Genomic DNA, 63,241 nt, shown 5'->3' with positions numbered 1-63,241 from the left:
AAAATTTTTAAATTTTATGTTTATTCCAAGACGTAGTATCCCTTTAAGATAGCTTGCCAGGCAAGGTAACATACGCCCACTGGCAGCTGGCAGAAATGATAAAACAGTCATTAGTGATTAGTGATATTAAAGAGATTTTATTAGTTCGAATTCAATGATATATATATTTACTGACAGTTATTCATGCTGAGAAATATCACCAAATTTTTAAAAATCAATATCAATAGCCCAAATACATCAAATTATCCCATCAATATAAATGATCACACCAAATTTCATTAAAATCAGTTGAAAATTGTAGTCTCTAATGTGTTCACAAAACAAATTTTGACGCGTTTTTCTTAAGTCAAGCCTTTCATCGAAAAATATCATCAAATTCGTCCAAGATCTCATCAATATAAATGTTCACGCAAAATTTCATTAAAATCAGATGAAAACTGTAGTCTCTGTTGTATTCACAAACAAATTTTGACGCATGTTTCCTAAGTCAAGGGCAATAACTCAAAAACCGTTCATCGAAAAATCATCAAATTTAAACTTGACCAAGAACTCATCAGTATAAATGATCATACCAAATTTCATTAAGATAGCTTGCCAGGCAAGGTAATATACGCCGACAGGCAGCTTTGATTTTGAACATAAATATTTAGCAGTACAGTAACAATCACAAGTATGAAATATTCAACCTTCAGTCATACACTTCTTTTGAACTCTTTAGGACGATACTGAATAATATTGAGTATGAGTTATTGCCCTAGTTTTTGAAAATCTGTAGCTCGTGAAAACTCTAGAAGGCAAATATTCAATCTTCAGCGCAATAATGAATAATAAAACCAAGTTTTGTCAAAATTCGGCAAGAATCATGCCTTCTAGAGTTTTTATGAGCTACAAATTGAACGAGTTTTCAAGATCAAGGGCAATAACTCATACTAAATATTTTTTCGATTTTTCTCATTTTCAATAGGCTTTATCCATGGTTGATAACAAACACTCAAGCCAAATTTCGTTAAAATCCGTCAAGAATTGTGCCTTCTAGAGTGTTTACAAGCTAAAAATTGAACGCGTTTTCAAGAATAAGGGCAATAACTCATTCTAAGTATTTTTAGATTCTTCTGATTTTCAATATGGTTGATTCTTGGGTGATAACCAACACTCAAGCCAAGTTTCGTCAAAATCCATCAAGAATTGTGCATTCTAGAGTGTTTACAAGCTAAAATTGAACGCGTTTTCGAGAACAAGGGCAATAACTCATATAAAATATTTTTCAATTTTTCCGATTTTTGAGTTTCATCAACATCCGTCATGAATTGCACCTTCTAGAGTGTTTACGAGCGTTTCAAGAACAAGGGCATAACTCATAGTAAATATTTTTCGATTCGTCTGATTTTCAATAGTGTTCATCCTTGGGTGATTACAAACAACCATACCAAGCTTCGTCGAAATCAGTCAAGAATTCTGCCTTGTAGAGTGTTTACGAGCAATTGTGGACGGACCGACGAATGGACGGACCGACGGAAAGAAGTGACGGCAATATACGCCCCCCATTTCATGTGGGCGTATAAAAATCAGTTGAAAACTGTAGTCAAATTTTGACGCGTTTTTCCTAAGTCAAGGGCAATAACTAAAAAAACGTTCATCGAAAGATCGTCAAATTTGGACTTGACCAAGATCTCATCAATATACGTCCACTTGCAGCTTTGATTTTCAATAAAATTAAAGGGCAGTACAGTAACAACTACCAGTATGAAATATTCAACCTTCAGACATACATTTCTTCTGAATTCTTTGAGGCTATACTGAATAACATTACCAAGTTTCATCAAAATCTGTCAAGAATTGGGCCTTTTAGAGTGTTAACAGGCTAAAACTTGAACGCGTTTTCAAGAACAAGGGCAGTAACTCACACTTAATATTTTCAAATTTTTCTGATTTTTAATAGGGTTCATTCTTGGGTGATTACATACACTCACACCAAGTTTTGTCAAAATCCATCAAGAATTGTGCCTTCTAAAGGGTTTACAAGCTAAAAATTGACACATTTTTTTAAGAACAAGGGCGATAACTCATACTAAATATTTTTCAATTTTTCGGATTTTCGATAGGGTTTATTGGGTGATAACAAACTCTCACACCAAGTTTCGTCAAAATCCATCAAGAATGGTGCCTTCTAGAGTGTTTACAAGCTAAAATTGAATGCGTCTTCAAGAACAAGGGCAATAACTCATACTTATTATTTTTCGATCTTTCTGATTTCAAATAGGGTTCATCCTTGGGTGATAACAAGCACTCACACCAATTTCATCAAAATCTGTTAAGAATTGCACCTTCAAGGGCAATAACTGATACTAAATATTTTTCGATTTTTCTGATTTTGAATAGGGTTCATCCTTGGGTGATTACAAACAAACATAGTTTCGTCAAAATCAGTCAAGGATTTTGCCTTGTAGAGCGTTTACGAGCAATTGTGGACGGCCGGACGGACGAACGGACGAACGGATGGGTGACGGCAATATACGCCCCCCATTTCACGTGGGCGTATAAAATGATACAACAGATAAAATGATGAAATTGTAGTTTTATTTACAAGATTAAATAACAAAACAGTGACAATGATTGAAGATATTGTATGATGAAATATCTAATTATATGTCATGTATCTTGGTGTTGAACTAAATTTAGCATAAGCTTTGATGACTTTATTGACAGCTTCCAGGAAATCTTTCTCTGTTGCCATCTTTCTTCTAGCTCTAATAGCAAACATACCAGCCTCTGTACAAACACTTCTTATCTCAGCACCTGAATAATATACAACATACATCATTATTTCAGTATCTAAATAAAGATTCATATACACAACATACATCATTATTTCAGTATCTAAATAAAGATTCATATACACAACATACATCATTATTTCAGTATCTAAATAAAGATTCATATACACAACATACATCATTATTTCAGTATCTAAATAAAGATTCATATACACAACATACATCATTATTTCAGCATCTAAATAAAGATTCATATACACAACATACATCATTATTTCAGTATCTAAATAAAGATTCATATACACAACATACATCATTATTTCAGTATCTAAATAAAGATTCATATACACAACATACATCATTATTTCAGTATCTAAATAAAGATTCATATACACAACATACATCATTATTTCAGCATCTAAATAAAGATTCATATACACAACATACATCATTATTTCAGTATCTAAATAAAGATTCATATACACAACATACATCATTATTTCAGTATCTAAATAAAGATTCATATACACAACATACATCATTATTTCAGTATCTAAATAAAGATTCATATACACAACATACATCATTATTTCAGTATCTAAATAAAGATTCATATACACAACATACATCATTATTTCAGTATCTAAATAAAGATTCATATACACAACATACATCATTATTTCAGTATCTAAATAAAGATTCATATACACAACATACATCATTATTTCAGTATCTAAATAAAGATTCATATACACAACATACATCATTATTTCAGTATCTAAATAAAGATTCATATACACAACATACATCATTATTTCACTATCTAAATAAAGATTCATATACACAACATACATCATTATTTCAGTATCTAAATAAAGATTCATATACACAACATACATCATTATTTCAGCATCTAAATAAAGATTCATATACACAACATACATCATTATTTCAGTATCTAAATAAAGATTCATATACACAACATACATCATTATTTCAGTATCTAAATAAAGATTCATATACACAACATACATCATTATTTCAGTATCTAAAAAAGATTCATAAATACAGTCAAGTAACCTAATGTCGTGCTAACCTATTTTTCGTGCATTTCCGGAAAACATTTATAATTGACATGTGCGACCTCACGTGACCTCCGCATTTGCTTGTTTTAATAAACATGGGTTATTTGTACAATGTCAGCTAGTAGAATGAATCCAGTAGTTTCAAGCAAGGTAAAATTAATTACATTAATATTAATGTATACTTTGACAAATTCAGGATAGCTTGCCAGGCAAGGTAATATACGCCCATTGGCAGCTTTGATTCTGAATAAAAATATTTAGCAGTACAGTAACAATCACCAGTATGAAATATTCAACCTTCAGTCATACACTTCTTTTGAACTCTTTGGGGCGATACTGAATAATGTTGAGTATGAGTTATTGCCCTTGTTCTTGAAAACGTAATCAATCTTTAGTTCGTGAAAACTCTAGAAGACAAATATTCAATCTTCAGCGAGAATCATGCCTTCTAGAGTTTCTACGAGCTACAAATTGAACGAGTTTTCAAGAACAAGGGCAATAACTCATACTAAATATTTTTCGACTTTTCTGATTTTCAATAGGCTTTATCCTTGGGTGATAACAAACACTCTAGCCAAGTTTCAATAAAACCTGTTAAGAATTGTGCCTTCTAGAATGTTTACAAGCTAAAAAGTGAACGTGTTTTCAAGAATAAGGGCAATAATTCATACTCAATATTTTTCGATTCTTCTGATTTTCAATAGGGTTCATCCTTGGGTGATAATGAACACTCACACCAAGTTTGGCCAAAATCCGTCAAGAATTGTCCCTTCTAGAATGTTAACAAGCTAAAAATTGAATGCGTTTTCAAGAACAAGGGCAATAACTCATACTAAATATTTTTCGAATTTTCTGATTTTCAATAGGGTTTAACCTTAGTTGATAACAAACACTCATGCCAAGTTTCGTCAAAATCCATGAAGAATTGTGTCTTCTAAAGTGTTTACGAGCTAAAAATGGAACGCGTTTTCAAGAACAAGGGCAATAACTCATACTAAATATTTTTCGATTCTTCTGATTTTCATTAGGGTTCATCCTTGGGTGATTACGAACACTCATGCCAAGTTTCGTGAAAATCCATCAAGAATTGTGCCTTCTAGAGTGTTTACGTACTAAAAATTGAACGCGTTTTCAAAAGCAAGGGCAATAACTCATACTAATTATTTTTCGATTTTTCTGATTTTCAATAGGGTTTATCTTTGGGTGATTACAAACTCTCAGGCCAAGAATTGTGCCTTCTAGAATGTTTACAAGCTAAAAATTGAACGCTTTTTTAAGAACAAGGGCAATAACTCATACGAAATATTTTTCAATTCTACTGATTTTCAATAGGGTTCATCCTTGGGTGCTTACAAACACTCACATCAATTTCGTCAAAATCCGTCAAGAATTGTGCCATCTAGAGTGTTTACGAGCTAAAAATTGAACGCGTTTTCAAGAACAAGGGCAATAACTCATTCTAAATATTTTTCGATTTTTTTGATTTTCAATAGGGTTTATCCTTAGTTGATAACAAACAGTCATGTCAAGTTTCGTCAAAATCCATTAAGAATTGTTCCTTCTAGAGTTTTTACGAGCTGAAAATTGAAAGCGTTTTCATGAACAAGGGCAATAACTCATACTTAATATCTTTCGATTCTTCTGATTTTGAATAGAGTTCATCCTTGGGTGATTACGATCACTCATGCCAAGTTTCGTTAAAATCCATCAAGAATTATCCCTTCTAGGGTGTTTTCGAGCTAAAAATTGAACGTGTTTTCAAGAACAAGGGCAATAACTTATACTAAATATTTTTCAATTCTTCTGATTTTTAATAGGGTTCATCCTTGGGTGATTATGAACACTCCGTTAAGAATTGTGTCTTGTAGAGTGTTTACGAGCAATGGTGGACGGACGGACATGGGTGACGGCAATATATGCCCCCCATTTCAAGTGGGCGTATAAAAATGGGATTGGCATTCACTTCTATTCAACTTATGAAGGTACTCTCAATTCAATTCTGCATTAAATTTCAAAGCTAAATATTTTACATAGTAGTCACATTATATGATAAACATGATATATACAAGGATGTTACTTGTATCAAAATTACTTCCTTGTGTATTATTAAAGAGACTTGGCCACATTTCTGGTTGTTTAAATTTGTCTTTAACTTTATCACTCTAGTTTACTATGTAATCATAATAAAGCAAAACATTTTGAAGCAATTTATTATTTTGCTACTGAAAAGTTATATCAATAAGTAATAGTAGTTATAATTGATAATTGAACGAGGTACGTATTTATAATTGAAGCAATCATTGAGTTAAGGTAAAGAAACAGTTGACTGAAGGATCCCACTGCCTGTACAAGTCAGTTGGATACACTTATTTATTCATAAGACAAATCACAAATAAAAATCCACTTACCAGTACTATTTGGACAAAGTCGAGCCATCAATTCATAACGAATATCTTTTTCTACACTCATAGATCTAGCATGAATTTTAAATATATGAGATCTTCCCTGGAAGTAAACATCTTTAATTATGACTACAAGTATAAACGTGTGATCAGCTTGTAATTTGATTTCTGAACTGAGTTAACCAATGTTAAAATTACTTTTTAATAGTGTCAAGACTAAAATATATTTAAACCAATTTGCACCATTCTAATTTTCAGTTGGATGTCTGTGGTTCCTACAATTCTAATTAAAACTAAATGCAGAGGACCTTATGTGGTGCATATTTCTGAATAAGTGACGTCATCAAACACTTAGTTTTAGTGGAATTGCAGGAATCACAGATGTCTCATTGAAAATCAGAATGGTACAAATAGGTGCTATCCGTGCCCCCGATACACATAAAAAATTAGAAAAACTTTTTACAATCCCTTGAAGACCAATTTCCTTGTATCTTTCAATCAGGATATTTAAAATAAATAATAGAGATTGAAAAGTTTAAATACTTAATTTTAACCGAATTTATAAATATAACAATATTTACAACACAATTAGTTTATGCATATTTTTTACAAGACATGTCTATATATAAAAAGATTCCCAATCAAAGGTTATGGAATATATTTAATTTGACTATTAATTAAATGCAGTTGTGGCCGAATAGTCCAAAAAAACAAAAGTTTTCACCTCTAAATCAGGTAAACCAAATTCAATTTTTCTATCTAATCTACCAGGTCTCATTAGAGCTGGATCCAATGTATCAGGTCTGTTGGTTGCCATGAGAACCTTAATATTACCACGGGGATCAAAGCCATCTAACTGATTAATCAATTCTAACATAGTTCTTTGCACTTCATTGTCACCACCTGCACCATCATCAAATCTAGCTCCTAAAAATTTATATATTGATTGAAATCTCATAATTGTATATTAAAAAGAGCAAAAAGATAAAGCAAGGCTTGAAATAACTTCAGAAATTGAGTTCAATTTGTGAAGCACATTTTAATTTTGTAGCGGACATAGCAAAATTACAATATTTTCAATTAAAAAATTTCATTTAAAACGTGTCAATTCAGGTTAACAACTAGCTTAAATAGTTTATGTCATTCAAATAGGCCATAAGGATTATTTATGTTATCGGGAATGATAGAGCCATAAAAATGTAGGTAAAAATCGTATCTTGATGGCAAACTCTTGGAACAGAAAAAAGAGCCATTGGAAGTAACAACTTATCTGACAATAAAAGATGTCTACTTAAATCAGCCAATGAATTTCTTCCTTTCATTATTTTTTTACTTTCGGTTTAAAGAATAATGGTGCTAATCATAACATCCTGCGGTGTTTGTTTAACATGGTGCTTGACAATTTCTCCGGCTCAGTGTATATCTTTGTATCAAATTCTTATGTAATATTTGAAATAAAAGCATTAAAGCATAATTGGACATAATCATAACATATAGTATCATATGAAAGATAGTCTCATGTTTATATATAATTATTATAGAATTAAAATTACTAAAAGATTCAGACAAACGACTTGGACTAATTGTGTTTTGATGTGATCACCCAGATCTTACATGTCTTCTAAAGGTGCTTGTAATCTTGAGGATCTAGACTAAGTTATTGTTGTTCCAAACTTCTTTGCTTCCCGCGGAGAGACATGTCAATTCTTTATGTGAAAAAGAACATTTTTCAAGACTTCTGTTAGAAATATCAACGGCTAGAATTACTGATATTTCACGATCTTTTCAACCAGAAAAAAAAAATTTCATAAATTTGGTACTGGACAAAAATTTCCATCCTGTACTGGACATTTGTCAAACTGCACTGGACAATGTCCGTGTCCGGATGCTTATTCCAAGCCTAGAAATAAGGGCTACAACATGTTGAGATCATCAAAATCAGATGAAAGGTATACTAAGAAGACAAAATTGAGGGCAATAACTCGAAGACTTGTTATAAAAACTTCTTCAGATTGAATGTACATTTACATTTAAGATAAAATTATTTTATGACAGATTTAAATTTCTACACAAACAAGAAAACTATTTAATACATTTTCTAACCATCAATGAACCAAGTTATTGCCTACCTCCAATAGCATCAATTTCATCAAAAAATATAATACAAGCTTTTTTTGCTCTGGCCATTTCAAATAGTTCTCGTACCATTCTGGCTCCCTGAAAAGAAAGTTTGTTCAGTAGTTAATGTAGAATAAAAATAGAAAGTTGAAGTGTTCTAGTGACTTGGAAAAAGTTTATGTCACATGTCCTTTATTAATTCATAATTTGCTAAATTAGAAGAGAACTTTCAGTAGAATTCCAATGAGTGACCGATCAAGAAAGGTCAGTCTTTTTTTGTTTATCCAATGCAATAAGAACATAATGAAATGATTAAGAAAACAGGATAATTTATCACAAACACCAATTAATCAAATAGTTTGCTTAATTTGACACCAAAAGATAGCTGGCCAGGCAAGATAATATACGCCCACTGGCAGCTTTGATTTTGAATAAAAATATTTAGCAGTACAGTAACAATCACCAGTATGAAATATTCAACCTTCAGTCATACACTTCTTTTGAACTCTTTGAATAAGTACTGAATAATATTGAGTATGAGTTATTGCCCTTGTTCTTGAAAACATGTTCAATTTTTAGCTCGTGAACACTCTTGAAGGCAAATATTCAATCTTCAGCTCGGGACTGAATAATAAAACCAAGTATTTGTTTTCAAGAACAAGGGCAATAACTAATACTAAATATTTTTCGATTTTTCTGACTTTCAATAGGGTTTATCCTTGGTTGATAACAAACACTCATGCCAAGTTTCGTCAAAATCCATTAAGAATTGTTCCTCTTGGAGTGTTTACGAGATGAAAATTGAACGCGTATTCACGAAGATGGGCAATAACTCATTCTAAATATTTTTTGATTTTTGAGACTTTCAATAGGGATCATCCTTGGGTGATTACGACCACTCATGCCAAGTTTTGTTAAAATCCACCAAGAATTGTCCCTTCTAGATTGTTTACGAGCTATAAATTGAACGTGTTTTCAAGAAAACAAGGGCAATAACTTATACTAAATATTTTTCGATTCTTCTGATCTTCAATAGGGTTCATCCTTGGGTGATTACGAACATTCATACCAAGTTTTGTCAAAATTCGTCAAGAATTGTGTCTTGTAGAGTGCTTACGAGCAATTGTGGACGGACTGACAAACGGACATGGGTGACAGCAATATACGCCCCCCCATTTCACATGAGCGTATAAAAATAAGCAAAACCATCTTTAATGTGTGTAAGAAATATATATGACAATATTAGCATATCCATGTACAAATCTGTCAGAGTATATTATACAATACATGTAAATTTCTTCATGGATTGACTATAATAAAAGTGGTAAAAAGATACACTTACTTCCCCTACATATTTCTGTACCAATTCTGAACCAATAACTCTGATAAAACATGCATCTGTTCTATTAGCCACAGCACGAGCACATAAAGTCTTTCCTGTACCAGGTGGTCCAAATAATAACACACCTTTAGGTGGTTCAATACCAAGATTTACAAACTTCTCTGGCTACAAATACAAAGAAGGCTCATTCTTATTCTCATGAAATATTACAATAAATAATGAGATCAGCTACAGCATGCCACTTTGACAAAATTTCATGCAATAAGTGAGCCTTCTTCATTGAATTACAATAGAAAATTAATGAGACAAATTTCTGATAACTTCACTGTTAATGTGAATTGATTTTAACCATAATGAAAGTATGCGTAAAGGGAGATAATCTAAGTAAAAGATAGCTTGCCAGACGAGGTAATATACGCCCACTGGCAGCTTTGATTTTGAATAAAAATATTTAGCAGTACAGTAACAATCACCAGTATGAAATATTCAACCTTCAGTCATACACTTCTTTTGAACTCTTTAGGGCGATACTGAATAATATTGAGTATGAGTTATTGCCCTAGTTCTTCAAAACGTGTTCAATCTGTAGCTCGTTAAAACTCGTGAAGACAAATATTCAATCTTCAGCGCGGTAATGAATAATAAAACCAAGTTTTGTCAAAATTCGGCAAGAATCATGCCTTCTAGAGTTTTTATGAGCTACAAATTGAACAAGTTTTCAAGATCAAGGGCAATAACTCATACTAAATATTTTTCGATTTTTCTGATTTTCAATAGGCTTTATCTTTGGGTGATAACAAACACTCACGCCAAATTTCGTTAAAATCTGCAAGAATTGTGCCTTCTGGAGTGTTTACAAGCTAAAATTGAACGTGTTTTCAAGAACAAGGGCAATAACTCATACCAGTACTAAATATTTTTCAATTTTTCTCTTTTTCAATACGGTTTATCCATGGGTGATAACCAACACTCATGCCAAGTTTCGTCAAAATCCGTCAAGAATTGGCCTTCTAGAATGTTTACGAACTAAAAATTGAAAGCGCTTTCAAGAACAAGGGCAATAACTAATACTAAATATTTTTCAATTTTTCTGATTTTCAATAGGGTTTATCCTTTGGTGATTACAAACACTCACACCAAGTTTCGTCAAAATCCATCAAGAATTGTGCCTTCTAAGGACTTTACAAGCTAAAATTGAACACGTTTTCAAGAACAAAGGCAATTACTCATACTAAATATTTTTCAATTTTTCTGATTTTCAATAGGGTTTATCCTTGGGCGATAAAGAACACTCATACCAAGTTTCATCAAAATCCGTCATGAATTGCACCTTCTAGAGTGTTTACGAGCGTTTTAAGAACAAGGGCAATAACTTTTTTGATTTTCAATAGGGTTCATCCTTGGGTGATTACAACCAACCATACAAACTTTCGTCGAAATCAGTCAAGAATTGTGCCTTGTAGAGTGTTTACGAGCAATTGTGGACGGATAGATGGCATTATAAAAGATAGCTTGCGTTGCAAGTTAACATACGCCCACTGGCAGCTGTGCTCACGAACTAATTTTGACGCGTTTTTACAAAGTCAAGGGCAATAACTCGAAAACGGTTCATCACAAATGCATCAAGTTAGAACTTGTCCGAGATCTTATCAATTCCAATGATCACACCAAGTTTCATCAGAATCGGTTGAAAACTGTAGCTTCAACCCTGCTCACGAACTATTTTTAACAAATTTCGACGTGTTTTAACAAAGTCAAGGGCAATAACTCAAAAATGCGTCAAATTAGAACATGTCCGAGATCTTATCAATTCCAATGATCACAACAAGTTTCATCAGAATCGGTTGAAAACTAGCTTCAATCCTGCTCACGAACTATTTTTAACAAATTTCGACATGTTTTAACAAAGTCAAGGGCAATAACTCAAAAATGGTTCATCGAAAATGCGTCAAGTTAGAACTTGTCCGAGATCTTATCAATTCCATTGATCACACCAAGTTTCATCAGAATCGGATGAAATCTGGAGCTTCAATCCTGCTCACGAACAATTTTTAACAAATTTCAAGGAGTTCTAAGTCAAGGGCAATATCTCAAAAACCGTTCATCGAAAATATGTCAAATGCGAAATTGACCGAGATCTTATCAATCTAAAGCATCACAGCAAGTTTTATCAAAATCAGATAAAAACTGTAGTCTCTATAGTGCTCAGAAGAAATGTTGACAGGCGGACCGACGGACGGACAGGGGCGACGACAATATACGACCACATATTCATGTGGGCGTATAAAAACTTACATGTAACAATGGAACTTCTACAACTTCACGTAGTTTGTCAATTTGTTCCTTACAACCACCAACATCACTATATGTTACATCTGGTTTTTCCTCCACCTACAAACAAGATATAAACTTCAATAACAATCACAAATTCCAATCATTCAAAACTTAAACTCCAGTTTACCATTGACCATGATTTCAGTTTGTAAATCATTTATCTTTCATGCACTCGACACAATTTCTACGACAGAAATAAATACATTTAATATGAATCTCAAGTAGTCATTGTGCTTGACAAAGTCTTCATATTCAATTTTCAATAGTTAGAAAGGCAATGTTGATCTGGTCACTAATGGTAAGTTCCAGAGGAACTTGATTAAAATGAAGTCAGTCACCTGTCTAGTATGTGTATATATGAAAAGATTTATTACCTGCATCATGGTGACAGAAGGGTCTATTTTAGGTGGTAGAGGAATATGTATTTGGTATTTATTTCTATCAACTCTGAAAAAGAAAATTGTAGAAATTATAGAATTTGTGCCCTCTGCATCAAGCTGTCAACTTACACCAACAAACTTGGTGAATGAAGAAAACTTACCCAACTCTCATGCCTTCTTCAATATCAGTTGGAGCTACTTGATCTCCTAAATCAACAACAAACTTCGCAAACTGTTTCACATTAATGATATATTTGGGATCATCAGAATCAGCATTAATGATCTTGGTACATCTTGCGACTTGTAATGGCTGTTCACCTACAGAAAAAAATCAAGATCAAAATAATTTCTCTTTTGAAGCTACTTTCTAAATCACAAAAAGATATATAAGTTTAATGAGGTTTAAAAATATGGTTTATAATAAAAAAGAAATCTCAGCTGTTTCAGTCAGATTTAACTGTCCAATGCATCAACCAAAGTGTAACCTTCATCAACAAATGTAGCCTACACTATATCTATAGGAGGATTTGAGCTGACGTCACATCCTGGAGTTGTCCTGTCTAATAATAGTTTGGCTGTCAAGCGTCTATGAACAGCCATTGTTGACTAGACGTGTAGGTTGCTGTAACCGAGACAGAAAAACAAAAAAATCTGAAGTTCCATCATATTCCAAAATCTGCAAGAATTGTGCCTTCTGGAGTGTTTACAAGCTAAAATTGAACGTGTTTTCAAGAACAAGGGCAATAACTCATACCGGTACTAAATATTTTTCAATTTTTCTCTTTTTCAATACGGTTTATCCATGGGTGATAACCAACGCTCATGACAAGTTTCGTCAAAATCCAGCAACAATCATGCCTTTTAGTGTTTTAGAGCTAAAAATTGAACACGTTTTCAAGAACAAGGGCAATAACTCATACTAAATATTTTTCGATTCTTCTGATTTTCAATATGGTTTATTCTTGGGTGGTAAGGAACATTCACACCAAGTTTCATCAAAATCTGTCAAGAATTGTCCCTTCTTGAGTGTTTACAAGCTAAAAATTGAATGCGTTTTCAAGAACAAGGGAAATAACTCATACTAAATATTTTACAATTTTTCTGATTTTTGATAGGGTTTATCCTTGGGTGATTGTGAACACATCAAAATCCGTCATGAATTGCACCTTCTAGAGGGTTTACAAGCGTTTCAAGAACAAGGGCAATAACTCATAGTAAATATTTTTAGATGCGTCTGATTTTCAATAGGGTTCATCCTTGGGTGATTACAAACAACCATACCAGGTTTCTTCGAAATCAGTCAAGAATTGTGCCTTGTAGAGTGTTTACGAGCAGTTGAGGGACGGACCAACGCATATGGGTGACGGCAACATACGCCCCCCATTTCATGTGGGCGTATAAAAAGCGGGTTCAATTCTGCTTTTAACTATGTACAATATGTTTTTTAGGAAAAATTTTCATACAACAAAGTGGAGAGTCGATTCCATTGCTAAGAAGTGGTGTTATTCCGATTATGAGGAGCTTTTAATTTTGAAATCTTTGTCAGGCTGCAACTTGTTTCAATATATCTTAAAAGGCCTCGTTGTGGAGACCACCATGCTTTTCACATAAGCTGATACATTTTCAGACATAACTTATAGCAGACAGCAAAATATGCATGGCCACATCACTTGATAGCCAGCCAGTGTGCTTGAATGAAAATAACAATCTTTGATGAAGGTTTTTTTTATAATGATACCAACTTACTTTGTAAAGTCTGTTTGTCAGCAGCTAAATCCCATAAAGCAGGTGGAGCTAAACCTGTATCAGATTCTTTAATACCTACAAAACATAATCATAGATAATTAACCTCAACTTTTATCTTTCTACAGAACCTGTACATATACAAATGACTTTAAAACATTTAGTTTAGTTTACATACCAGATATTGCTAATATCATATAGCAATCAAAAACAACATCCCAAGAATGCAACCTTATATGTTATACTATCTACAATCTCTTACTATCTATTCATGTATGAAGTAAATATTTAGTGTAACTTCCCTTCCTGAAATCAATAGATAATGGAAAGATAATGAAAATTTTTTGTAAAATTTACAAACCTGACAGTTCATTGACTTTTTTGAGATTATTCTGGATGTCTTCTTCACATTGTTTGATAGTCTTGGTGTACTGTCCTACCCCCTTCAAAATAAACGATATAAAATTACCTTCATTGGTTACACCAGGGCTTTCCTTTTATTAACAAACACTCATGTCAAGTTTCGTCAAAATCCACAAATAATTGTGCCTTCTAAAATGTTTACGAGCTAAAAATTGAACGTGTTTTCAAGAACAAGGGCAATAACTCATACTAAATATTTTTCGATTATTCTGATTTTCAATAGGGTTCATCCTTGGGTGATTATGAACACTCATGCCAAGTTTTGTCAAAATCCGTCAAGAATTGTGTCTTGTAGAGTGTTTACGAGCAATTGTGGACGGACGGACATGGGTGACGGCAATATACGCCCCCCATTTCATGTGGGCGTATAAAAATTACCCCAAGGTTGATAATCCCTGAGCTACACAGCGTATAACTTCTTGAAAATGAAAGTAAGGAAACACATTAGAAGTACATTAACAAAATGATTTTCAAATTCAACGGTAAAAAGTCAGCTGATAAATTTCCACTTACATATGTCTTCAACAGGGCAATATCTCCCTCATCAAGAGCTGAAAAAATAAGAAATAAACACTGTTACTAGTTAGCCTGGTATGTTAAGAAATAACTTAACAATTTGTTGCCTAGCAAGATATGCCCACTTCCCTGATCAATTTTCAGTTTATCAAGGGCGGTCACCAATCAGTGTCAAATCGTACAAAAGATCTAACTTGTCAAAGATATTGTTGATTTAAACCAACACAAAATTCGGACATAAACTGTACAGTTAACATCAAATGTAAATCAGAAGAAATCTTTATAGTCTCTATAGTATTCATGAACAAATTTTAATGCTTTTCAAGGGCAATAACTCAATAAGCTTACTGTTCATCGAAAAAATCGTCAAATTCGAACTTTACCATCAATAAGCTTATAGATGATCAACCAATTTTCATGAAAATCTGATAAAAGGGATAAATATTTGATTCATCGTCATCATCATTGAGACAAATCAAAAGACGACTTGTCGACACATTTTACTCAATTAAAATTGTTTTATTAGATCAAGGTTTTGTTTTTATTTATTGTAAAATGCTTTATTACCACTCACACGATCAATTGAGGGGAGATAAGTGGTAAATAGATTGACGGTTAGTATGAATTGTAAAAGTGGTGATAACAAATCAATTAATCAACATATAAACATGCATGATATAGCGTTTTACAGCTTTAACTAAACTGCAGTCAGGATTAGCGCGATTTAATGCCGTACCGAAGAAAATCTGACCTAGTTTCGACAAGTTCCCTGCATTGTCTGTAAAAAGCAACAGATAAAGATGTTGACTTCGAAATGAAATGAGTTTTACATCCTACTTTTCTGCACCATGTGGGCTAGTGAAACAGGCAATGCCATGCAGGGTGCAAGTTTTGCCAGGACAGTGGCATTAGCCTGCTGTTATTCCATATCCAACCGTCGTGGGGTCTTTAAGCCTGTAGCACACTGGGCCTCGGTTTATTGTCCCAACCAAACGACAAGACCTTTTTTCCATGACAGCCCCTCTTACCTGCATCACTGAGGGGGGTAAACCGTATTGAAAAATCCGAAAGTATTATCTTGACCTATTCGGAGATTGGATGTAAATCACCCTATCATTCTTATATCTAGTCTAATAAAAGAACCTTCAGGTTAGCGATCAAGCGTCTACCTCACTGTGCCACAGCGACTCCCATGTTGCCTTCGAGTTTCTAGTAGCTGCACGAATGTGTCATGTAAAGCTGAATTTATTCCTTCACAACAAGTCCTTTGGCTAGCAAATAAGATAGTTTGCCAGGCAAGGTAATATACGTCCACTGGCAGATTTGATTTTGAATAAAAATATTTAGCAGTACAGTAACAATCACCAGTATGAAATATTAAACCTTCAGTCATATACTTCTTTTGAACTCTTTTCCAATTGCAAGGGCAATAACTCATACTAATTATTTTTTTATTTTTCTGATTTTTAATAGGGTTTATCCTTGGGTGATAACAAACACTCATGACAAATTTCGTTAAAATCCGTCAAGAATTGTCCCTTTTAGAGTGTTTACAAGCTAAAAATTGAACGCGTTTTCAAGAGTAAGGGCAATAACTCATACTAAATATTCTTTAATTTTCTGTTTTTCAATACAGTTTATCCATGCGTGATAACCAACACTCATGCCAAATTTTGTCAAAATCCGTCGAGAATTGTGCCTTCTAGAGTGTTAACGAACTAAAAATTGAACGCGTTTTCAAGAACAAGGGCAATAACTCATACTAAATATTTTTCAATTTTTCTGATTTTCGATAGGGTTCATCCTTGGGTGATTACAAACAACCATACCAAGTTTCGTTGAAATCAGTCAAGAATTGTGCCTTGTAGAGTGCTTACGGGCAATTGTGGACGGACGGACCGACCGACGGAAAGAGGTGACGGCAATATACGCCCCCCATTTCATGTGGGCGTATAAAAAGTAGAAAAACTTCAGAAACACCAGACTGGGCCAGATGGAATGGCGAGTTTGTTAATAACCTTTGGTTATATTTCTCGATTCGGCACAGAAACATAGGAGGCACGATTGTTACTATAAATAGTATCATATAGGGCTGCAACGATTCACCTTTGAATCGATGAATCACGATTTGTTCCTTCTTATCGATGCATTGCGGAAGAAAAAAATAATCGCGATACATCGGCCCGATTCTCATAAATATAATTAACTCCCTTTAATGACTAATAGCACGAAATGCTCACGTATTTTAGAAATTGTGTCATGTTCAAATGTTAAAAAATTGCTTTTCACGTATTAATTTGTCTTCAGCATTATTAATTTTTGTTATAAACGACGGAAAGAGAACATATTAATATGCCAAGTGGAAGATAAACGCACGGGATCTGATATAACCTTTTTCTTTTTCCAACGTAAGATGCGTTTGCATAGTCATGAAAGACAGCGCTCTTGGAAATAAGATTCTTCAGCTCAATACGTTTTTATGAAACCAAAAAAACACAGAAGATATCGGTGAATACTTTCAAATATATTCAACACCTTCAGTCATGCTCTTTGATCATAGATACCATGAACGACAGTCTAAAGAGAAATTTCGATGGGCCACTCCTGATTTCCACGGAGTTAATTTCTTTTTACGACCTACAAATCGACCTTCATTAGGAAATAACAAGTCTGTAGCATCTGTACATATACCGAAAGACTCCAAAGGACAAAATATCTGTAGAGATTATCAAACTGAATCAGGCTGTCGTCGTAGGTTCTGAAAATTCAGTCATGTGTGTAAAGGTGAGGGATGTCGTCAAAACCACCCTGAATATCTCTATAAACTAATTACTAAAGGAAATAGTGCCATATCGCAATAGCCACCAATGATAACAAGCCCTTTAACTAATTGTTTAAGTTTTTGGGAATCTGAACTAAGAAAAGATCGTGATAAAAACTTTATTTTAACTGGTATTTGTGACGGCTTTAAAATCATAAGTGATACGGTTATTTTGAATGCAAAATGTGAAAACCACAAAAGCTCTTTGATTAACAGATCAGAAATACGACAAAATAACTATATAATTTGTGAAGAAAAACCAAAAATTATTAGCGCCCTGGGAGCCATACCCAAACAGTGACAATATTAGGATAATACACGACGCATCTCGCCCTTTCGGAAAATCCTTCAATTCTTACGCCTTTTCCACAAAAACTAAATACACGTCTTTAGACCAGGTATGCTCGGTGTTAAAACACAAGGGGTTTTGTGCAAAGTTAGACCTATCACATGCGTACATCCTTCGAATTTTTGTGCTACGGGGCTTAAATGGGTATTTTCCGGGACGACACATCCAACCTACATGTATGATAGTAGATTATGTTTCGGTGCCTCCACAGCCCCCGCAATTTTTCAACGTATCACTGAAAGCATCACCCGAATGCTCAAACGGAGGGGATTTAAAAACGTTTTCGTTTATTTGGATGATTTCATTGTTGTGGCTGACACTTATGAAGATTGTTTGGCGGCTTACAACTGCCTGATCAGCCTCATAGAACTATCTGGATTTACTATTAATTGGTCTAAGACTTTTCTGCCTGCACAAACAATAGTTTTTCTTGGAGTTTCCATTGATTCTATCGCAATGACAATATCTATCCCTGAATGTAAGGTACGAGATATTAAAACAGAATTGTCTTGTTGGTTAACCAAGAAATCAGTCTCGAAACGCCAACTCCAACATTTAATAGGGAAACTAAACTGGGCTGCAAAGTTGATACGGGCGTCTAGACCTTTTATTCCTAGGTTAATAGACCTAATGTGTACGTTAAGACGTCCCTCACACCATGTACATCTAAATAGTGCTGTTAAAGAGGATATCATCTGGCTAAAAAAGGCGTGTGGTGACTTTAACGGTACTGTTATAATAGCCGGACATTCCTGCTCATCATCAATATCATTTTGCTCGGACGCCTGTACCAATGGCGGGGCGGCTTTCCATAACGGAAATTGGTTCTATGTGAATTGGGAGATAGATTATCCCGAATTCAAAGACATTCACATCAATCTAAAAGAACTTTTAACTGTCTTGATAGCATTCAGGAAGTGGTCCTTAATATGGGAAAACAAGTGTGTGACAATATATATACAACCAGGTAACTATGTACGCCCTAAATAAGGGCACACTTCGCAATTCGGTTGGACTAATGTTTCTACGTGAACTATATTCTATCTTGGCAACCCTAAATATCACAATATGTGCCAAGTATATATCTACTAAAAACAGCATTGTCGCGGACGCTTTGTCTAGGTTGGATCATGAAAATTTCGCCCTGGTCGCAGCGAAAATATTGTTGGACTATAACCAGTATCTTTTATATCCCTCTTTTTACCTTGCAAACTTTATGTCTTACACTTGTGCCCTTTTTATTTCACAGGCACATTATCAGCTCAGGCACGATATCTTGACCAGGATGTGCGCAATTATAGATTAGCAATTTATGCAGAGTCAACCAAGGCAACATACAGATCGCACTTAAAGAGTTATCTCAGGTTTTGCCTATTCTTTGGCTATGAGCCAATTCCATGTTCAACTAGTACTATATTACACTACATTGCTTTTCTAGTTAGAACTTTGTCTTACTCTAGCATTTGTGGATATATTAATATTATTAGATTACTTCATATAGAAGCTAATTTGGATAACCCTTTAGATAATTTTCAGATCAAATCCTTATTAAAAGGTGTCAATAGACTCATTGGTAAACCTCCGAAATCCAAACTACCTATTACACCAGATATACTGTGCAAGATGTACAATAAATTAGACTTATCTACCCCTTTTAATTTAACTTTTTGGGCTGCTGCTTTGTTAGCTTTTTATTCTTTCTTTCGTAAATCCTCTTTGGTACCCAAATGTGTAAAATCGTTTAATCGCAATAGTAATTTAACCCGTTCGTCTGTTACTTTTACAGAAGAAGGATTTACTTTAGAAGTAAAACATGCCAAAACTGTGCAAAATCATGAACGGGTTTTGTTAATTCCTATTTTGTATAATAATGATAATGTATCCTTGTGTCCATGTAATTAATAGTGTTTGGGAGGTTTGGAGGAATTGTGCATTAATATCGATATATGTATTGCCCAAGTTGTAGTGATATTTTATAGTGTGCAAATAAAATATCCGGATCTCCCAAACCCGTGTTTTTGTTATTCTTTGATTGAAAATTAACTTCTAAGCGTGCCAAAATAATTTAAACTGTGTTAAAATGTTATTAATTATCAGTTTTCATTTTCTTTCCCTTTTAAACAAAGAATCGCGATTTATTATCGCAATAAATCGTATCGTTGCAAGAATATCGTTTAGTGTATCGGATCGCCACTTTAGGAATCGTTGCAGCCCAAGTATCATACTAACATTGTCACAGATTATGCTGCATAAAGTAATATATCGGTTAATAGCGGCAGTAAAACAGCATGGATTTGACCTCCTTGGAGATACACTGGCAAAAACTCATGCTTCGAAATACAAAGATTCTAATTGTAACAAAATAATGTCCATTTAGCGTTTATAGAAAACTGCAAATCTGAGGTTAAAATATTATCGGTTTGTTTGACTTCTCCAAACCGGAAGTCATACCTGTGAGACCATGAAAATTTAGACTCAATATCATGGGAATAAATTTTATAAATGCAAGTATTTCCTCAAAATATTTATATATTTTTAATATCAAAAAATGTTTTGATAGATTTAATTGACACCGCATCACAATAAACAGCTCAATTATTCAATTAACAAAAACAACAAAGATTCTGTCATCAAATTGTGCCGACCAGTTGACTTCTGTAGGCAAGTTCTCCGATAAAATTTTATCCATGAGTTGACTGGTATTCATGCCAAAATAGCAAAGAATGGGTAGACCTGGTAAGTCAATTTTTCTTTTATTAGGCTAGATATAAGAATGATAGGTCATGGAGTGATTTACATCCAATTGTAATTTGATGAAACTTAAGGCCTATTTTGGAAAAATGTATACAGTCAATAACCTAATTTCGTGCATCTCCAAAAATGATTTTATAATTTACACACATGCGACCTCGCATTACCTTTGCATTTGCTTGTTTTGATAAACATGGGTTATCTGTACAATATCAGCTAGTAGAATGAATCCAGTAGTTTCAAGCAAGGTAAAATGTATTAATGTATACTTTGACAAATACAAAATGGCGGATTTCAGTTATTGCCAAACGTCAACATTTTTTTTATCGGCCGAATTTCCTTATAATCCCATGCGGTAATCGGAATTCCGAGTGTCGTCTGCTAGATTATAACTACGGTTTTAAAAAAAAATAGAGACTGACAAAATAAGATACGTAGCGTGATTTATTGCTTTAAGTCACTGAAACAACATAAGAATATGGTCCATTTTCTGCTGACACGGAATCCACTAGTTGATCATGTGACTTCATTTGTTGGACTACATTCTAGCAGACGACACTTGGAATTCCGATTACCCCTTGGGATTATAAGGAAATTCGGCCAATAAAAAATGGTGATGTTTGGTAATAAGTGAAATCTGCCATTTTGTATTTGTCAAAGTATACATTAATACATTTCACCTTGCTTGAAACTACTGGATTCATTTTACTAGCTGATATTGTAGAGAAAACCCATGTTTATTAAAACAAACTAATGTGGAGGTCGAGCAAGGTCGCTCATGTAAATTATTAATCCTTTCCGGAAATCCACGAATAATAGGTTTCCACGAAATTAGGTTACTTGACTGTATTATCAATTATTGTTATTTTATCAATAATCTACGCTCTCATTCAAGGCCATGCCTTCATTCATATCAAAAAATTGGTTTATTTTGATTTTCGACTCATATTTCATGCATCACCTATTTTCGTTTACAAAGCAAGTTTTACACGTAAAAATCTCATAACTATGTTAGAACTTCCGTTAGATCTCAGATATTTCGCCATCCTCGGACATAAACCTGGCTCGGCCACTGTATTAGACCTAACTGGCTTAACTTGAATAAAAGTATAGTCAAGTAACCTAATTTCGTGGAAACCTATTATTCGTGGATTTCCGGAAATGATTAATAATTTACATGTGTGACCTTGCGCGACCTCTGCATTAGTTTGTTTTAATAAACATTGGTTTTCTCTACAATATCAGCTAGTAGAATAAATTCAGTAGTTTCAAGCAAGGTAAAATGTATTAATGTATACTTGACAAATACAAAATGGCGGATTTCACTTGTTACCAAACGGCACCATTTTTTATCAGCCGAATTTCCTTATTATCCCAAGCGGTTATCGGAATTCCAAGTGTCGTCTGCTAGAATGTAGTCCAACGAATGAAGTCATGTGATCAACTAGCGGATTCCGTGTCAGCAGAAATTTCTATGGAACACAAAGTGGACCATATTCTTATGTTGTTTCAGTGACTTTTAGCAATAAATCACGCTACGTATCTTATTTTGTCAGTCACTATTTTTTTTTTAAAAATCATGGTTCTTTGAAGGAATTGTCACTAGTTATAATGAATTGATATTAAAGATAAATACTAAGAGAAGTTAATTATACCACCCGGTATCCATACAACGTGTTTTTCTAGACTTATTTATAGATCAAACATTGTACACGAAAATAGGTGACGCATTCTGCCGCCGTTGCCGAATTTGTTGCTCATGAAATATGGGTCAAAGGGAAGGATTCATAAAGAAAATCGAAATAAACCAATTTTAATTATTTTGTAGAGTATCTGAGGAAACATCTCAGACATACAATTTTTTTTTCGTTTTTTTAACTTTGACGAAATTCGGTGTTGGATCTTTATATCCACGAAATTAGGTTACACCACTGTAAATAAATGGTGACAAAGCAAAAATGAAATATTCAATCACTATGCCAATATTTTCAACTAAATAGAGATTAAAAGATATCACCTTGTATTGGTTTCTCGTCTGTCTTTTCATCTTTAACCTTTCTCTGATCAGAGCCTAAATGATCCGGCATTCTGAATTCTTAAAAGCTAAAAATAATACAATCAATACAATACAAATGACTCTAAAGCCAATGATTTCAGTTTTCAAAAGAACCGGATGTAGATGTAACGCAAGTAGATGCGTTCGATAGGCTTCATGTAATCACATTAGCCGATATTGTATGATTTGATATCTTCTCGATATATAATATATCTATATAAATATTTATCTAATCAAAGAAACTCACACATCTCATGCTAAGAGTAAGACAAAGACAAAGTTATCTTTGTTTTTTTAAAAGTCTTTTCTCGAAGGTCCTATTTTTGGAAAATGGTTGTTCAGTCGAATAAACCTATAAAAACATTTCCGGTGTCATGGCTGACATTCCTTAGCATTTATGTAAACAATTTTTGATTGTAAATGTAAAATGATCATTTACGTTAAAAATCAAGACTTTCCTGTAAGCCTTGCTTTATAATTACTCCAGTCATCTCTTTAAATGTCTTTCTTTTACTAGCCTTTGAAATGAAATTCACACAGTAGGCTTAGGCTAGATAATGAATATTATGATGATTAGATAAGGCATATCTTAGCTGGTCCAGCTGTACTAGTTTAGTACTATTGTTTTTTTCTCAAAATATTCAAGATCAGATTTTCAATTGCATGCTGTTTGTCTTTAGAATGTATGCAGTTCAAGTATGTAAGGTTTGAATATTTGACATAATTTGTACAGTCAAGTAACCTAATTTCGTGCTTACCTATTTTTCGTGCATCTCCGGAAATGATAAATAATTTACATGTGTGGTTTTGTTTTTTTGATAAACGTGGGTTATTTGTACAATGTTAGGTAGTAGAATGAATCCAGTAGTTTCAAGCAAGGTAAAATGTATTAATGTCTACTTTGACGAATACAAAATGGCAGATTATGAGTTCTTACCAAACGTCACGATTTTTTATTGACCGAATTTCCTTATAATCCCAAGCTGTAATCAGAATTCCAAGTGTCGCCTGCTAGAATGTAGTCCAATGAATGAAGTCACGTGATCAACTAGCGGATTCCGTGTCAGCAGAAAAAATTCTATGGAGTTGGTTGCTCATGATATATGGGTCAAAGTGAAGGATTCATAAAGAAAATTGAAAAAAACCAATTTTGATTATTTTATAGAATATCTGAGGAAACATCTAAGACATAGAAAAAATTTTCCTTTTTTTTAATTTTGACGAAATTCGTTGTTGAATGCACGAAAATAGGTTGCACCACTGTATAGAACTACACTTCATAATGGGCACATAATATTGATCATAAACATAAACAGTTAATTCAATATTACAAAAAGACTTAAAATATTTCCTTAATGTTAAACATTGCATACCATTGGGTTATACAGCATTAATTGTAACTTAAAATGCACAGTTTTCATTTGATATATTTTCACAATATTTTTTTTTTTTTTTTTTGCAGCATAGAACATTTGTATTGTCTCTTAGTAGACAAGATAAGGTAGCCAGATTTCGAGCACATCTTTTACATATTTTATATGATATTGGTAAAGATGATCACCAATTTAAGTTGCGATACAAAGGAGAGATGTTACGTGATGCTGATTATCTAGGAGATTATGATATCAATGATAATGCTATAGTTTCAATGATACCAACTGATAGTCAAATGGAGGTAAGTAATTTGAATTGTATTATTACTCAGATTATGATCATAAAATTATGATAGATAAAAGTGGGAAAAGAAGGATTCTGAAAATAATGAGTAGACTAAAGAACCCAGATGGGTTTGACAATTTCAGTGAATATCTTTTTGCAATCTTGATGAAACTTGGTTTTGTGCACATTTTGTGGTCTATCTTACTTTTGAAAATTTATCACACTTCGAATTTGAATATTCATATTCCATTTCAACAGAGAATATATAGTCTGATGACATTGGCAAGTCAACCTTCAACTATTGATTTACATACTGGACAACCACCAAATATAAAAGATGCTTTAAATCAAGAAATCAAACATTTTGATAAAAGAGAGAAGTATCTCAGTGATTTTAAGGTAAAGATATTCTAATAAATTTAAGGTACTGCACACATTCTTCTTGGTTTATATGAAAGGTTTCGTAAATGAATACTAGACTAGTAGTACTAGTGCTTTCTGCGTTTAACGTTATTTTTCAACTACCCTTACATTTGATATTTTGTTATTCTTGTTTTATGACAGGCTCTGCTTTATAGCATTATATTTGTCATCCTCTCACTCTTGTTGTTATATTAGGCCATGTTTTACAGCATTAATTTCTATTCCCTGATTTCATTTTATAGTATTACAATTGTTATGATCACTTTCTGGTTTCATTCAGTTTTATAATACTGAATTTGTTATTTTCATATTAATGTTTTATTTAAAAGGCTCTGTTGTATATTAATACATTAGTAATATTAATGGCAGTATTGACAGTATATTGGTATTCTGTTGCCTGGACAGGATTGTTATTTCTTTTGGCTATGCTATTTGTACCTACATATACACGTATTGGTGGTTTTGTTGGAAGTAATACTCATTGGTAATTATTATTGTATCTATTTAAAGATGGGTTCCCTTATTTTCATTTATGAAAATGAAAATGCTAATACTTATATGAATAGAAAGTAGAGGTGTTCTAATGACTTGGAAAAATACTAGTTTGTCTCAAATGTCCATAATTAATTCATAATTAGATAAATTAGAAGAAAATTGTCAGCAGAATTCCAATGAGTGACCGATCAAGAAAGGTCAATAATTCTTTTTTTTTGTTTATCCAGACTGTACATACATGGACATTTATGACTGGTTAAAACTAGTAATTATATACAATAAGAACATAATGATATGATTAATATTAAGAAAAGGTGATAATTTATTAGAAACACCAAATTAATCAAATAGTTTGCTTAATTTGACACTAAAAAATAAGTTATTTTAATAGAATTTTGCAGGTTCCATATCATTACAATTTTACAGGAATGCCTAGGCTCAGTTCCAAACCTTTGGTATTAGTACCCCCAGAGGGTTCAAGCAAATATCACAGGGAATCCCACAGGCAAATATACTCTGAAAAGTTAGAGTATTCCCAAAAGGTAAGTTTGCTTTCAATTTTTATCAACCCAAATGTTGCTATATTTCTATATTTCAGGAGGAAGTATTATTGTGTTTTATTTAATATTGGAGCTGTGATATGTTTGGCTATAGCATTATATTTCTCAATTATAACCTGGACAACAATTGTGGTAAATAAATTTTCCTTAAATAAATTCACATCTTCAAAAGTTATTATAATATCTTCTACTCAGATCAGATTCACTTATTCACTTATCTATGGGAAAAAAGTTTTCACTAATGTTTGTGAATGTATTGACTTTCATTTTCACATTTTATGATAATATTATTTTACAGAATCATGGTTGTAAAGACTGGATGTTTGTTGATGATTGTTCCCATCGTCAAGTCTTTTCTGCCGTATTATATACAATTCATTCAGTGTTGCTTATAATATCTACAGTCATTGTGTGTTTACTTTTAGTGAACTTTAGAGTGGAGGTTAGTGGCATTCTGACTAAGTTGCTGAAAACTGCCATGGTGTCCAAAACCATTCTCTGTAGCGTTTGTCATTAGATATTCCGGAGTAGCTTAGAGAATGAGTGAAAATGATACATTAAGGAAACATTTTAGTAGTACTAATTGTTATGGAGCTTTTGTTAAAACCAATTTGACCAGTTGTGTGGTAAGAGACCTTTCTTTAAGATTAATTTCAAATAAAAACTTTGGGATTCATTATTACAGACTGGAGATTTTATTGAGAAATATTTGGTTCAAGAGAAAGATATAGAAAAGGTTGTTATTATTGCTCGAACTGGAAGGTAATTCTTCATACTCTTTCTTTTTATAGGACATGAATGATTCTTATAACCTGTTTTCTTAAGTCACGATTCTATTTAGAGCATTTTTTTTAAAATTTCCCAGCCTCTTTCATGATATTATTTTAACATTGGTAACAAAATTGTACATTAAGATGAAAAATCATTTGATCTATCTAAGTATGTTTTTGTATATAAATGATATTAATATCAATGTTAAGATGTATCTAAGTCTGTTTGTATAGGCTTATTATTGTCATTGAATACTTACATTCTGTAGGATGAAAGAAAGAAGACAAGCAGCCTATGACTTGGCCACTCTGGCAGCTTCAAGTAATGAAAATAAGCTATTAATAGCAGCTGAAGGAGGGTGAGTTATAAAATTTATAATTTTCTTAAATTCACAATAAGAATATTTTCCCATTCCTATTATTATTATTATTGTTATCTCAACTGGTAACAGTAGTTCCTTGAGCTAATTTTCATATTTTTGTTGACATCTTTTTCACACTTCAGTCAATTTCAAATGAAATAAGTCATTCGACTTGACTTTTTTGTAGTCTACAAGTATTGGAAACTCTAACATTAAATAAGGATTCTTCAACACAAGAGAGTTCTTTAGAAGCATTGGGTGAACTATTAATTGTACCCTCAATACAGGTAGGTAAATAAACAGTCTGATTATCATAGGTAACTTGATAGATATCAACAGTGTTAGGTTAGGCAATAAAATACAAGACTCCCAAGTCTTTCACCAATTATTTAGTTTTCCAGTTTAGTTTATCCTAATAGTTGGATACCCTGTAGTACAACATATGGTTAAACAGTCAAAACCTGCTTTTAAAAAGCTAATGTAGTCCTAAAGTCTAAAATGTTTCAAGGGCACAAAGGCCCACTACCTCAAAGACAGTTGCATGTGATATATTAGACTCAGTATAACTATGTAACTTGGTGAAATTAGCTGGGGCTTCTTTCTAAATTGCCTGGCAAGCTATTAGTTGTATTATGTATTAAACATGTACATCTTCATTTTCTAGGAAATATTTCTAAGGTCTGGAGGGTGTCGTTCATTATTAACAGCACTGAATTCTCCAAACCAGAGAGTCATGTACGAAGCAGCTAACGCTCTTTATACCATTGTGTCAGAATCAGAAGACAACAAACAGGCCCTTATTCAAGGTCATGGGTAAGTTTGATATTGTTAATGCTGCAGTTCCAAAGTAGAAATCACTAAAACTAAATGAAAGTGTAATAGAGGATGTTTAATTTCACAATTTTACATTAGCACATAAAATGAGGATGTTTTTTTTTGGAAAAAACCAAAAGAAGACCAGCAGCTCTTTGCGTTACCCTATTTGTTTTTTTCTTGCCATAATGAACAAAAATTAAAACTATTATGTGATTCATTCAAGTTTCACATATATTTCAATTGAGTTTTTGTCAACGCATTGCTGCGACAACAGGCCTCTATACCGAGTACGACACCCCGACTTGCACAAACCCAAGTTGTAAATGATATGGTTGAGTAAGTTGTTTGAACATTTTAGAGTACAGTTAAGCAAAAAGCACAAAATCAGTTGCATTGTACTACAGTTTAGGTTAAATGGTGGCTCTTTATTTTTTGTATGTGATAAGACATATTAATTAAGTATTTTAAATTACCTATAGCATAGAAGATTTAGCCCATGCTGGTCGTGAAGGTAAAGTCACATGTCAACGTGTTATTGCTGGTATATTGTTAGAACTAACATTTAATAGTGAAATTAGAGCTCAATTGTCATCAACTAATACATTAGGTACGTGTAGCTCATGTTTTTATGTATTTGATTATATGAATATGTTTTTTTAAACAATGTGACATGTCACAATCACAATCTATTATATTTGTTTCTCATTCAGAGTGAGCTAACAATTGGTCATCAATCACAGCTGGAACTAAACAAAACTGAGCCGCCAAATCTTGTCTGCAGCCCTTGAAATTACTAATGCTTTGGACCACAATGATCTTAATACTCTGAAATCAGCATTTTAAGCTTCCAGAATAAATTGTGCAACCCACCCCACAGTTATTCTTAATAGTAGAGTTTGAATAACAAAACAATACACAAACATTTGCAAATATAATGTTCCCTACTATTATTCCCATAACTAGTCAAATCCTGTCAAATTTAGACCTTTAGCCCAATAGTCAGAATAAACTTATGGGGATGCAAAGTGTAAATATCTGACCCATTTAAGTAAATTTCCTTCACATATAACATATTTACAGATATATTTTAAATATATTGGAATCTCAGCTTCAAAAACTTAATTTGTTTGGAAATGTTAAGGTTTCTAGGCTTATATTTGAAATAAACACACTACTTTCTTAGAAATTTCAACAGGAAAGTCTAATTTTGGCTCTTCCCTTTCACCACAAGATAATCTGTTAAATTTGATTTACAAACTAAAGTTATTTCTTGTTTAATTACAAGATAATATAAGATAATTGTGGGCAATACTCAAGTCATTATCTCACTATATTTTACAGTTGAAGTTTTGACAGAGCTTTGTAAAAGTCAAGATCTGGACACTAAAAGATTTGCTCTGCAGTCTCTAGAATTAATGGCAATTGAGAATTGTGATTTAGTTTGTTCTCAGGTAGGCCTATTTGTTCCAATTATTTATTAATAGGTGAGTAACTTTGATAATAACCAAACTGCAGGGTTCAAGCGACATCGCATTACAGTTTGCGATTCAAAATGATTTCTTTTGCGATCAATATTTCCTATTTTAGGCCAAATTTAAAATTAACGCAACGATCCACGAATCAATTCAAATTGTATATTAGAAGGTTTTTTAATGGAACATTTTAAATTGAAGAAATGTGAATCAAAATTTATCTTGATTAGTCAAAACTAAAATTTAGAGTGATAGATTGCTCATTAAATTTTTCAATCTAAACTAAACCCTGCCAAACTGGTGACTCAAAATTAATCTCTAAGCATACATGGCTGCATGAAACTGTCTTTAATTGGATTTTTATATTCTCTCTAGATCAGACAAGTGAAAAGTATATATTAGAGCTAATTTGACATTATGTTAAAACTTATTGTGAAATTATGCACTTAAATTTGTCCTACCACACTTTATACCCTTTAAATTAAAGTGTAATTTAAATGAAAATTTCAGGATAATCTTATAGAAATTTTATTGGACATTCCTTTAAAAACTTTGGATGAGAAACTTTATTTATTGGCTGCAAAAATATTGATGTATTTTACTGAGAATATTGAAGTAAGTTCATATACATATCACCAAACGTGATGTCATTTGATTTAGACTTTCTGTTAAAACATTACAATTTTATTTGTGTAAAATTTAATGAAAAATTTCTTTCATTAGACTCAAATTTTGCTTGAATGATAAATTTAACACATTGAGAACAAATTGTTGTTATTAAAATGATATGAAATTGTAAAATGAAAGTCTTAAATAATTTGGTTTCAAACTTAGAATAAATGGAATGGTATTAAAACTACCCATGTGATATGTGAACCATTTTGTGTCATTTTGTAGACTTGTGAACAGTTGTTAAATAATACAAGTATTAAAGAAAGTTTAGGATTATTTGCTAGAAGTGAGAATCCTGTACAACAGAGAGTTGTAGCTCGAATTATTTTCTTGACTCTTGAAACTAGGTCTCTTAAGTAAGTCTATACTCTTTACATTAATATTAATAAAAACATATATACGTCATAAAATTTTGGCTTGGGATGGGAATAAATATGAATACAGACTTTTTCAACAGGGAATAATAGCTTTCCATTGAATTCCCCTCAAAATTACTCCAAGCCTAATTTCAGCAAGTTTTATTTTTCATTGCAGGATACAGGCTATTGATATGAAGTTAAATAAAATATTGGAATACATTCGAGAACATCCTGCTGATAGAGAAACTTGGGATATGGCTGATCAAGGTAATGAATTTATTTTTAATACAGTCAGTTTCAGTCTGTGATACCAGGTGTTCACTTACTACATTAATCCATATAGTGAACTGCCAGACATCAATTATATTATCTTTAAAACCATTGTCTAAAGTATGTATGGGGGGCCCCAGAAAAGAGGCTGGTCCAGATTTGGCAACCCAACCCCGCCCCTTGGTCTTTTTTTTTTTTTTTCGTGATTTCAGTTGACCCAAAACTTTTGATAAGGTAGAGACTACCATATATGTTCAAATTGTCTTGGATGGCCATATATTATTTTTATACGCCCACCTGGAAATGTGGACGTATATTGCCTTCGCCCCTGTCCGTCCGTCCACATTTCTTTTAGTCACGATAGAGGCTACAGTTTTTATCTGATCTTCATGAAACTTGGTATGCACGTATGTATTGGCGAGATCTGTCAAGTTCAAAATTGATAATAATCAATTTTATGGTATACTACTCCTTAGTTTTATTACACACAACGTTTCAACAATCTACATTATCATCTTCAGGTGAAGTGAGGAAATATGGTACAAGAAGTTATATATATACACAAATATAATACACGTTTTTGCCTTGACTTTTAGATGATTTAAAGATTATTTGAAAATTCATTATTAAGCCACTAAAGTTTTGTTATCATTTCTGACAGCTGGTAGTGGGTGTATGTTACCTTGCCTTGCAAGCTATCTTATATCTTTTTCAAGGTTTATCATTGATGAATTCCGAGGATGATTTAAGTAATCTACCAACCTTAACAACTTTAGAAAAACTGAAAAAGATGGAAACCACCCATGGATTTGATACAAGCTCATCTGCAACTGCTGATAGTATAAATAGCTCCGATTCAGATTTGAAAAAACATGTTTAAGTTTATTATCTAAATTATCCAAATACAAATCTAGTTTTTTTGTTACTATACTTGTTGTCTTTGATCTTTAAATTGTGTCCTATTTTTACCATACATCATTACATATTTTAATAATTTATGCTAACTTTTCAAAAAATGGCCTTTGGAATACCTTGAAGACCGAAAATGTGTGTTGAATAACAATGTTGTCATATTATGAATGACAATAATTCACCACAGAAAAAATAAGAACAAAGCATCCAGATCTGTGATTTAATTAGTTAAGTTATTTGTGTTTTTGAACTAAAACCTAGGCATATCTTTGATAATAAACTCAACCTGTCAACAACAGTTATACAGTAGAATGTGACCACACAAAAGAAATATGTTCATAATTAGTACTATTGGAGTAGGGCTGTTTATATATTTTTTTGGCAACCAGACATTTTTCAACGACTTGTGAAACCTTATCTCAATTTCCCCTTGAGAGAAGCCAGAAGGTCTATTATATATTTACCAGTATACCCATACAATAATTGAACTATGTACCGTTTATCACCTTCTTATATATCTACATGTTTTTTAAAGCACAGAGATCATATTTATACATATGTATACCAAGGTATTATAAATCAATCTTATATCAACATTCCTCCCAAAATCAGATATCAGTTATTGTACAAAAGAAAGAATTCTACGATTCATGATGTTAAGCATAGTTTATATAATATAAGCTACCTGTAGAGAGAATTGGATTTGCTGGTAGTTAAATCCTGTGATTTTTAGTGAAGTTTAGGTCAGATTGATCGTTTGTATTCTACACGAACATGGACTTCTTATCTTAAAAAGAAGATTTTTAGAATCTTTGTTAAAGTCATTCAGCATGTAAACACACTAACAATTAAGCCCTTCTGTTTGTTTGTCCAGCTGTAAAGGGACAGCATTAATTTTTAAACGCCCAAATGACATGGGGACATATATTGGCATCACCCATGTCAAATCGTCTGTCGACAATTCCTCATAAACACTCTAGAAGGCACAATTTCCGACAGATTTTGATGAAACTTGGTGTAATGTTTGTAATAAGGATGAACCCTATTGAAAATCAGCAAAATTGAAAAATATTTAGTATGAGTTATTTTCCTGTTTTTAGCTCGTAAACACTATAGAAAGCACAATTCTTGATAGATTTTGACGAAACGTAGTGTGACTGTTTTTTATGAACCCTATCGAAAATCAGGAAAATCAAAAAAATATTTAGTATGAGTTATGCCCTTGTTCTTGAAAACACGTTTTTGCTATAGAACGCATCATTCTTGAAGGATGTTGACAAAACTTGTGAGTGTTTGTAGCCCTAAATCAAACAATATTTCATATGAGTTGTTGCCTTTGTTCCTTAACTGTTTTCAATTTTTAGCTTGTAATCACAATTCTTGACGGATTTTGACGAAACTTGGTGAAATTATTGATTGTCACCAATGGATAAACCCTTATGAAAGTAAAAAATCAAAAAATATTTTATATGAGTTATTGACCTATCGGTAACATTTTGACGAAACGTAGTGTGACTGTTTTTTATGAACCCTATCGAAAATCAGGAAAATCAAAAAAATATTTAGTATGAGTTATGCCCTTGTTCTTGAAAACACATTTTTGCTATAGAACGCATCATTCTTGAAGGATGTTGACAAAACTTGTGAGTGTTTGTAGCCCTAAATCAAACAATATTTCATATGAGTTGTTGCCTTTGTTCCTTAACTGTTTTCAATTTTTAGCTTGTAATCACAATTCTTGACGGATTTTGACGAAACTTGGTGAAATTATTGATTGTCACCAATGGATAAACCCTTATGAAAGTAAAAAATCAAAAAATATTTTATATGAGTTATTGACCTATCGGTAACACTATAAGGCTTGAAGAAGTGTAAAAAGTGTATGACTGAAGGTGGAATATTTCTTAAACGTGATTGTTACTTTATTCAAAATCACAACTGCCAGTGGGCGTATATTACCTTGCCTCACAAATTACCTTATAACTTGTAGTTACATATAGTCAGTTTGATTTATGTAATAAAACAGCAACTGTTTGCATGACACTATTGCATAAATGACTTTCACATTAATTGGAAGAGGTTTGTTTTCTTAATGTTTACATCCTTTATTACGATTTATTCTTCCTGTCATGCCAATTGCCTGAAGTGAACATTGATATTTGAAAACAAGGCTAAGTACATCTTCAAGTCGTGTGACCAAAGGCCTATTTAAAGTGGTTGTGTATCAAGGCAATGATAATTGAATTCATGGATTCGTAATAAATATTGTTCTGAGAACTGACAGATACAGATAAACAATTTCTACTGAGAGCTATAATTATGAATTTTAAAAAAGGTCAATCGTGTACTATCATATAATGTATTTAATGTATTTAACATTGGATATTTTTTGTTATTCTGAGACTATTATATTGGCTTGTTATCAAGAATACACTTAAGTTTTATATCCATCCATGGCTTTTTGTATGTCCACATCTCTTTCTGACATTTTTCTGACACTGTGATATCACATATTGGCAATGTTTAAGCTCTCCATATCTTTCATATAATTATCTTTATGTAGTTCACGACAATTTAGTATAGTATAGTTCAGTTGTCTAGACATGTGTACTTACCCTCTCAAGGTAGAACAATGTTATGAACATGGTGTTTTAAAACCACATTATATTAAAGACACTTAACACAAAATATTGTAAACTATTTGTGTTTGACCAAAATTTCACAGTAACATGGTACACCTAAGACCTTGAAAGTCATCTTTAAGATATTGATATGAAATGGTTTTGGTGATAACAATCACTTTATTATTTCAAATTTTACTTTTTCCCCTGATTATTTTATTACATTATTATATATATTTATGTTCCGTAATTTTTTTTACAGGGTTCTAATAATCAAAAACTATTTTATTGAGCCAATTATTTTTATTTCAATTTATTTTTATCTGTGATTAAATTGTGTATTTTACAGCACTACTTAAATTATATTTTTACTTCCATTTGCTTCATTCATTACCAACTGTAATAGTTTGCTGCAAGGAGACATTATTAGCTACATCCACGGTGTAAGGACCAAGATTTAAAACTAATAGGTAAACTAATCCATCACCTTGTGAACTTCCTATGTACAATATTTTATCAGTTTGTAAAAGAAATTGGTTCCTATGGTAATATCTAAAGCTCTGTCCTTTTGTTTACATTACGCTTGTTTAATCTAATAATTATCCTCTACATGTAAACTGTATCTTGTAATGGAAATCATTGAAGTATTAAGTATCAAGTAATTATAATACCCATCACTGCATTTCTCCATTTATTCTTGTTGTTGTGACAGTCTTTTGAACTGATGTGTAGAATTTTAAAGTAAATCAACCTTTAACTCTGATCAACATAGTTCTGCCCCCAGTTCAAAGAAAATCCTTCATTTGCAGCCTTCAAGTTTAGCTCGAACTGTATTGGTCTCTTTCTTTTCTAATTCTATTTATTTCTTTTTTTACAGCTTTTGAGTTGAACTCGAAGCTGTTTAGTTAATTTTTTAGTTATTGTTTTTTTTGTTCATTTTGTCGTCAGAGTACCTCGCCAAAACAGTAATACTTACAATACTTTTGGTCAGACATTCCAAACTGGGAATTACCTTTTAAAAATATGTCCAGATTCTAAACAGAAAACTCATTAATTTCAGAAATCCACAATTAAATGCTTATTTTTTGTTCAATTTGCCACCATTTTTTATTGTATATTCTTGAAAGAACTTCCAAGCAGACTGCAATTTCAGAAAATCCTGATTCGAAAATTTTGTCACTAACTGTTTGAACTGAATTTTGGTTAAAATTCTAACTTCTTTGATTTTTTTTTTGTCTTAAATTATGTAAATAGTCTTCAGAAGTACTAAAAATGTACAAAAAATGCATAATTCCTTAAGATTACGAGTCACCATTTTTATACACCCACATGAAATGGGGGGAGTATATTGGGGGTCGGTCCGTCCATCCACAATTGCTCGTAAGCATATGGTTGATGGTGGTTTTGGAGTTACAAAAATTTGAATAGTTTGATATGTTAAATGCAAATTGTTAAGCTTTCATGATTACGCTTTTATATGCCTACATGAAATCGTCTATTGGTCCATCCACAATTCTTGACGGATTTTGACAAAACTTGGTGTGAGTGTTCGTAATCGCCCAAGGAGGAACCCCGTTGAAAATCAGAAGAGTCGAAAAAAAATTTAGTATGAGTCATTGCCCTTGTTCTTTGAAACTCTTTCAATTTCTATCTTGTAAACATTCTACAAGGCACAATTCTTGACAAATTTGGAAGAAACTTGGTGAAATTTTTTATTATCACCCATGGATGAACCGTTCGAAAAAAAAAAACCTGACTGTATTTTACTGATACCTAGAATCATACCTGACTCTATTTTACTGATACCTAGAATTATACCTGACACCATTTTACTGATACCAAGAATCATGCCTGATTCTATTTTACTGATACCTCGAATCATACCCCGACTGTATTTGACTGATACCTAGAATCATGCCTGACTGTATTTTACTGATACCTAGAATTATACCTGACTGTATTTTACTGATACCTAGAATCATGCCTGACTTTATTTTACTGATACCTAGAATCATGCCTGACTCTATTTTACTGATACCAAGAATCATACCTGACCGTATTTTACTTATACCAAGAATCATACCTGACTGTATTTTACTGATACCACGAATCATACCTGACTGTATTTTACTGATACCAAGAATCATACCTGACTGTATTTTACTGATACCAAGAATTATACCTGACTGTATTTTACTGATACCTCGAATTATACCTGACTGTATTTTACTGATACCTCGAATTATACCTGACTCTATTTTACTGATACCAAGAATCATACTTCGCTGTATTATACATGGAATTATACCTGACTGTACTGTATTTTACTGATACCTAGAATTATACCTAACTATTTTACTGATACCAAGAATCATACCTGACTGTATTTTACTGATACCAAGAATTATACCTAACTCTATTTTACTGATACCTCGAATCATACCTGACTTTATTTTACTGATACCAAGAATCATACTTCACTGTATTATACATGGAATTATACCTGACCGTATTTTATTGATACATGGAATCATACCTGACTGTACTGTATTTTACTGATATCTAGAATTATACCTGACTGTATTTTACTGATACCAAGAATCATACCTGACTGTATTTTACTGATACCTAGAATTATACCTGACTGTATTTTACTGATACCAAGAATTATACCTGACTGTATTTTACTGATACCTCGAATTATACCTGACTGTATTTTATTGATACCAAGAATCATACCTGACTGTATTTTACTGATACCAAGAATTATACCTGACTGTATTTTACTGATACCAAGAATCATACCTGACTGTATTTTACTGATACCAAGAATCATACCTGACTGTATTTTACTGATACCAAGAATCATACCTGACTGTATTTTACTGATACCTCGAATTATACCTGACTGTATTTTACTGATACCTCGAATTATACCTGACTGTATTTTACTGATACCAAGAATCATACCTGACTGTATTTTACTGATACCTCGAATTATACCTGACTGTATTTTACTGATACCTAGAATTATACCTGACACCATTTTACTGATACCAAGAATCATGCCTGATTCTATTTTACTGATACCTCGAATTATACCTGACTGTATTTTACTGATACCAAGAATTATACCTGACTCTATTTTACTGATACCTCGAATTATACCTGACTCTATTTTACTGATACCAAGAATTATACCTGACTCTATTTTACTGATACCTCGAATTATACCTGACTGTATTTTACTGATACCAAGAATCATACTTGACTGTATTTTACTGATATCTAGAATTATACCTGACTGTATTTTACTGATGCCTCGAATTATACCTGACTGTATTTTACTGATACCAAGAATTATACCTGACTCTATTTTACTGATACCTCGAATTATACCTGACTGTATTTTACTGATACCAAGAATCATACTTGACTGTATTTTACTGATACCTAGAATTATACCTGACTGTATTTTACTGATGCCTCGAATTATACCTGACTGTATTTTACTGATACCTAGACTCATACCTGACTGTATTTTACTGATACCAAGAATCATACCCAACTCTATTTTATTGATACCTCGAATCATACCTGACTGTATTTTACTGATACCAAGAATCATACCTGACTGTATTTTACTGATACCAAGAATCATACTTGACTGTATTTTACTGATACCAAGAATCATACTTGTCTGTATTTTACTGATACCAAGAATCATACCTAACTGTATTTTACTGATACCAAGAATCATACCCAACTCTATTTTATTGATACCTCGAATCATACCTGACTGTATTTTACTGATACCAAGAATCATACCTGACTGTATTTTATTGATACATGGAATCATACCCAACTCTATTTTATTGATACCTAGAATCATACCTGACTGTATTTTACTGATACCAAGAATCATACTTGACTGTATTTTACTGATACCAAGAATCATACCTAACTGTATTTTATTGATACAAAGAATCATACCCAACTCTATTTTATTGATACCTCGAATCATACCTGACTGTATTTTACTGATACCAAGAATCATACCTGACTGTATTTTATTGATACATGGAATCATACCCAACTCTATTTTACTGATACCTCGAAACATACCTGACTGTATTTTACTGATACCAAGAATCATACCTAACTGTATTTTACTGATACCAAGAATCATACCTGACTGTATTTTACTGATACCAAGAATCATATCTAACTGTATTTTACTGATACCAAGAATCATACCTAACTGTATTTTACTGATACCAAGAATCATATCTAACTGTATTTTACTGATACCAAGAATCATATCTAACTGTATTTTACTGATACCAAGAATCATACCTGACTGTATTTTACTGATACCAAGAATCATACTTCACTGTATTACACATGGAATCATACCTGACCGTATTTTATTGATACATGGAATCATACGTGACTGTATTTTACTGATACCTAGAATCATGCCTGACTCTATTTTACTGATACCTAGAATTATACCTGACACCATTTTACTGATACCAAGAATCATACCTAACTGTATTTTACTGATACCAAGAATCATACCTGACTGTATTTTACTGATACCTGAATCATACCTGACTGTATTTTACTGATACCAAGAATCATACCTAACTCTATTTTACTGATACCAAGAATCATACCTGACTGTATTTTACTGATACCATGAATCATACCTGACTGTATTTTACTGATACCAAGAATCATACCTGACTGTATTTTACTGATACCAAGAATCATACCTGACTGTATTTTACTGATACCAAGAATCATACCTGACTGTATTTTACTGATACCAAGAATCATACCTGACTGTATTTTATTGATACATGGAATCATGCCTGACTGTATTTTACTGATACCAAGAATCATACCTGACTGTATTTTACTGATACCAAGAATCATACCTGACTGTATTTTATTGATACATGGAATCATGCATTGTTAAAACATACATGACTAAATAAAATGTTGAGCTTAGATATTTAATAATAGTTTTTTTTATTCTTACAAACACTTGGTCGTTTTGTCTTCCTTGTGTTGCACCTGCTTTTGAGTTGAAAGCTGTCAGTTCTTACTTATAAAATTGCTTCTCAAAATTGCTCTTGATAGCATATTATTCAAGTTAACTTGGCCTAGAGGAGACAGGAAGAAGTCGGTCAGGTTAAGAAATCTGATTATTTTGTTTTGATAATAAGGAGATGTAGGTAATTGTTTAACTTCCCTCGAGCCACAATCTAAAATAAGACATTTCATCGAAAGATTAAATATAAAGTATAAATAACACAAACTGTTAGTCTCTTTCAGTTGTAAAGAACATAAAACAGTCAATACCTCAAACAAACTATACACCGCTGTAGTATTTGTCTCTTTAAGCGTTATTTGGCCATTGCTTTTTAACGGTCAATTTTATATATATTGTAACGTGTTCTCTAATTGGTTTGGTGTATTGTCTGTGTAACATGTTCCATATACATGTATATTTGTTTTGGGACACTGACAATACATCAAAGCCACTTGAGAACATGTTACAAACAATATCCCAACTAGAGAACATATTACAAACAATATCCCAACAAGAGAACATGTTACAAACAACATCTCAAAACAACTGGATAACATGTTAAAAACAATATCACAAAACAACTAGGGAAAATTTAACAAAATCTTCCAAAACAACTATAGGACATTTACAAAACAACTGGATAACATGATACCAATAATATCCCAACTTGAGAACATGATATCAATAATCCTAACCATCTTGAGAACATAAAACAGGAAATATCCTAAACAAACTAAAGAACATTACACAAACAATAATATCCAATAATATCCTAACTTGAGAACATGTTACCAATGATATCCCAACTAGAGAACATATCACAAACACTATCCCAACTAGAGAACATGTTACAAACAACATTCCAAAACAACTAGAGAATATGTTCCAAACAATATCCCAAAAGAACTAGAGAACATGTTATAAACAACCATCTTGAGATGGTTGAAACAGGCAATATCCTAAACAAACTAAAGAACATAATACAGGCAATATTTCAAAACAACTACGGAACATGTTACAAATAATATCCCAACTAGAGAGCATGTTACAAACAATATGCCAAGTAGAGAACATTTTACAAACCATCTTGAAAATATAGATCAAGGCAATACCTCAAACCATTCTGAGAAAATAAAACAGGCAATATGTTCAAACAACTGGAAAACAAAACAGGCAATATGTTCAAACAACTGGAAAATGTTGCAAACAATATGTTCAAACAACTGGAAAACATGTTGCAAACAATATCCCAACTAGAGAACATGTTGCAAACAATATCCAAAATAGACAGCATGTTACAAACGATATTCCAACTAGAGAACATGTTACAAACAATATCCAAAATAGAGAACATGTTACAAACAATATCCCAACTAGAGAACATGTTACAAACAATATCCAAAATAGAGAACATGTTACAAACAATATCCCAACTAGAGAACATGTTACAAACAATATCCAAAATAGAGAACATGTTACAAACAATATCCCAACTAGAGAACATGTTACCAATAATATCCTAACTAGAGAACATGTTGCGAAGAATATCCTAACTAGAGAACATGTTACCAATAATATTCCAACTAGAGAACATGTTAACAATAATATCCTAACTAGAGAACATGTTGCGAAGAATATCCTAACTAGAGAACATGTTGCGAAGAATATCCTAACTAGAGAACATGTTGCGAAGAATATCCTAACTAGAGAACATGTTAACAATAATATCCTAACTAGAGAACATGTTGCGAAGAATATCCTAACTAGAGAACATGTTACCAAGAATATCCTAACTAGAGAACATGTTAACAATAATATCCTAACTAGAGAACATGTTGCGAATAATATCCTAACTAGAGAACATGTTACCAATAATATTCCAACTAGAGAACATGTTAACAATAATATCCTAACTAGAGAACATGTTGCGAAGAATATCCTAACTAGAGAACATGTTGCGAAGAATATCCTAACTAGAGAACATGTTGCCAAGAATATCCTAACTAGAGAACATGTTAACAATAATATCCTAACTAGAGAACATGTTGCGAAGAATATCCTAACTAGAGAACATGTTGCGAAGAATATCCTAACTAGAGAACATGTTGACAATAATATCCTAACTAGAGAACATGTTGCGAAGAATATCCTAACTAGAGAACATGTTACCAACAATATTCCAACTAGAGAACATGTTAACAATAATATCCTAACTAGAGAACATGTTACCAACAATATTCCAACTAGAGAACATGTTAACAAGAATATCCTGACTAGAGAACATGTTACCAACAATATTCCAACTAGAGAACATGTTAACAATAATATCCTAACTAGAGAACATGTTGCGAAGAATATCCTAACTAGAGAACATGTTACCAACAATATTCCAACTAGAGAACATGTTAACAATAATATCCTAACTAGAGAACATGTTGCAAACAATATCCTAACAAGAGAACATGCTACAAACAATATCCTCCATCAAACTAGAAAACGTTACAAACAATATCCCAACTAGAGAACATGTTACAAACAATATCCCATATCAACAAGAGGGCAGATTCATATATATGAATCAAAACTCAAATATCATGGGAAATACCTTTTAATCTCAACTAGTTCCTTGGCAATTTTCTAAGATCAAATTAACATAAGTATTCATGACGTGGAGTATCTAATCTGGCCCTTGGGCTTTCTTTCATATACCTTTAATTCTGTGTCTGAAGATCGAATCAAAGACTTTTGAATAATCAGGTCCTCTTTTTGACGTATGATGTAAAGCCATATAATCGGATATCTTCGCTGATTTGTAGTTCATAATAAACCATAAGATATGATATTTTAACGTGGTCCTAGTTTGCAGGTTGGATTATGTATACGTATATGATTTGTTTCTCATGTAAATTTAATCAACCATATCTGGTTTGAGACGTTGTTAAATTTGATAAACCTCTATGGATTACATCCTATTGCTCTGGTGGGATTTTACTTGGGAATATCTTTCATATAAAATATATATAAAATTCCAAGGACCCAGCGGATATCATCTAAAGTAAAACTGACTCTCAAAACTCTATTCAAATCGTAAGTGTAGCTCACTGTCACCGGCGGCAGAATTGATCAAGGTTTTAAATACTTAGCTGGAGAAAGCCTTTCCATTAGAATGTTTTGGACTAACGAATTACGAATTGACTGTTACTGTCAAATTGTGTTCGAGTTTAATGTCTCGATCATTGCGATTGTGTTTATTGGAACAGACTCAGACTAATGGAGTTGTTTCAGTATCTTGCGGTTACTTTTGTATTAGAGACATATTTTCATCTCTGTAGGTAGATTACAAGTTAACCTTCTCTTCTATATATACGAAGTTTCAATTTCATAGAATATAGTAAGTGTAGCTCACTGGTCGCCTAGTCCTAAATAACGAGTTATGCCCCTTATTGATTTACAAAGAAAAAAGGCAAATGAGTCGGTTCGTAAGTTTCGATAAAGGGGTTTCTATTCATAAAAACCAACGACCATGTTGTATCCTATAGGTTTATTATAGGAATAATGACTTGCCAAAAAAATAAATGAAAAAATTAAACATTTTAAGGTGCAAGTAACAGGAAGGAATAGAAACCGTTTACTGTTTTCTTTTCGAATTATTCGCCTTTTATTTTATTTTTTGATTAATTGTGATTACGGGTAAGATATGTTTAAGGAGGTGTAATATGGCTATTGTATGGGTTTAGGAATACCAGGCTCCTTCATTCCTGTTTAAAACTATTAACAGAATGTTTATTCTTATATAATATGAAACAGGACCCGACTCGACATTCAAATTGTTTTAGTAGTCTTGGCTTTTACTAACAACAAATCAGATCCTAAAGCTTAGGTCTATGCCCTTTCCAAAAAAATACACTGAAAACAAAAATTATCAGAGTACGAAGAAAAATGAATTTCATATTCGTTTAAAAGTTTAATTACAACTACTGGTTGTGGATGCTATCTGCTTCGGTGAGGAAAAAAATACATATCACAGACATTTCTTAAGGAGCGATTTGCTCCCGTGGTTTTTTCCGATTATTCTTCTTTTGAGGTGCGTCATCTGTAGAGTTCTTCTCTTGTGGAGTTCTTCTTCTGTCAGTGCTTCCTTATAGTGAAGAGCGATGATATCGATATCTTAAGGCTCCATCTGCATGTGTCTTCTGTGATTCTTCTTGATGATCGCCACACCTGCAGAGGAGCAGGACGCTTTATAGATGTTTTACTCATGTGATTGTTCCTGATTCACACAGAAAAACATAAACTATCTCACAGATTGTTGATATACCCTTCTCTGTATGGGACAGAGTATTCTTCAGGGATTAATCAAATTTACAGGTACATAGCTTTAGTTCGTATCTGTGATTCTGTACTCCATCCATCATTCTCATACGGGCGACCGATCGATAGATCTGTCGGATTGGGGTGGTGTAAGAACACTTTTTATACGCCCACATGAAATGGGGGGGTGGGGGGGGGGGGCGTATATTGTCGTCACCCATGACCGTCCGTCCGCCCACAATTGCTAGTAAACACTCTACAAGACACAATTCTTGACGGATTTTGACAAAACTTGGTATGAGTGTTTGTAATCACCCAAGGATGAACCCTGTTGAAAATCAGAATTATCGAAAAATATTTAGTATAAGTTATTGCCCTTGTTCTTGAAAACGCGTTCAATTATTAGCTCGTAAACACTCTAGAAGGGACAATTCTTGATGGATTTTGACGAAACTTGGCATGAGAGTTCGTAATCACCAAAAGATGAACCTTATTGAAAATCAGAAAAATCGAAAAATATTTAGTATAAGTTATTGCCCTTGTTCTTGAAAACGCGTTCAATTTTAGCTTGTAAACACTCTAGAAGGCACAATTCTTGACGGATTTTGACGAAACTTGGCATGAGTGTTTGTTATCACCCAAGGATAAACCCTATTAAAAATCAGAAAAATCGAAAAATAATATTATTTCCCTTGTTATTGAAAACGCGTTCAATTTTTAGCTTGTAAACAGTCTTGAAGGCCCAATTCTTGACAGCTTTTGATAATAGTATTCAGTATCGACTCAAAAAGTTCAAAAAAATTGTATGTCTGAATGTTGAATATATCATATATCATTCTTACTGTAGGCTACTGCCAAATATTTTTATTTAAAATCAAATCTGCCAGTGGGCGTTTATTATCTTGCCTGGCAAGCCATCTTTAAAAACAGTTGGCTCTCATGTCGATTTGGTGCCTTTGGTGATCATGCTCCTAACTGTAGTCTATCTGATAAATCTCCGATAGTCCTAGTTCTAATTATAGATTTAGGACTAAATATGCTTTTTCAAGACATTCCACGGTTTGACTGACACATATTAACCAAGTTAAATCGAGGAGAGGATCCAGATCTATATCCGGATAAATAATTCGGACCATTATATCTATACTACATGGCCAAGGAACAAGTTGTGAACATTGCAACAAAATGCAGAATTCCTTATCATTATAGGCTAATATAGACGTATGAATCTTGAGTTAATTATACGGTTTGAAATCATGTCCCCCTCCCCCCAGGTTTCTATTTGGGGTAAAGGTTCATCCGTTTTTCATTTTAAAGTTTCAACTGACAGTCGCTCAATTTTGGGTATCGATTACGTCCAACAGAACTATCAATGACAGAAATTAGGTCTGTTAAGAAATGTATAGTTTTCGTTACTTGATAATAAGCACATTGTTTTTTTTTTATTCTATAGTTTGGCTGAATACTTGTTTATTCTAAAGTTTGATTGAAAACATATTCATGTTATAGTTTGGATAAATACTTGTTTATTCTATAGTTTGACTGAATACTTGTTTATTCTATAGTTTGACTGAATACTTGTTTATTCTATAGTTTGACTGAATACTTGTTTATTCTATAGTTTGACTGAATACCTGTTTATTCTATAGTTTGATTGAAAACTTATTCATGTTATAGTTTGGATAAATACTTGTTTATTCTATAGTTTGACTGAATACTTGTTTATTCTATAGTTTGACTGAATACTTGTTTATTCCATAGTTTGACTGAATACTTGTTAATTCTATAGTTTGACTGAATACTTGTTAATTCTATAGTTTGACTGAATACTTGTTTATTCTATAATTTGACTGAATACTTGTTTATTCTATAATTTGACTGAATACTTGTTTATTCAATAGTTTGTTTGAATACTTGATTATTCTATTGTTTGTTTGAATACATGTTTATTCTATAGTTTGACTGAATACTTCTTTATTTTATAGTTTGGCGTAATACTTGTTTATTCTATAGTTTTACTGAATACTGGTTTATTATATAGTTTGGTTGAATACTTGTTTATTCTATAGTTTGGCTGAATACTTGTTCATTATATAGTTTGACTGAATACTTGTTTATTCTATAGTTTGGTTGAATACTGGTTTATTCTATAGTTTGACTGAATACTGGTTTATTCTATAGTTTGGCTGAATACTGGTTTATTATATAGTTTGGCTGAATACTGGTTTATTATATAGTTTGGCTGAATACTGGTTTATTATATAGTTTGACTGAATACTGGTTTATTTTAAAGTTTGGTTGAATATTTGTTTATTCTATGGTTTGACTGAATACATGTTTATTTTATAGTTTGGTTGAATATTTGTTTATTCTATAGTTTGACAAAATACATGTTTATTCTATAGTTTGGCTGAATACTGGTTTATTATATAGTTTGGCTGAATACTGGTTTATTCTATAGTTTGACTGAATACTGGTTTATTCTATAGTTTGACTGAATACTGGTTTATTTTATAGTTTGGTTGAATATTTGTTTATTCTATAATTTGACTGAATACATGTTCATTCTATAGTTTGGCTGAATACTGGTTTATTATATAGTTTGGCTGAATACTGGTTTATTCTATAGTTTGACTGAATACTGGTTTATTCTATAGTTTGGCTGAATACTTGTTTATTATATAGTTTGACTGAATACTTGTTTATTCTATGGTTTGACTGAATACATGTGTATTCTATGGTTTGGCCGAATACTTGCTTATTATACACTTTGGCTGAATACTTGTTTTTTCTATAGTTTGACTGAATACTTGTTCATTCTATAGTTTGGTTGAATACTTTTTCATTCTATAGTTTCGTTTATTGTGATAAACTTTGCACACCGTTGCTTCAGGAACATGGTAAATAGGTGGTGATTTGGATCATTTTTCTGACGTAATGAAATAAAAAGGTTTAATTTTTTCATACTTAATTGTAGTACGTTTAAAGGGACATAGTATTTGGTTTATCACCCGATAGAGCTCGGCTATACCTATAATTATTATGAAACTAAGTTAATGACGTCATTGAAGATTCAATATATTTCTAATTGTTTTTACTTAAAATGGTAATGAACGGATAAAACTAGGTACTTTTAAAGAACTTACAGACAAAATATAATTTTAATCTAAACTTAATACATGTATCAAGTAAATCTTTCAGCTTGTAATTGTAATATTTAGCGGCTATATCCCTTTACCATGATCCTAACACCATCAATTGTAATACTATGTAAATTTATACTTTATCATTCTATCATTTCAACATGAAACAACTACACAATAAACACCGTGTTCTCTTGTAATGGTGTCAGTGTTTCTTGTAATAAATGACAAAAGTCGACAGGCAGTTGCTATAGCAACAATATTGTTTTCTGAAAATAACAGAGAATTACTGTGGTGTTTGGCACGAATCATGACAATGTCACGAGGATTTAACAGATTTTAAGATTTACCTAATACCTAAATAATAAAAAATGATTTCAAATAAGATAAGGTTAAAAAAACCGCTGCTTCACTCAGAGATTAATAACCGCTGCATTTAGTTTTTACACTGCTGAATAAAGTGCATAAGACTCCGAAGTATATATCGGTGAAAATAATAACATTATTACGAATTATTATAAAACGTGAAATAAATATACCAAGAAAGATTTTTATGGTAATTTCAAGTATAACCTCATGTATTTCCTTAAATGAGAACAAATTGAATTTAAAACTCCCATTATGAAACTTTTAAAATGCTGGTGGCGAGTGATATCTATGACAACTGTGCTAATTAAGCATATATCGTCTTTTTTCGATATTTTCTTTATATATAAAGATTTTCAAATTCTGCAATGAGAAAAATTAACTGCAACACTCGTGTTGGATGTTGTATGGATATGATAACAAAGTTGATGAACAATATCACACAAAGCTATATTGGAATTTGCGATTATGTCACTCATGGGTAAAGCCACTGTAGTTACCATGAGCGTTCTCATCATTTGAGATTGTGATTTACGAGTTTTACAGATGAATTAAGCTTTGCTTCGAACATTATCTCAAATTCAGCCTTTGAGAAAGATAAGAATGCAAGTATCGATTGAATAGCAGTAAGGTAAATTGTTGTAACTACCATCTCATCAAGACTCATCTTTCAGATTATACCCTTGAAATCCGATTAAATACGTGTTACAGTGTAATAAGATGTATAAGATTCATTTAATAATATAGGCTTATAGGTATTTGTATCTTAAAGATGTATTTTTGACCTTAATCGATTTGTGTTTATCTAATAGCAGTTATTCTCTCTGAGAAACAGACTTCGATAAGGTAGGGAAAGGGAAAGGGCATTTTGTTCCCCAGGAAATATAGTTCGTACCCCCAATATACCTAGCCTTCTCTTATGAGAAATTTCAAAATATGATTTTAAGGATTTTTTGACCCCAATATGGCATTATTAACCAAATCAAAATAATTTTCATTTGGGATAACTTTATCGCATTGCAGGCCTATGCCCTTCATATTTGGAATCTTAAAACCTGCATCCGCCCCTCTCTTAAGTCAGCCTGTCCCCTATTTGTACCTCCAGTTCCAGGAGGCTGACGCCGCCACTGCTAGTACTGCCACTTCGCTACGAATATATTCCCCTTGAACAATCATTTATATACCACAGATCATCTTATAGTTAAAAGTCACCCTGATTGGTCAAAGTTCGGCGATGATTTGTCTAATCATGCAGCCATGCAGCATTTCTTCGAAATGCATTCTAATGGCATTGTAATGCGTTGTGGCTGCGATGGAAAACTGTTAAGGGTCGCCATAAGCGCGATAAAAGCCTGCAGACATCATGCCATTGTTGCCACTATTCACGGCGTTCATCTTTGGACCATATCCGCTTCGGGCCTACCAGAACAGATCGCCAAACCTGGGGGTTGGTATTGAACATGTCCAAAATAAACGCCGTGAATAGTACAGTTCATATCGTAGTATAAGATCGCAAAAGGTCGCAGTCCGGGTGTGAGGGAGCTATAACTCAACTAGGCTATAAGAAGCGGGGGTACGCAAAAAAAATACTGTAACTTCTTTGTGTCTTATCAATAGACAAAACCAAATAGCAAAATACAACCATGTGTTCTGAAAGAGTGGAAAAAAAGATAAAATAATTCATGTCAATATCGTCTTAATCGTCGTTATCTGAAACGCAGTGGTACCATGCGATTTGTATATAGTTTTCTCCCGATTTAGTTTTTTCTTAAACTTAAACCAATCTCCGTATGGTCAATACTCAGACGCTGGAGACTTTATTCTTGTAGAGGGTTGAAGAGGGGAGATTTCTAGTATGTATAGTTTGTTATGTCTTCGTATTAAACTATAAGACCGGGCTGGTTGTTTTCTCTGATTTTAAGCACCTCATGCTATATTCAATACGCATTTTCCAGAAAATTAACAGCAGAATTTTCCAGCCATAAACACGGACACATGATCATGTAATGGCCATAATGTTATTGTTTGTGTATATTTTCCCTTACAGAAAGATAGCTTACTAGACAAGATAACATACGCCCACTTTATACAAGCTGTCCGAAACAAGAACAGTATTTTTTGGTCTTCATAATACATTGTAGTTATGTATTACATTAATTCCAAATGTTTTTTTTTAATCAATAGCACTAACTCAAATGCCCTTCATCGCAAAATCATTGTATTACTAAATTCTCATCAATTTAAATTATCACACCAAATTTTATCATAATCGGATGAATACAATAGGGCAATAACTCAAAAACTGTTCATCGAATAATCGTCAAGGGCAATAACGCAAAAAATTTTCATCAAAAAATCCTCTTATTCGAACTTGATTGAGATATCATGAAAATAAATCACCAAACTACATTTCATTAAAATCGAATGACAACTGTAGTTAGTATCGTGCTCACGAACAAATATTGATGCGTTTTTTACTAAATTAAGGGCATTAATTCGAAAATTTTGTATTGATAACACACTAACCTTGAATGAATACAATCTCTCAGGTGTTATTTTTGACTGTGTATAATCAGCTGACTCTCCAACCCTATCAAACTATAGAATTTATGGACCAGCTAATCTTTTAGATCAACATGCTGTTATCTTTGCTTTTAGCGTTTGTCATTAATGATTGATTCTCTGCTAAGACTGATATATAGTTCTGTCCGATTGTCCTATTAGTACGTGAAACATTTCTCTGGTTATTAACACCAAACATGAATCAGTTGGTTGTTACATGTTCTAATTTGGGATGTGCCATTCTTGAAGCAAATCCACTGAAACCGACTCTAGAAATTGCCGTCACCTTGTTCGTATTTCTGCATTTATTGTAGACACGAGAGAGACTCTAGTTTCTTTTATCCCATCTTTATTTACATCTTTAATTATATTATAACATGATTTTAAAGTACTTGCCCTTGAATGATGGAATTCTGTAGGCATATGTGCGTTGATGAGACCTAGACCGAGCATCCTATACTAGGAATCAATTGACTGCTTCAGAATCCAAACTAGGGATCAATTGACTTCTCTGACATACTAGACTGAAGATCAATTGACTACTTCAGCATCCTAGAATAGGAACTTCTCTAGTAGTTTAGACTAGGGATTGATTGACTTACTTCTACATCCTAGACTAGTGATTAATCGACTGCTCTAGTATCCTAGATTTGGAATAAATATAGACCAGGCTCATAACGCTAAACTTGAAAAGGATAACGTTGTAATGCCACTGCATAAAATCGCCACCTGGAAGCCTTTCAAGCCTATTTCTGCAACCCCGCTTGCTCGAAACTAATAATAATACATCATTAAATTAATACTTTCAGATAAATTTTACCTTCACACATTTTCGAGAAAGGACAGTTTTAAGCCCATTTTCTTGCTGTTGAGCGAGTGTCTATTGACGTCAAAACGGTTATTCATTCATCTTATCAATGGATGACGTAATTTGTGTTATGAATCCGCTTTCAACGTCTCAAAAACAAAGCGTGAATAAGATCTATTGACTGTTCTTAGTTTGGGGATCAATTGACTGCTTCAGTGGATATTGACTGCTTCAGTACGCTAAACAGGGGATCGTTTGACTGCTCCATCAATTTAGACTGGATATCAATTGACTGCTATAGCATCCTAGACTAGAGATCAATTGGCTGCTTCAGTATCCTAGACTGGGGCTCAATTGACTACGTCAACATCCTAGACTAGAGATCAATTGACTGCCTTAGCATCCTAGACTGGAGATCGACTGACTACTTTGACATCTTACACAAGGGATCAATTGATTACTTCAACATACTAGTCTAGGTATCAATTGACTGCTCTAGCAGCCTAGACTGGGGATCAATTTACTACTTCAGCATCCTAGACTGGGGATCAGATCAATTAATATTAATTATATTATATATTAATGAACTTGTATTAATGCTGCCCCATGGCGCTGTAAACAAACCATCAAGTTAAAAAGTCAACACAACAGGAAAACATCACGCATTGAATATAAAGAGAAGCATTGGTTGAATAGTTCGCTATTCGGTTGTTTTGTTTTTTTTTAAAATGAATTCATCGCATTTATGGTATTAATTTATTCCAAAGAAAGGATACTGCTTTTCTCCAATTTTCGATATCGGATTTGTTGGAACTTGATTATTTTGTGTTCGGAGCGATCGAGATGGTTTATATTGTTGAAGAAATATTTTAAATTAATTGGCGAATCGGATATGGAATAGGTCAGGGAAAGTATTTTAAAGTTAATCCTATAATGTATGGGCAGAACTAATCCAAGAAACAACCGTTTATTCCAAATCTTTGTTTCAGACGCGAAATAATCAGTTATTGTTCAATCTTGTCAAATGCAATACTCAGATCTGAAAGATCCAGTAATACAGCCTTCTTTTGATCAAGATTAAAAGCAATATAGTTAGTCCTTAGTACGTTGTGTATCATTGACTACTTCAACATCATCCACTGGAGATCAATTGACTTTTTTAGCATCCCGGAACGGACAATCATTTGACTGTAGAAAAGTATAAAGTGATTAGCAATGAAGCCATTTCTGTATCAAAAGAGTACTACTTTCCCTGGTGGAAGTATCAAAATTAATTGCCGCAAAAAAATTGTTTTTTTTTTGTTGTAAAACGCTGATTTTCATTTGATAAATATTTATCTATAAAATAAATGATAAATGTACCATATAAACCACGCAATATACTAATGAAATAATAGTTTTAATACAGACTTCGATTACCAGCAACTTCCAATAGATTACCAACTTTTCAATTAAATAATTAGGTGCCTTCCGGTCTATGATAATGATAATATTAGATTTTATCCACATAGACTACTGTTAACTGTTTTCTATAAATACACAATCACTCGTTGTACAACATACTTTGTATACTTTTAACTTGATCTACGATAAATCTTTTTCAGTGTTTCCTGAAACACGGGGTTCATAAAAGCATAAATACATGGATTGGCGACATTGTAACTAAAGTACATATAAAATATTACAATATTAGGCGGAATAAATTTATGAGCCATTAACCACGCGGGTAAAAACGCAATGACAAACACAACAGTTACAGTAAACAACATAATGGCTGTTTTAATATTGGCTGTTCGGGTTTCATCACGAAGCTTGTCAGCATCGAACATAAATGATGATGTCCGACGAATATCGTTGTTTTTATTTTGGTCTACTTTTAACGTATTATTTTCTTCATGAAGAGAATCCTTAGATTTCAGATGTGGGTGTTCATCATCGTTGCCGTTCAACAAAGTCATCCTGGTTCCTTCAAAAGCTTGTTCTCCATTCATGTAAGTACACAAAACTAATTTTTGTTGAAGTTTTTTAGACCTTCTCAATTGTATAAACCTCAAGATTAAGCCATAAAGAATAGCTACAACGACAAGGCACACGACGAAAAGAACAGAATAAACTTTTTGATACACATATAGAAAGTTTAAATCCAGCACTAGACTGTTCGGTAAACATGTTCCAATGTAGACAACCTGGTCCTGGTCACCCAATGATGTAACTGTGTGACTTACGTTGCGTTTCTTAAGATATTCCATAATAAACGACATTACTGACTGACTGACATCATCTGAAGATACAGGTTCGTCAGCCATTGGTCTCCAGTCCATAAATTTGCTTCCGATTCCGTCCAACTTTGAATCCGAAAATGACAATGTTGGGATGGAGGCTCTTCTGTATACTCCATAAGACAAACATGTGATAATGCCAAGAGTACAGGCAAATATTGTGAGGCACAAAATCACCATTTTCATTCTGAAAGGGGTCACGATTCGTCGCAATGGATGACAGATGCAAAAATAACGATCAAAGGCAATTGCGACCATGATAAATGCTGATAATGGCACTTTGGATGTAATAAGGAACTGATACAGTTTACAGATTCCGTCAAACCTGACGTCGTAACGCAGGTATTCTACGACCACAGTAAATGGAATAATAACTGTACATGTAAATAAATCAATAACAGACATGTATAAAATAAATATTTGTGCTGTCGTTTTGTCTCTAACTTTATAAAAAACGAACGTGGCCAAAGAATTTCCAATGGATCCCAAAATGGCAAATATTGATAACATGATAGTCAGAGTTAATGTTTCCGTGTTGAGACTTGGTGAATAATGAAGAAAGGTATTATTAAACATGGTTACAGCCATTGAATTACAACATCTAATACCGTCAACCTGAAATATAGAAAGAAAAACAATTAATGGCATGGATAATATTATTTCATTTTTATTCAGAAAAATATTTAGTCATCACTATATCAATTGTCCAAAGTCTGATTAGAATTCATGTGTAGATGTCTCATTCCATTTATTCTTTGTTTTCTCCGTTAAACAATGATTACTATCATTATTAACATTGATGGACAGAACAAGAATGATTATAAAATGTTTATAGAAATTGATAAATCTGTTCCCAAAGGATAATTTTTGTAAAGGTAAAGCAGTTGTCGCATACTCTACTTTTTGAAAATGAAAATTCCATGTAAAAAAATAGCTTGCGATGCGACCCACTGGCAGCTGTCAGAAATGATAAAACAGTCTTTAGTGACTAAAGTACGAATTTTCTCATATTGAAGAAATTATTTATGCTGAATAATTCCACAAATTTTTTAAAAATCAATATCAATAACCCAAATACAACAAACAATTAAATCACACAGCTCTAATCAAGGGCAAAAAACAACTTTTGACGCGTGTTTACAAAGTCAAGGGCAATAACTAAAAAAAGGTTCATCAAAAATATCTCGTTAGAACTTGTCGAGATCTTATCAATTTCAATGATCACACCAAGTTTCATCAAAATCGGCTGAAAACTGTAGCTTCTATTGTGCTGACAAACAAATTTTGACGCGTATTTCGTAAGTTAATGGCAATAACTCAAAAACATTTCATCGAAAATGCGCCAAGTTAGAACTTGTCCGAAATCTTATCAATTTCAACGATCACATCAAGTTTCATCAGAATCGGTTAAAAACTGTAGCTTCAATCCTGCTCACGAACTATTTTTAACCAATTTCAACACGTTTTAACAAAGTCAAGGGCAATAACTCAAAAAATTGTTCATCGAAAATGCGTCAAGTTAGAACTTGTCCGAGATCTTATCAATTCCAATGATCACACCAAGTTTCATCAGAATCAGTTGAAATCTGTAGCTTCAATCCTGCTCACAAACTATTTTTAACAAATTTTGACGTGTTTTTACAAAGTCAAGGGCAATAACTCAAAAACCGTTCATCAAAAATGCGTCAAGTTAGAACTTGTCCGAGATCGTATCAATTCCAATGATCACACCAAGTTTCATCAGAATCGGTTGAAAACTGTAGCTTCAATCCTGCTCACGAACTATTTTAAACAAATTTCGACGCGTTTTAACAAAGTCAAGGGCAATAACTCAAAAACCGTTTATCGAAAATGCATCAAGTTAGAACTTGTCCCAGATCTTTTCAATTCCAAAGATCACACCAAGTTTCATCAGAATCGGTTGAAAACTGTAGCTTCAATCCTGCTCACGAACTATTTTTAACAAATTTCGACGCGTTTTAACAAAGTCAAGGGCAATAACTCAAAAACCGTTCATCGAAAATGCGTCAAGTTAGAACTTGTCCGAGATCTTATGAATTCCGATGATCACACCAAGTTTCATCAGAATCGGATTAAAACTGTAGCTTCAATCCTGCTCACGAACAATTTTTAACAAATTTCAAGGCGTTCTAAGTCAAGGGCAATATCTCAAAAAACGTTCATCGAAAATATGTCAAATTCGAACTTGACCGAGATCTTATCAATCTAAAGCATCACACCAAATTTTATCAAAATCAGATATAAACTGGAGTCTCTATAGTGCTCACAAGAAATGTTGACGGACGGACCGACGGACGGACCGACGGACAGGGGAGACGACAATATACGACCACATATTCATGTGGGCGTATAAAAAGCACGCTGGTTGTGACTCTCGATGCATAAAACTATGGATTAGATGGCAATTGGATCCTTCCACAAAAAAATTTAGACCTGCATTCAATGAGATTGCAACCGCCAGTCTAAGAATAAATCACTTTAGAGATAATGTTACATGTCAGGATCCGTTCTATAAAATATAATGTTGTAATATTATATATTATAATACTTGGATAATGTATGTTATATAAATGCCTTATATACCGTAGTTTTGCGCATCTGAATCCAGCTACTAAATAAAAATTGTGAAACATTGCCGCAATAAATTTCATTTATTTTATAATCAAATTATTTTGTGAATATAGGTCAAATTAACAAATTATAGTCTGCAAAGAAAAAACGATAAGTTTAATTCAAAGAAAATGAAAAGATCATCCTAAGGTTTCTAGACAAATGATTGTCAGGGCAGACAGAAATAAATTGATACGATTTCTTAAGCTATATTCTTTCGACCTTTTCCAATTTCCTTTTGCATTTAGAAGTCTTCAGATAAACTAATACGTTGTAGATAAAAAGGATTATAAAGAATTTGTCTAGATTAATATTATTGAGACTCCATTACGCCAATAAACATCTTCCTACAGCAAAAACATGTCTTATGGTTCGGTAGCATGGACTGAGAAAATAAAATATTGCTGTTCTGTGTAGGCCTATCATGACAGGTCTTTTATTAATTGCTAACATGGTTTTTGCATATCGTGTCTTGGAACGTATGAAATCTGACAATGGTATTAAAATATTTGCTGTACGTGACCAGAGTATATAATGCTGAATTATTTCAAAGGGCATTTTGAGTATTTTCTTAAATAAATATGTAAAATACAGGCAACGTATATAACACTTCGAATAACAACATACTACAGGCAGTCTTCTTCCACCGAAACATTAATCACAGAGGCATCATTTGTTCAACCTTAACACTCTAAATAAGGTTCCATGACCATAACCAACTTGAATCCAATTTTATCAGCTGTCGGATTTGATGGAATGATTTTATACTATCCTTCTTATGTATTATTTTTTTAAACATAAATCAATACAATATACCTCAATCACATCCATTACATGATACTCTGATATTGCGTTAAAAAAAACGTTATTATGATCGTAGAATATCTTGAACTTTTCACTACCAACAATTGCAATAGCAGAAATCTATAATTAAATGTCAACCTGCTGCAAATGCTGGTTATAAAATTTAAAAAAATGTTTTGTTTCACGTCTTCAGTGGCGAAGCCAGGTTTACGTCCCCGGGGGGTGAGGGTGGGGGAGAGATATCTGAGGTTGCCCGATTTTCTAACTTAGTTATGAGAGTTTTGCAAACTCCTCGAGAGAAACACTATTGTTATTGTTGTTAACTTGTTAGGTGAAACCTTACCGAACTATCTTAATTTAAGACAATTCGGGCACAGATTTCATTTTTAACAAATATTGTATGTCATACAATATTTATTGAAAAAAATTGAAATCTGTGCCCAAATTGCCTTTTTTTGATTGTGTAAAAAAAGTTCTAATCTAATTTTTGAAATATGTAAAATATAATCATACGAATGACATTCGGGCAGTGATTTCGATCCTTAAATAATATGAATTATGAAATAATTATAGAATACAATCGGGCTATCAATTTAAAAAAAATAAAGTTATAGTATAGGATATTAGGGCAAAGATATGATTTCATTTTTAAATTCCAAAAAAAAAAAAAATCGGGCCGTTCAAAGAAAAAAATTCCTAATGCCTTGCCCGAAAAACTAGCCTTCAGGGCTACGAGGGGGGCATCCAGACCTTTCAGAACAGTTGACGAAAGTGTTTAAAATAAGAAAAGGGACTATGTAGTGAAATCGAGTCCTAGTCGACATAATTGCAATTCGATATTTTAGTTTAGATTGGTAATTACTGAGAGGATTGTATTTGTCCATATATATCTGTATACAAAACCTGTTAATCTCGATTATAACAGTAAATAAACTGAATAATCAAGTCAGCAAAATTGTATAGTCCCAATAACATAATACAATGGTTAAGTTTGTTTGCTAAAATATTATCAGGACGGATTTCAATTATTATACAGAACTAGGCTAAAGGTATAATAGTCAGGATTGACACGTGGAGACCTACTTTTAACGTTGTACGGAACAATTAAGTCCTAATACAGAATATTTGGAACAATGAATAAACGAAACATTGTCTTTTGTATGATAATAATTCACATTGAATTATACTATAGGTTATGAGGACGACTATTGTTAACAGTGTGTTGGTAAACCAATTTTTGCCATTAATTGATTATCACGAACATTTCCTCATGATAAGCAAACTCTCCGATACAGCCTATGGCCATTGTCTCACAGCCTTATGTCAAGAGGTTATTTTTTGCTATTGTATAATTGTTGCCTCTTCACTTTCCCAAGGACAAATGATTGCATTCAAATGTCAACAATCGACGAGTGACAAATTCAATGTGATTATAAAAGGGAATATAGATTCTTGTAGCTCTTGATATGTTCGTGCTGAAATAGGTTTTTCAAACTATACAGTCAAGAGGAAAGACTATAATTTGAAAGCCAATCTATTGATTTTGTTATATCCATCACTATATAAGAACAACAATTAAACATAACCTAAATCAAATATTATTTTGCGATGACAGAAACATGTGACAAACCAAACCAAAGTATATTAACGTTGGTTGAAAGCCAAAGCAGCTCCAGGTTTCATAATTATACTCAAACATTTCAAACATAATTCTTATCAAGCCGAATTCAGTGGTTAATGACATACATTGTAGCTCAATAGTAACCTAAAAAAAAATTTCATTGCATAATGAGAATATATAAGATGTATGAAGAGGTATTGAGCACATTGCGCAGGTAATTGACCATTAGTAAATGTGAGAAAGCACCATAGTGAGTTTATCATGAAATACATTAAGCTTATTCAATAACAAGAGTATAATGAGAAGGTGGAAGTTATGAAATGTTAGAAGTTTGTGTTTGATCTCTACGCTATGAAACGAATAACTCATTAGTGTTTCATTGTGAGGAGACAGCAGGTTTATAATTGACATACATCCTTTCAGCAATAATAATGTTATGCGCCATTAACTCATAAAAATTATTATGTCAAGGGAATCTGCAACTTCCTAATCATTTACCTCATCACAAAATAATGCGACTATACTCCTTTAGAAAAATGCTACAGATAGCTACACTTAATTCCCTTGGAGAATATATTGTATATAGATAATTTTTATACGCCCATTTGAAATTGGGGACGTATATTGCTCGTAAACACTCTACAAGGCACATTTCTTGACTGATTTCGACAAAACTTGGTATGGTTGTTTGTAATCACCCAAGGATGAACCCTATTGAAAATCAGAAAAATCGCAAAATAATTAGTATGGGTTATTGCCCTTGTTCTTGAAAACACGTTCAATTTTTGCTTGTAAACACTCAAGACGGTTCAATTCTTGACAGATTTTGACGAAACTTGGTGTGAATGTTTGTTATCACCCAAGGATGAACCCTATTGAAAATCAGAAAAATCGCAAAATAATTAGTATGGGTTATTGCCCTTGTTCTTGAAAACTCGTTCAATTTTTGCTTGTAAACACTCAAGACGGTTCAATTCTTGACAGATTTTGATGAAACTTGGTGTGAATGTTTGTTATCACCCAAGGATGAACCCTATTGAAAATCAGAAAAATCGCAAAATATTAAGTATTAGTTATTGCAGTGTTCTTGAATATGCGTTCAATTATTATCACGTAAACACTCTAGAAGGCACAATTCTTGACAGCTTTTGACAGAAGTTGGTGTGAATGTTTTTTATCACCCAAGGATGATCTGTATTGAAAATTAGAAAAGTCGAAAAATAATTAGTATCCGTTTTTATACGCCCACATGAATCGTATATTGTCGTCGCCCCTGTCCGTCGGTCCGTCCGTCAACATTTCTTGTGAGCACTGTAGAGACTACAGTTTTTATCTGATTTTGATAAAACTTGGTGTGATGCTTTAGATTGATAAGATCTCGGTCAAGTTCGAATTTGACATATTTTCGATGAAAATGTTAAAACGCGTCGAAATTTGTTAAAAATAGTTTGTGAGCAGGATTGAAGCTACAGTTTTCATCCGATTCTGATGAAACTTGGTGTGATCATTGGAATTCATAAGATCTCGGACAAGTTCTAACTTGACGCTTTTTCGATGAACGGTTTTTGAGTTATTGCCCTTGACTTTGTTAAAACGCGTTGAAATTTGTTAAAAATAGTTTGTGAGCAGGATTGAAGCTACAGTTTTCAACCGATTCTGATGAAACTTGGTGTGATCATTTGAATTGATAAGATCTCGGACAAGTTCTAACTTGACGCATTTTAGATGAACAGTTTTTGAGTTATTGCCCTTGACTTTGTTAAAAAGTGTTGAAATTTGTTAAAAGTAGTTCGTGAGCAGGATTGACGCTACAGTTTTCAACCGATTCTGATGAAACTTGGTGTGATCATTGCAATTGATAAGATCTCGGACAAGTTCTAATTTGACGCATTTTCAATGAACGGTTTTTGAGTTATTGCACTTGACTTTGTAAAAACGCGTCAAAATTTGTTAAAATAGTTCGTGAGCATGATTGAAGCTACAGTTTTCAACCGATTCTGATGAAACTTGGTGTGATCATTGGAATTGATAAGATCTCGGACAAGTTCTAACTTGACGCATTTTCGATGAACGGTATTTGAGTTATTGCCCTTGACCTTGTTAAAATGCGTCGAAATTTGTTAAAAATAGTTTGTGAGCAGGATTGACGCTACAGTTTTAACCGATTCTGATGAAACTTGCTGTGATCATTGGAATTGATAAGATCTCGGATAAGTTCTAACTTGATGCAATTTTGATGAAAGGTTTTCAAGTTATTGTCCTTGACTTTGTAAAAACGCGTCAAAATTTGTTCGTGAGCACAACAGAAGCTACATTTTTCAACCGATTCTGATGAAACTTGTTGTGATCATTGAAATTGATAAGATCTCGGACAAGTTCCAACTTGATGCAATTTTGATGAACGGTTTTTGAGTTATTGCCCTTGATTTGTAAAAACGCGTCAAAATTTGTTTGTGAGCACAATAGAAGCTACAGTTTTCAACCGATTCTGATGAAACTTGGTGTGATCATTGGAATTGATAAGATCTCGGACAAGTTCTAACAAGAGATATTTTTAATGAACATTTTTTGAGTTATTGCCCTTGACACGCGTCAAAAGTTGTTTTTTGCGCTTGATTAGAACTGTGTGATTTAATTGTTTGTTGTATTTGGGTTGTTGATATTGATTTTAAAAAATTTTGTGGAATTATTCAGCATGAATAATTTCTTCAATATGAGAAAATTCCTACTTTAGTCACTAAAGACTGTTTTATTTTTTCTGACAGCTGCCAGTGGGCGTATGTTACCTTGCAACGCAAGCTATCTTTTCCCTTGTTCTTGAAAATGCGTTCAATTTGTAGCACTAAACATTCTAGAAGGCACAATTCTTGATGGATTTTGACCAAACTTAGTGTGAGTGTTTGTAATCACCCAAGCATGGGCTCTATCGAAAATCAGAAAAATAGAAAAATATCAAGTATGAGTTATTGCCCTTGTTCTTAAGTTGTAGCCTGTTAACACTCTAGAAGGTCCAATTCTTGATAGTTTTTGATGAAACTTCGTAATATTTTAATTGTTACTGTACTGTCTAATATTTTTATTCAAAATCAAAGCTGCCAGTGGGCTTATATTACCTTGCCTCGCAAGCTATCTTCATATATATAACTCAACCAAATAACAACCCTCCCTCACCAGGTGATATAATAGCAGAGCACCAATCTCAAATTGTGATATTTTATATAGCGAGAACATTATATCTTATTAATGATCGACCTCTCGCTGCCCATCTCCACTAGCTTAGAAAGGGAGGAAGCTCCATTCGTGTCATTTTTATTTTAGACATATACGATAAATTGGACTCGTGCAAGATTTGGGGAGCTCATGATTATTTTACGTTGTTATACAGATTCAAAAGAAGTATGTATTGCTATGTGTATTGAGATATTTCTAGCTTCTTCTTTCTTGCAACGTCCCCCTCTGACGTTTACAGGTGGTCCCTGTAATTCCTTACAAATTTGATCAGATTATGACGGTGTTTGATTAAATACCAGAGCAATGGTCATACATTTTACAGCATTTTCAAGTATCATATAAACGATACATTATCAATCCAACTATTAAGATACCAACATGCGTATTGAAGAACTAATCATGTTATGTTTTATGGATGTTAACCAATCATGAGTAGATACGATTATCAGAATCGTTTTATACTCTAGAAATTTCAAAATATATAAACCTGAAACTTGTTATTATCTACTATCATAGGAACTGTTAGTGTTTAAACGATCTCCCTTACTAGGGACAAAAATGCTCGGTATAGGCATTGAATGTAACTACATTTATAGCTTGTGAGTACAGCATTCAGATTAAACAGGCACATGTAAAAATATTGATATCGCTTTTCAATGTAAACATTATATTATGTTATTTTCTCCTCAAAATTGTTTTATATTTCTAAACGAAAGTGCAATGATATGGAATAATATTATTCAGTTGTCACGAACATGTCTTAATCTACTTCATTTTGAATAAAAAATACTAAATCTGTCTGAAATAACGAATGTTATAATATTGAATATTTCCTACGTAATAAGTATAGTCTGTGAAAACACATTCTGCAAAACATGAGAATGTGAAAGTCGTGAGATACATTCTGTCAATTAAAACACCGTTAATCAAGTAAAGGTTAAACTCTACATGCCTCGAGTTTGCTTACATAAGGTAACTCTTGCATTGTGTGTGTCTGTTATTACCGACACGAGGGCTAATCGTTTACACATTAAGCATTCTGTACTAATCGCTGGAGCACAATTATTTCTCTCAGCTACATTATATGGCCCCAGGCAGATGCTCATGAAATGACACCAATATCTGTGTCAAGTTATGCAATTTTAAGCATGACATTTCCACGTTTTTCTCCCGTTATTATAACAAATCTTCAAAGAAATGAACAGATACACATTTATCACGTTATCAAGATCAATTGGTACAGTTAGGCCAACTACGTAAGAAGTTTTAATTTACTGGAAAATGTCGATTCTCATTAATCTTATGATGAAAACATTTGCTAATTATGATTACAGATTATAGTTTGATTAGATATTGTTCTTAAAATATCGTGATTTAAGTCAGAGTTTAGGTTATACTGACACTTGTAATATTAATAATACATTATCAGTGTGTCATACTAAAGAGTTTCAGTTCTAATTAGTCTAAGTTGAGTATTTTGTTCAACATCGTGATCATATCTACAAATAAATTACAATGTAAACTACCCGCAGCGATTTTTCGATTTTAGAAAAACACCTGATTCAATCTTATTTTCGAAATATTTACTGGATATATGACACATGCATGGAAGTCCGCACAATGGGGCAAACACCATTGAAGAAGAATGAGTTCTTCTGTCACAGAGAAATAAGGTAAGTTAGCAGAGAATTGGACATGAACTATAATATTAGAATTAGAAATCAGTCTAGTTTCTCTGTAACATGATATCGAAAGCTCATTACGTATATTTGATGAAATGACATGGAACTTAACCCATTTAGTACATAGCTGGGGCAATATCATACATAAACATATTTATGACAAAATTATTCCGACATAATCTTATCCTACAGATATCACGATAAGTGGTTTTTAAAA

The 63,241-nt window shown here is 32.8% G+C and overlaps 5 protein-coding genes across 5 annotated transcripts; 2 read left to right on the top strand and 3 right to left on the bottom strand.

Annotated features, from left to right (window-relative positions):
- Positions 1-2,556: 2,556 nt before the first annotated feature.
- LOTGIDRAFT_203656 (hypothetical protein) lies at positions 2,557-23,182 on the bottom strand. The gene is made up of 12 exons (XM_009051713.1): positions 23,056-23,182; positions 15,115-15,152; positions 14,540-14,621; positions 14,182-14,256; positions 12,597-12,753; positions 12,430-12,502; positions 12,017-12,112; positions 9,722-9,886; positions 8,391-8,478; positions 6,986-7,188; positions 6,268-6,364; positions 2,557-2,796 (listed from the first exon to the last, which is right to left on the bottom strand). The coding sequence occupies exons 1-12, from the start codon at positions 23,123-23,125 to the stop codon at positions 2,639-2,641; spliced, it is 1,302 nt and encodes a 433-aa protein (XP_009049961.1). The 5' UTR covers positions 23,126-23,182; the 3' UTR covers positions 2,557-2,638.
- A 304-nt stretch (positions 23,183-23,486) lies between these two features.
- LOTGIDRAFT_231090 (hypothetical protein) lies at positions 23,487-31,876 on the top strand. Its single transcript, XM_009051712.1, has 16 exons — positions 23,487-23,554; positions 24,557-24,769; positions 25,012-25,152; positions 25,506-25,660; positions 26,270-26,363; positions 26,530-26,673; positions 26,917-26,993; positions 27,271-27,360; positions 27,551-27,650; positions 28,028-28,176; positions 28,659-28,786; positions 29,521-29,630; positions 30,162-30,266; positions 30,549-30,679; positions 30,858-30,949; positions 31,669-31,876. Exons 1-16 carry the CDS (start codon positions 23,522-23,524, stop codon positions 31,830-31,832), a joined length of 1,926 nt encoding a protein of 641 aa, XP_009049960.1. The 5' UTR covers positions 23,487-23,521; the 3' UTR covers positions 31,833-31,876.
- Positions 31,877-37,370: 5,494 nt separating this feature from the next.
- Positions 37,371-37,919, top strand: LOTGIDRAFT_113266 (hypothetical protein; the record flags this gene model as incomplete). Its single annotated transcript, XM_009051711.1, has 1 exon — positions 37,371-37,919. A coding segment is annotated over one exon (549 nt), but the record flags the coding sequence as incomplete, so codon positions are not given.
- A 2,882-nt stretch (positions 37,920-40,801) lies between these two features.
- On the bottom strand, positions 40,802-41,965 carry LOTGIDRAFT_113400 (hypothetical protein; the record flags this gene model as incomplete). The annotated part of the gene is made up of 1 exon (XM_009051710.1): positions 40,802-41,965. A coding segment is annotated over one exon (1,164 nt), but the record flags the coding sequence as incomplete, so codon positions are not given.
- Positions 41,966-52,350: 10,385 nt separating this feature from the next.
- On the bottom strand, positions 52,351-56,517 carry LOTGIDRAFT_158556 (hypothetical protein; the record flags this gene model as incomplete). The annotated part of the gene is made up of 2 exons (XM_009051709.1): positions 52,351-53,670; positions 56,503-56,517. 2 exons carry the CDS (start codon positions 56,515-56,517, stop codon positions 52,351-52,353), a joined length of 1,335 nt encoding a protein of 444 aa, XP_009049957.1.
- Between the last annotated feature and the right edge of the window lie 6,724 nt (positions 56,518-63,241).

The sequence above is a fragment of the Lottia gigantea genome (assembly GCF_000327385.1).
Source record: "Lottia gigantea unplaced genomic scaffold LOTGIsca_17, whole genome shotgun sequence".
Taxonomy (NCBI): Eukaryota; Metazoa; Mollusca; class Gastropoda; family Lottiidae; genus Lottia; species Lottia gigantea.
The sequence above is the reverse complement of the archived record's forward strand: the minus strand, read 5'-3'. Positions and strand labels throughout refer to the sequence as shown.

Bases quoted from the DNA above. Each gene is read 5' to 3' on its own strand.
- LOTGIDRAFT_231090 (XM_009051712.1), top strand. From the start codon at position 23,522: ATGATCATTTACGTTAAAAATCAAGACTTTCCT. The intron at 24,770-25,011 runs GTAAGTAATTTG...CCATTTCAACAG, and splicing joins CAACTGATAGTCAAATGGAG to AGAATATATAGTCTGATGAC. The intron at 28,177-28,658 runs GTAAGTTTGATA...AATTACCTATAG, and splicing joins GCCCTTATTCAAGGTCATGG to CATAGAAGATTTAGCCCATG.
- LOTGIDRAFT_203656 (XM_009051713.1), bottom strand. From the start codon at position 23,125: ATGCCGGATCATTTAGGCTCTGATCAGAGAAAGGTTAAAGATGAAAAG. The intron at 6,365-6,985 runs GTGAAAACTTTT...GTTTACTTCCAG, and splicing joins TTGGTTTACCTGATTTAGAG to GGAAGATCTCATATATTTAA. The intron at 2,797-6,267 runs GTAAGTGGATTT...TATATTATTCAG, and splicing joins ACTTTGTCCAAATAGTACTG to GTGCTGAGATAAGAAGTGTT.